The 72,089-nt window shown below is 42.8% G+C and overlaps 1 protein-coding gene and 1 pseudogene across 3 annotated transcripts in view; one reads left to right on the plus strand and one right to left on the minus strand.

Annotated features, from left to right (window-relative positions):
* LOC124252047 (zinc finger protein 709-like) overlaps positions 1 to 3,279 on the minus strand; it is a 42,932-nt gene extending 39,653 nt beyond the window's left edge. For all 3 annotated transcript variants that reach the window (XR_006891899.1, XM_046685145.1, XM_046685144.1), the window contains exon 1: positions 3,140 to 3,279. Coding sequence is in view for 2 of the 3 variants with exons in the window: in XM_046685145.1 (XP_046541101.1) it covers positions 3,140 to 3,142 (3 nt within the window). In the remaining variant the exon portion in view is untranslated. The remainder of the gene's footprint in view (positions 1 to 3,139) is intronic.
* Positions 3,280 to 17,300: 14,021 nt separating this feature from the next.
* On the plus strand, positions 17,301 to 54,681 carry LOC124252039 (zinc finger protein 709-like; annotated as a pseudogene).
* The last annotated feature ends 17,408 nt before the right edge of the window (positions 54,682 to 72,089 follow it).

Below are 72,089 nucleotides of genomic sequence, written 5' to 3' on the forward strand. Positions count from 1 at the left end.
TGGGGCCGGGGCAAGAGCTCTGCACACAGGCAGGGGCTGGGGTGGTGGGAATCTCCTGCCTGCTCTAGAGGAGAGAGTACCCAGGCTTCTCCTCAGCTTGTCCAGGTAGGGGCACGAGGGGAAGAGGGTGGGTGAGGCTTAAGCTGTGAGCAGTCACCAAAAATGTGGAGTCTGACTGCTCACTACAGGGACAAATATGGATAAGAAAAATATATATTCTCGATGGATTTATACAAAGAAACACGCACAGGAGGCTCAAAAGTGATCAAAACTATATGGGGGTGGCTGGAGTAAAAGTGCTGGAGGGGACCAGGATATGTTCACAGCAAGTCATCCCAAGTCAGACTTTGCTGTCTTATAGATTTATTTCAAATAAACAGAGATATTTATATTCTTTAATTTTAACTCTTGTACATAGGAAACCATTCTAAGATTTAACTCCTTTAAACACTAATAGATACAAAAGCGTAAACCATGCAAAATAAACTTTTCACATCTCTGAGTAACAGGACACGCTGCACCCTGGTCCGTCCTTCCCCTAGACCTCACACTCGGGATATCTGCAGGGACGAATGGCATAATATAAGGCAATCAGGTTTTGTGCTTAAACCCTTAAATGTACCTGATTTTCAAAGATTTATGACAGCTTTTAGAAGTTTCCCTCACATCAATTAAAAGAGCATTTCAATTGTTTTAGCCTTTCAAATTTCTATGTTCTCTGCAGATATGCACATAGAAAGACTGATCTAAAGTGAAAAAATTTGCTTGCTTTCCTCAGATCCTCTCTCTCAATCAACTTACAGTCTCAGGGCCCAAGTGCTAAGGGAAACCAGAGCCAAAGGGCTGCACTAGTCCATCGATAAAGGAATCCAAAGGAAAGAAACACAAACACTGGAATCAGCTCAGATGAGCAGCCTGCTTCCCACAGGATAGAAAGAAAGCCACAGTCAGAAGGTCCCGTGTTCCTGACTCTCCTGGTGGAGACAGAGCCCTGGAGGGGGTCACTCCCTGGAGAAGGAGGGGAGGGCACCTGAGCAGTCACAGGAAGGAGCTCTGGGAGCCCCACACACCCTCCTCTCCCCAGGGAACAGTGCACACGCTCCCTCTCTCAGGCTCCATTCTCACAGTGAGGAAACTCAGCTGGATCCACTTTAAGGTTCTGACCCAAATGGACCCCAGATTAATGGGCCCTCATCCAGGACACAGAGCTCCTGACTCTCACAGACTTTCTCAGCGTAAACAAGTTACTCTCTGAATGCACCCACACTGTGCATGCAAAACTCCAATTATGTCTAGAAACAGGGCCAAGGAAACCACAGTTACAACCTCAGAAAGGGCATCACTCCCCACCCCATGAGCACGTGCACCCCCAGCTTTCCAGGGCTCTGCAGCTCCTCTCAGGATAAAGGCTCCTTCCATGGGGATGTGAGCAGTAAGACACCTGCAGGGGAGGCTCCCCAGGAAGGACAACTGGGCCTTCAAGGCCTTCCCTCTGCAGGTCCAAGGGGGCCTTAGCTTAGACTCACTGCCCTCAGGCCTCTGCCCCCACTGGAGTTTTTTTGGACCATCACTGATATTTTAAATACTCAAACACAGGGTTTGAGGCAATCCAGCAGAAACAGTCAAACCAGTCTTTATGTGGAAGTGAGGGAAGAAAACTGTATGGCAATTTGCTACCTCAAAAAGAAATCCCACAGGACCCGCCCCATGGCCGAGTGGTTAAGTTTCCCTGGTTTGGATCCTGAGCACAGACATGGCACCGCTTGTCAGGCCACGTTGAGGCAGTGTCTGACATGCAACAACTAGAAGGGCCTGCAACTGAGATATACAACTATGTACTGGGTGGATTTGAGCAGATAAAGCAGGAAAAAACAAAAAAACATTGGCAACAGTTGTTAGCTCAGGTGCCAATCTTTAAAAAAAAAAAGAAATCCTACAAATATATATTGCATATTCTGGAAAAAAAATGATGCTAATATAGTAGTATTTCCATGACAGTAAATTTTTTTTATAAACTATTAATCCTACTTCATACTTCTGGTCTGCAAGTCTAAGCCCTGGAAATCTATTTGAACTCCCCCAAAATAAAAGAACAGACCTCAGAATATTAGCACCCATATGGGAGGAAAAGAAGGAAAGAAGAATCTAGTGCATCCAATGTAAAACTGGAACGTCTTATTTTTTCTGAAATTCACCTCTTTCTTCCTTCTTTGGAAATATTTTATATTGTGTTTCAAGTCACGTTGATTAAGTTAATTTCTATTCATTGGAAAACTGAGATTAAAATAAAGTGAATAAATCTTTTAAAGTGACTAACCCAGGTGGGGACAGTGCTGACAGGACAGATCATCCAGGAAAGTTTCTCAAGAGGAACCTGCACCCAGAGGACTTTCCACAGGATGTCTGTGCCCAGAAAGATCCTGGGGGAGACGCACGAGGATTTCATACAACGTAGTTCCAGGTGCTTATAAGCTGCTTTTCACTCATGGAAAATATCCACACACACAAAACAAATCTTTTTAAAACAGCCATCCATTGACTATGAGAAAACGATAACTAAAATATTGCGTCTGTTTCAAATCCAACAAGGACAAATAGTTGATAATAATGCTGTGAATCAGAGGCAGGACGCTGGCATTTGGGAATTTGGGGAGCGACTGGAAATTCAGGTACTTGTTGTCAACCCTAGGAAGACCTAGACTGGGGGACACGGTCGTGGATTGAGCTCTGCTCCTCAAATCCATGGAAAGTTCAAGAGAAAAAGGGTTTCCCCTGCGGAGAAAGGAGGCCCTGGGGACCCCAAAACCGCAGCCCCTCCGCGCACGGACCCCGGAGCCCGAGGCCCGACTGTCCTGCGGGCCCTCCCGTGGGTCCCTCAGCGTCTGGGACACGCGGGGCTGCGGGCGCACAGCGGCCCAGAGACGCTCCGGCCCAAGTCGCCGCGCGCAGGGACCACAGGACGCCCGGGGCCCGGCTGCTTGCCCCGCCCCCACCCTGCGGCCGGAGGGGCCTGAGGGCCGAGCGGCGCCACCGCGGACTCGGGGCCGCAGACCCCGGAGGGGACCGCGAGAGGCCGGCCCGCCCCGCCGCTTCCCACCAGCCCCGCCTGCGTGTCCTCATCCCGGGGCCGCACACTCACCATTCCTAGGGCTCCTGGGTCCCCCGAGTCCTTCCTATGACACTGCTGTCGCTACAGGTCACAACATGACAGAAGACGCGGCAGAGCCACTTAGACCCTTTAATGGCGGGGAGACGCGGTCCCCAGCGCGACCGGAGCAGCAACTTCCGGGCGGTTGGTGAGCTGCGCCCCACCCACCTGCCCCGGCGCCGCTTCTGATTGGACAGTTCAGAAGACTCACCCTCTGGTGTCTGAGTGACAGCCCCTGAGTTTAGGTGTCTGAGCAGGATGCCAGACAGAACGCTTCCTCTGCAGGGATATTTGCATTGAAAGGTGGTGTTGGGAGAAGGCTCTTGGAACTGAGATCCTTGTTTAGTAACACACAACTGAAGGTCACCTCACCGTATGCAATAATTAGTCTCTCTCCATGTTGATCTTTATTGATAACTGGAGTCTGACAAAGTTTTGCCAAAAAGGTACACAGGCACAGATACTGTGACCAGGGAACTAGACCAAGAAAAGTGTACTGAGGATCTGATAAAGACTAACGTTATCTGTTGAGTGTTGGCAGACAGAAAGTTTCAGGAAGAGCCTAACCACCGAAGATTCCCACAAGCAGGCTAGCTGAAGTCAGTTCTAGCCCCCTCAAGTTGCTCTGAAGTAAAATGTCCCTATTATAATCTCGTCAACACGTTAAATTCTCCTCCTCTGGGAGGAACCAAGCAGCCGTTTCTAGATCATGCTATATATGTAGTAGCGTGTGTACATGCTACCCTTGAGACTTAAAGGAACAGGACTGTTAGGCGACAAACGTGAGCTCCTGCCTTTTCCGTAACTGAATATTCATGAACCGTACTATGATCTCACAATAAAGGGAATCCCAAACCCTTGTTTGGGGAGACACTGCTTGCGAGAGATGCCCAGAATTCTCCCCTGCCTATGCAAGTAATAAACCTTTCTTCACCACTTTTGCCTTGCTTGTGCTTTTTGGCTCCAAAATTGACTAAGAGGTGAACCCATTGAGTTCAATTACAGTATCAGGGACGCATTAGGTGACTATCCTTACAACACTTCAGTCAGATTCAGAATAAGAGCATTGGGAGCAAAAAACAAGCCATCATTTCAGAAGAAAAGTGACTTCTGGTTATTCAGAATGGTCAAATTTAGAAAATGTTTCTGACATGAAAATATTTGTATCCCAATGAAAATATAAACAGGAGCTCTTTCTCACGGCTGTTAAATCACTCTGTGGTCATGACCCACCCTTACTTGTGGTTACACTGTTTAATCCAACTATAATGAGACTTGTTAGACAGCTAGTTTCATCTAAATAATCATCTCATTGATTGGTGAGTCTACGATACTACAGAGTAACATTCATTTTGACAATATTGTAATCACTATATGACAGGCATCCTCTCCACATAGTCTGCACAGATACCATATCTGAACATTTCCTATCCCAATTCCCTGAGGAAATGCTCCCTTTCGATATAATCTGAGTCAAACAGCCCCACTCAAGTCCACCTGAACTTCAGCAATAACTTCACCAGGCCCACGGGCAGAAGTATTCGGAGGACATCTGACAAGTGCAAACTGAGGGGCAGGGCCAAAGAACTATAAGTGATCACCATGAAAACAGAAGAGGAAGGCACAGTTTGCAACCAGTCCTCATCATACAAGGGGAAACACTGCCGGGCAACAGCATCATCAATCAGTCACCTATAGAATGTAGGAAGAAAAGTTTTGAGGGTGTTCAGCATCAAGCATTGAGAGATGCAAAAGATATTTCCATTTCCTTATCTGTTTTTCACCTTCCCTTTAAGAACTACCTGGAAAATAATAGTCTACAAGCAGATTTCCTGGAAATAACTCTGATTTCCTAAGTCAGGAATGCCTTTGTTTTGTTTTGTTTTGTTTTGGTGAGAAAGATTGGCCCTGAGCTAACATCTCTTGCCAATCTTCTGCTTTTTCTTTTTCCATTTTCTCCCCAAAGCCTCAGTACGTAGTTGCATATCCTAGTTGTAGATCATTCTAGTTCTTCTATGTGGAATGCTGCCACCGCACGTCCTGATGAGCAGTGAACAGGTCCGCACCCAGGATGAGAACCCCAGGCTGCCGAAGCTGAGCATGTGAACTCAACCAATTGGCCATGGGCCCAGTCCCCCAGCCTCTGTTTTTTTGCTTTATCTCCTAGCTCCTCGTCTTCACCTCAAATAAAGGGCGCACTATACTAAGAATGTGCATTCGCCTGGGAAGATGCATGAGTCTGGCTCCACTCTCACACACTGTCCGAAACATGGTGCTGAGGAAACTACATTTCATCACTGCCCTCCCCAACCCTTCTTTCCTTGCACCTGTGGGAATTGTACAGTTCCAGTAGTGGCCCCATCTGGGCAGAAACTGGAGATGTGCTTCCTACACTGATGAATTGATAAATTGTTCTGCTTCTCATAGGTAACATTAGGGCCAGTCTGGCTTTCTCTTGATGTCACATCATGGTGCTCTCAAAGGTCCTTTAATCGCTGTGGTGGGCACAATAGACATGACGCCTTAAGGTTGTCTTTGCTAATAGCATGTGGTTCCTTTCCGTCTCCATCATGGCAAACATGAGGGCCAGGATACACTTAGAGTGTTGGTGCATCCACCTGCACTGAGGGAAGCCCATGAGAACTCAACAATATCCTACAAGGTGGTCTTCTAAGCCAGAGAAAGAGCTCCATTTACAAAGCACAGGGAGTTACTTATATGTATGGAGAGAGAGATTTTTTTCCATGACTTTGAAAAATGGCCCTAATGGAATGAGTTACCCAAGATTCAAGAAGCTGCTCTGTTGGAGGAGGTCACGGAGAGGAGGTGACCACTGGTTGACCCTCCAGCCTAACTTGGGCAATTGGAACCTCCTTTCCCACACCCCCGTCCTTGGAAGATACATTCTGCCCAATGATCCTGAACTAAGAGCCATTCCAAGGATGCAGCCTAGAGAGAATAATGTGTTGTTTAGACCATCTGGACTGTAGATATTACTGAACTCCATTAAAACCTCTATATAAACTTTTAAGATTATTGTGGGTGGGTGTGGCAGTACTACTCTCATACCCAAACCAAGTGTATCACCAAAAAAACTACACCCCAATTTCTTTTGTGAATATTAATGTAAAAATCCTCAACAAATTCTAGGAAGCCCAAAACAGCAACATAAAAAAAGATTTATACACCATGACCAAGTGGGTTTATTATAGGGACGGAAGGTTCGGTTAAAATATCAAAATCTATTAATGTGATAAAGGATATCAAAAATCAAAAATTGCAAGATAGACTGAAATCTATCAATGAAATCAACAGACTCAAGGAAAATAATTGACAAAATCCGTACTCTTTCATAATTAAAACATTTAGCATAACAGAGTAGAAGGATATTTCCTTACTTGATAACAAGCATACATGGAAATCCCACAGCCAATATTATATCTAGTGGTGAAAGACTGGAATGCTTTCCCCTGAAGATGGGGAACCAAAGAAGGATGTCTCCTCTTGCCACTTTTTTCCAGAAAGTACTGGAGATTTTAGCCAGAACCATTAGGCAAGAAAAGAAATAAAATGGATGCAGAGTGGTTGGGAAGATGTAAAACCGTCTCTTGTCTAGAGGTTCAGATTATGTCACCTCAGATATGGCACATTGGCATATTGATTATTTTGAATTTAAAGGTGCTTGAGAAACAGCCATTGCAAGAAAGACACTCTGGCTCTCCTTTGTCCCCTTGAGAGCAGATGACTTTCCAGCTGATCTGTATGCTACTTTAACCAGAAGGCAGCCTTATCATCCGAGACAGGGCATTTAGGGCTGAGAAGGCTGTGTAAACAAATCTTGTTGTTTCCTCACCATTTACTACCTCTAGCCCAAACCCCTCAGCCTTGTCAAGTCTTCCTCAATCTGTTTCTTGGTCTAAAGGGCATGAAATCTTCCTGCTGTGGTTATTTCTTTGAGTCTCACCTTTTTGGGAGCTCCCATACGTAGGTAATTAGATTTGTTTTTCTTCTGTTAGTCTGTCTTATGTCACTTTAATTGTTAGACCAGCCACATAACCTAGAAGGGAAGAAGGGGAAATTTTTCCACACTTACAGTTGCATACAGAATATTCTGAGAAGTATACCAAAAAACTGTTAGAACTGATAGTTGAATTCTGCAATGTTGTAGGATACAAGCTCAAAATATAAAAATGGATTGTATTTCTATATGCTTGCAATGAACAATCTGATAATGAAATTAAGAAAATAAATGCATTTACAATAGGATTGGAAGGAAAAGGATACATGGGAATATATTTACCACAAAGATTACAAAACAAATACTATGAAAACTGCCAAGATTATCAAAAGAAATTAATAAAGGTATTAATACATTGGAAAAGTTCTAATTTCATGGATCAGAATGCTTACTGTTGAAATGTCACATTTCCCCAAAATGACCTGAAGAGTCAACATAACATCCAATCCCAGCTGATTTCTTTATCAAAATTGGGAAGTTGGTTCATAAATTTATACAGTATTGCAGGGAAACAGAATAGCCAAGCCATTTTTTTTTTTCCAGGAAGATTCACCCTTAGCTAACATCTGTTGCCAATCTTCCTCTTTTTTTACGTGAGCTGCCACCACAGCATGGCACTGACAGATGAGTGGTGTGGATCCGCTCCCAGGAGCTGAACCTGGGCCACCTAAGTGGAGTGCCCTGAACTTAACCGCTAGGGCACTGGGGCTGGCCTTAGCCAAACCATTCCTGATAAAGAAAAACAAGCTGATTGAACTAATATTTCCTGATATCACCACTTTATACTAAGCAGTGGCCATCAAGGAGGCAAACACATTGGAGGATGAGGGATGGAGATGTGCACATCTGGAGAGCCATGTATGTGTGATGGCCCCAGGGCACTGAACCCACAGTGGACAGAAACTCTTTGATCAGGGAAGATGAAGTAATGGGGGTTCTCCCCAGGTGGCTGGGCCTCACGGCCCAAGACCATAGGGATCGCACCCCTTGGGAGGAGGTGTAGGTCATATTCATCGATGTGGTATTGGTCCTGGGCAGATAAGGGAGATTATAAAGGGCATGTTGGGGCTCCTGCCAGGTGGCACATACTGTATTGCCAAGTGGCCTGCCTGACTGTGGTTGAGAACCATAGACAGCAGCTGAGCAAGAAATGACCCAGGTCAGTTAGTTTTGCAAAATAAGCTAAATTAAGCTTTGCTTGTGTGACTAAACTGGTTTTATCTGCTAGGGAATTTTCAAAGCTGGTCTCTGTCTTTTATTTTAACAAAACTAAAGTAAATTGGTGTGAACTATACAATACACTGTATGTATAACAAATCATCATGTTGTAATTTTTAAATCAATTACCTTAGGGATCTTATCACATCCCTGTAGAGTTTCTTTGGGGATGGGTCCAGAAAAGCCCACTCCTCCATGGTGAAGGTCACAGTCCCACCCTCACAGGCCACTCGGTCCTAAAACATGACACAGATGTATATAGGAGAATGGCTAAGACGGACAGCGCTGGGGATTTAGATTCAATCCATAAGAAGTTCACATATGACTCTGTGGTCTCCCAACGTTTATTCTATGACTTGGTCATCAGAAGAATTACTCTCTGGCCACACTCACTTCCTCATAAATTGAACAGCATCATGAAAACATGGAATGTACTGGTACATTTTCATTGTGATCACTTCAAGTCTTCATTGCTCTCTAATGTCAGGGTACAGAACACCTCAGAGAAATGCTATACAAATGAAAGAAATGTTTCTATTTTAAGCACATCAATTCCTTGTGAGAAAACTCATCTTCTTCTTAATACCACCATGTGATGCAGCACCCCATGAAGCACAGCCTCACAGCTGCATGAAGTTTTAAACAAACTTCCAGCGAAGAAGTGGAAGCTCTTTATTCTGTTCTCATCACCAAACATGATAGATCCAGCTGGCTGAACGAAAATGTTCTTGTGGAGGAGAATGGATTATAATTTGTTTGTATAATATTTACCACAAACTCAGTTTTACCTTCTTTTCTCTGTCTCACTTCATGGAACTAGGACATGATTCAGGTAGAGCTCAGGCATGAGGAAGAAGGCAGAACAACTCAGACCTCCACCAAATCCCTGTACTCATGAGCCTCAGGGTTACTTCCCACCAATGCTTAGGACACAGGTGCATGCAAACTGGGATGCTAAGATCACAGAAGAGCGCTTTCTGGCAGAATCCTAAAATTGTAATCGGGGCCATCGTGACCTTGAGGAATAGCTTAACGCTTGGAATATGCAAGAGACTTCATTAAAATCCACAAAGGTTTCGTGGTGAATTTGAACATGACTACAAAACACATAAAGAGTTCAATACTGCTTTCCTCCAAAAAACCGTAAAATCTCCTTTCTCTGATTTTGCAGCAGGTCATTCCCTACCAATCACTCTAGAAGCTGTCCTCTCAATTTCTCTTTTCCAGATTCCCCTGTGGGTCACAGCAGCATGACAGCCCATCCCAAGCATAGGAATCCCCCTGGGGCATAAATCTCCTAAATGCTGGTTCATCAAAGAGATCAGTAACCCATTGATGCCCACATGCAGGGGACTGAGAAAAGGTTCCCACCAGCAATTCTGGTCCTAGATTGACCTAGTCAGCAGAGCAACAGCAAAATAGAAACAGCCCTCCTGCCTGGGAAGTGAAACAAGCTGCCTGGGTCAGCGCTAATTACGATTTCTACATCGGATCTCCAGCTCTTGCTCATAGTAAGTTCTACTACCTAATGTGCTGAAGAGTGAGCATTAACAGACTAGAGATCCCTTATCCTTAGAAATGCTTGCTCACAAAGTTTGTCCTTCAGTGGTATCTGGGAAATGGGATTTTGGAACTGACCCCATCAACTTTATAGATAAGAGGGCTCAGTGTGTCTAAAGGGCAAACAATATGGTATATAGTAAACTCTTGTTTTCTCTTTGCGAGTCTGTAAGCTTGTTACATGTTCGACAGATGATGCCTTTGGGCTCAGCCCCCAAAACCCACTCTGGCGCTGAGTCTCTACTGAGCTTCCCTGGGAGACAGTAACCCACATGCATACTCACAACTTGTTGCTTCAAGAACTGAGCCCAGCCTATGTGACTGCACTGAGAGACACCATTTGGAAGCTTGCTCCTGGTTTCCTTCAGATCAAATTTAATTCAGTTCCAGAGAAGACTAACAAAGGTTATTCAATGATCCTCACAGAAAAATTTTTAAATTTTATTGGGAAATATCAAAGCAGAATGTAAAAAGTGGAAGGATGGCAAGTATTCTTAGTGCCACCCAGATGTCACCTCTCCCAAACGATATCTTTACAACATTTCTTAAATCCCCAAACAGACTCTTTAGCAGTCAGCAAATACTACTCCTCCAAGTCTATTAGAGGAACAAACGTCCAAAAATGAAGAGAAGTGTTTTGAAGAACAAAGTGGCAGTCTAACACAGATCAAGAATTTTTAAGCCATAGGATTCCACACGATACAGTATCAGCAGGGAGACAAACAGAACAAGGGAAAGGAAAAGCGTCTTCCGTGGGTTGGGATTTAACATGGAAAGTTGGTCAAGGACAGAGTGGGCATTGTGGAGCAGTGGCAAATACCATGAGCACCTTAATACCCAGGTGCAGGGACACACTGTTATCTAAGTGGAAAAATGCATTGCATTCCCCTCTGTTCCATGGACAATAGCCCATTTATTGTAGATTTAAATGTGAAAGATAAGACTGGGCCACTTTTAGAAGTCACAGGTGAATGTTTTATTGACATAAGAATAGGGAGAAAATTCTCATACAAGAAAAAGAACAAGCCATAAAGCCAGAGACAGACAAATTCAAATATATTAAAATTAAGGTACTTAAAAGATAAACATCAAGGGAAAGAAAAATATCACCAATACATACAACATAAAAGGGTTAGTTTCCAGAGTAAAAATGAACAGACACATAACTTAAAAATGGGAATAAAGCAAAGTGTACTTAACAGAAGATCATACAGTTGGCCCTGCATCTCTGCAGGTTTTGGTTCACAGTTGGTTGATTCTGTGGCTGCAAAACCTGTGGATATGAAGGGCCGACTATATATATAAGGAAATGTCTAGCCCCTTGGCAATGAGGTAAATAGAAAATAAAACATCCAGTAGATCCCATTTCACAGTGATTGGAACAAAAATTTTTCAATTAAATAATCCCATAAACCCAAGTGTTGAAGACTATTGTGAACAAATCAATAAGTTATGCACAAATGGAGGAAGGGTCAAGTCATGTACTCCATTGCTATTTCCTGTAAATTTGAACTTGATCGCTATCTGCAGCCCTGCAAGTTTTTTTGGTTTTTGTTTTGTTTTATTTTTATTTTTATTTTTTCTATTTTTTTGAGGAAGATTAGCTAACCCTGAGCTAACTACTGCCAGCCCTCCTCTTTTTCGCTGAAGAAGCCTGGCCCTGAGCTAACATCCGTGCGCATCTTCCTCTACTTTATATGTGGGATGCCTAGCACAGCATGGCGTGCCAAGCTGTGCCATGTCTGCACCCGGGATCCAAACCAGTGAACCCCAGGGCGCCGAGAAGCGGAATGTGTGAACTTAACCACTGCGCCACCGGGCCGGCCCCAACCCAGCAAGTTTTCAAGAATGTCCACAGAATGCACTTAGAGACTCATACAAGGGTGGCATCTATTAATATCAAATGATCTGGAGGATTTATCAACAGAAAAATAAAGCAACAAGTACTTAAAAATATGCAGCATGTTACCTATTGTATAAGCTTTATGGTCACCTGCACAAGCAGGTGGACCCCAACCCATGATTTGGTTCAGATGTCTACACTAATGATAACACCCACATGCCTAGAGGGTATGAAAGGGTTTACTATTCTCATCACGGAACTGTCAGGGGAGGGCAGGGCAGGCCTCTCAGGCAGGTGGGAAATGCCCGGAGGGAGCAAGGAGAGGAGCCTGGCCTGGGTATTTTACTGAAGGAGGTGGGCTAGGGTGAGAGTTTGGGTAAAGGGGCAGGGCCTTCTGTGGACTGAATCATTTGCCAGAACTAAAGGAAGGGGGATCCAGGCTTTCTTATCACCATGTTAAGATGTGGGGCACAAGGGAATGAAGGAGGGATGAAAGTTTAAAGCTGTCAGTAGTAAAAAAAAAGAGACTTCTGGTCTCTGGTCTGGCACGTCAAGAGCTTAGAAACCACCTTCCAGTCTGCAGAAGAGAAAAGCCAAGAAACTTAAAATCAACTCTTCCATCAGATAAATGAGTACATGCGGTAAACTAGCATCCCCAAAATTAAAAAGAGAGACCAAAAAGTAGGTATTTTAAAATATGCCCAGAATATTTTGTTCCTAACAAAGCACATCCTCAAAACAATCTCACAATTGTTGAAATCACAACAATTTCACAAGAGCGTAACTCACTGGGATTTTCCCAGAGCCTAACTGACCTGTGGGGAAGGAAAGAGCCAACTTGAGTCTCTTCTAGCATTTTCTGCTCTCAAAGGTGGGGCACTTGTGAGAATGATAGGGTTTTTCCCCTCCAGACACCAAATACATGGAGTTGGTTCCAATGCCACTTCTCCAACTCTATGTCACCAAAGATATTTGAGTTGAACTGTTGGACATCTAACACTAACTACGCAGAGCTCTTGTCAGACTCTACAGGTTAAGAGCTCAGTCCCACACACTGACTGTTCTGCAGATGCCATCCACAAATGGGTGCCTGGGCTGCTGACATTTCCACTCAGCCATCTACAAATTCATAGATTCCCTGGACACCCCATCAGGTTTGGTAATTTCAGGACGATTCCGAGAACTTAACAAAGCACTTTACTTACTATTATTGGTTTATATAAAGGATACAACTCAGGAACAGACAAAAGGCAGAGTTGCATAGGGCAAAGTAGGGCAGTGGTATGGGTGAGGGGAGTGGAGGCGGAGGGGCTGCAGAGATTCCACATCCTCTCTGGACACTCCACCCTCCCAGCACCTGCATGTGTTCACCAACCCAGAAACCCTCTCAATTCTGTCTGTAAGGGTTCCAAAGGAGGTTTCATCACATGGCCTCAATTTATTAAATCATTGCCCATTGGTGATTAACCCAGTCTCCAGCCCCTCTCCTCTCCACAGAGGCTGGGAGCTGGGGCTGAAAGTTCCAAGCCCCTAATCAAGGCTTTGTGTTTCTGGTGTCTGACCCCCATCCTGAAGCCATCTAGGAGCTGGCCAAGAGGTGCCTCGTTAAAACAAAAGATACTTTATCACCCTTATAACTCAAGTATTCCAAGGGCTTCAGGACATTTTTGCTAGGAACTGAGGACAGAGATCAAATATCTTTCTTATTGTACCACAGGAGGTCAAACCCAGGCACACAGTCTCACTAAGAGATTGAGACCCAATTGCTGGACTGGAGGATGCTTCCCCTCTGCCCACACCTCCCTCTACATCAACTGGGCTCTTGTTTAATATTAGTGGACTACACTGAAGGAACTAGATGTTTTCTGGTAACATCAGGAAGAAGTCAAGGGTGTCCCCTCTCACCACTCCAAGTTAACCCTGTACTGGAATTCTTAGCTAATGCAACTAGACACACAAAAATAAGAGATACACAGACTGGGAAGCAAGAGATACAAATGTCTTTGTGGCATATAAAAATGTTCTCTGTGGAGAAAATATTGAAGAATTCCAAATGGGAAAGAAAACCTGTTGGACTAATAAGAGAGTAGAGGATGTTTGAAGCATAAAAAGTTAATATACAAAAGTCAATTGTTTCCTATAGAGCCACACAAATATAGTGAACTCATCTTTGACAAAGGAGCAAAGGCAATTCAATGGGGGAAATATAGTTTTTCAACAAATAATGCCAGAAAAACTGGACATCCACATGCCAACAACAAAAAAAAGAATCTAGATACAGACTTCATACTTTCCATAAAAAATTAACTCTAAGTGAATCATAGATCTTAGTGTAAAATGTAAGACTGCAACACTCCTAAAAAACAACACAGGAGAAAAAATACTAATATTGTATTCTGTGTATATACCACATTTTGTTGATCCAGTCTTCTGTTGATGGACACTTGGGTTGCTTCCACCTTTTGGCTCCTGTGAATACCACTTCTGTGAACACAGGTGTACAACTATCTGTTTGAGTCCATTTTTTTTTTAAGATTTTATTTTTTTCCTTTTTCTCCCCAAAGCCGTCCAGTATGTAGTTGTATATTCTTTGTTGTGGGTCCTTCTAGTTGTGGCATGTGGGACGCCGCCTCAGCGTGGTTTGATGAACAGTGCCATGTCCGCACCCAGGATTTGAACCAACGAAACACTGGGCCGCCTGCAGCGGAGTGCGCGAACTTAACCACTTGGCCACGGGGCCAGCCCCCTGTTTGAGTCCATTTTTTAACTTTTTTGGGGTAAATATTCAGAAATGGAACTGTTGGATCATGTGGTAGCATTCTCTGTAATTTTTGAAAAATCACGATATTGCTTTCCACAATGGAGACATGGTTTTACATTCCCATCAGAAGTGCACAAGGGTTCCAATGGGTGTTTTCATTATCTTGATGGTGTCCTCTGAAGCACAAAAGTGATTACTTTCAATGAAGTTCAAATTATCTGGGTTTTTTTTTCTACTGGTTTTGCTTTTGGTATCATATTTAATAATTCTTTGCCAAATCCAAGGTCATATTTTCTCCTATGTTTTTTCTAAAAGTATAGTTTTACCTCAGATTTAGGTCTTCAATTCATTTTGGTAAATTATTTTATGTGGCATAATGTAAGGGTCCAACTTCCCTCTTCTGTGTGTTGCTGTTCAGTTGTCCCAGTACTAATTTTTTTTTTTTGAGGAAGCTTAGCGCTGAGCTAACATCCACCACCAATCCTCTTCTTTTTCGCTGAGGAAGATTGGCCCTGAGCCAACATCTGTGCCCATCTTCCTCTATTTTATATGTGGGACACCTGCCACAGCATGGGTTGATAAGCTCTGTATAGGTCCATGACCAGGATTCGAATTGGTGAACCCTAGGCTGCTAAAGTGGAGCACATGAAGTTAACCACTATGCCACTGGGCAAGCACTGTCCCAGCACTAATTTTTTTTTGGGGGGGGAAGATTAGCCCTGAGCTAACTACTGCCAGTCCTCCTCTTTTTCGCTGAGGAAGCCTGGCCCTGAGCTAACATCCGTGCACATCTTCCTCTACTTTATATGTGGGACGCCTACCACAGCATGGTGTGCCAAGCAGTGCCATGTCTGCACCTGATCTGAACCAGTGAACCCTGGGCCACCAAGAAGCGGAGTGTGCGAACTTAACCACTGCGCCACAAGGACGGCCCTCCCAGTACTAATTTTTGAAAGGAATATTCTTTCTTCATTCTTGGTACCTTTTTAAAAACTCAGTCGACCTTAGATGAATGGGTTTATATCTGGCATCTCAATCAAATCCACTGGTCTGTGTGTCTGTCCTTGTGTCATTACCACATACCTTGATTACCATGCTGACTAGTCAGGTTGGAAATCAGAAAATTTTAATCCTATTAATTTGTTTTACTTTTGAAGATTGGTTTGGCTGTCCTGGTTCCCCTGCAATTCCATGTAATTTATGAAAAAACTTGCTAATTTCTACTGTCAACTTAAAAAGCAAATTTGCCTGTTATTTTATCTCAAAATGAGTTTGTTCAAGAATAGCCAAGAGCCAGTCCTGATGACCTAATGGTTAAAGTTCAGTGTGCTTGACTTCGGTGGCCCAGGTATGGTTCCTAGGGGTAGAACCAAATCACTTGTCTGTCAGTAGCCATGCTGTGGTGGTGGCTTACATAGGAGAACTAGAAGAAGTTACAACTATCATACATAATCATGGGGAAAAGGAGAAGAAAAAAGAGGAAGATTGGCAACAGCTGTTAGCTCAAGATGACTCTAAAAAAAAAAAAAAATCCATCCTTTAAAAATAAAGAATAGCCCAAAGAATTGCAATTTGGGATGGCATGCTATGGCAAACCATGGGCAAATCCAGAAAACTAAGAAAAGGAGCTGCTTTTATAGAGAACAATGGGGTGTAGGGATTGGTGTTCTAAATGAAAATCTATCGGGGGTGTTACGGCACATTGGGTTGTTGTTCTCCCCCAGGATAGAAATGAAGAGAGACAACAAACGGGAGTAGAATAGTAAAAGTCTATTAGCTTATGCACAGGAGAGGCACAAGTGAGCTGGCGCAGAAAGGAAAGGGGCAGGTGACTGGCTTGTTAGGGAGCGGGATTATGGGGTTTTTATTAGGCAAAGGCTGGGGAGGAGGGCCATGTCACAGCATATAGAGGTGGGATTGTGCTTGTGCTTACACTGTTGTTCAACATACCACTTCATGTGACACATGCATCATTAGCATGCTAACTCTCCACCCTTGGGTGTGATTTTTACAATGCTAGTGGGGCTAGGGTCACCTTCAGTGCACTCCTGGGTGCTAGGGCACATGTGTAAGCCCAGGAAAGCGCAGAGGCTGGGGAATGTGGATCTTGGTCGTCTCCATCTGATTTTCCTAGCTTACTGATTGGTTAGGGCCAATCTTGTTAGGGCTTTATCTTGTTAGGCCCAGGGCCTTGCAGATGGCCCTGTGTCTTTAGGATGGTTCCTGTCTCACTTGCACCCAGCTAGGGCTGTGGGTTCCAACTTCGCACCAGAGCTAAGGGCTTGGGAGGCCACAGGGTTCATTAAAGTATGCTATCAGTGGAGGTGGGGAAGCGCTGGGTGGGAGATCAACACTGTCAACACAGATCAAAGAGAAGCCAGGCTAATTATTACATGTGGCGAGGTGACTTTTAAGTCTGTGTTTGCAAAGAAGGGTCACAGTTCCTCGAGTGGCATCATAGCACCGCGTTTCAATGGAAAAGTCCCCGGAGAGGACAACGTCCAACTCCAACCCAACTCAGACGTGTTATCTCCATCCCGCTGTCACTCAGGACGGGGCAGTTCGAACTGTCCAATCAGAGTCGGCTCCGGGGCAGGTGGGCGGGGAGACGCTCCGCAACCACGTCCAACTTTCTGTCGCTCCACACTCCTTCCGATCACGGGACGCTTGCCCTTGAAGGCCCCACATTGTTCTGCCGCTGAGTCTGTCGCCCTGTGACCTGATCCGAAGCGTAGGAAGGATGCTGGGGGACTCAGGGAACTCAGCAATGGTGAGAGTTAGGCCCAAGGGATCCAGAGACGGGGAGAAGGGGCTGGTGGGAAGCGGCGGGGCGGGCCCGGCCTCCCGCGGTCCCCTCCGGGGTCTGCGGCCCCGAGTCCGCGGTGGCGCCGCTCGGCCCTCAGGCCCCTCCGGCCGCAGCGTGGGGGCGGGGCCGGCAGCCTGGCCCCGGGCGTCCTGTGGTCCCTGCGCGCGGCGACTTGGGCCGGAGCGTCTCTGGGCCGCTGTGCGCCCGCAGCCCCGCGTGTCCCAGACGGTGCGGGGCCCGCGGGAGGGTCCGCAGGACAGTCGGGCCTCCGGCTCCGGGGTCCGTGCGCGGAGGGACTGTGGTCTGTAGGTCCCCAGGGCCTCCTTCTCCTCAGAGGGGACTTATTTTCTCCCGAGTTTTCTGAATGTTTGGGGAGCAGGGTCTCAAATCCACGACCCTGGCCCCCCAGCTCTTCCAGGACCGACAATAAATCCCTAAATTTCCAGATCCCTCTTCACGTTCCCGAACGCCAACTTCCCGTCTCCGATTCCCAGCATCATTATCAACTACAAACAGACCCAATAATTTAATCATCGTTTTTCTATAGGCAATGAGTGGCCTTTTTAGAAGAGTTTCTTTCTTGTTTGTGGATGTTTTACTTGAGAGAAAGCGCATCCCCCTGGAGGCGCGTGGTGCGAGCTCCTCCCGCCTCTCCTCCAGGCTGCGTACTGGGCGCGGACGCGCAGCTGGCAGTCCTTTGCTGCAGGTTCCTCTTGAGACTTTCCTGGGCCATCTGTCCTGTCAGCACTGCCCCTCCCTGGGGTTGTCACCTTGGAAAGATAGATTCACTTAAATTTAGTCTCAGTTTTTCAATGAATAAAAATTTGTGTAATCAATACTGCTTGAAAGAGAATATAAAATATCTCCAAAGAGGAAAGGAAGACGTGAATTTAAGAAAAAATAAAATAGTCCAGTTTTACATTGCTTGATTTACAAATCGTTTTCCTTTTTTCCTCTGTTGAGAATGATAGTAACATTCTCATATCTGTTATTTTGGGTGAGTTCAAATGGATTTCTGGGACTTAGACTTGCAGACCTGAAGTGTTCATTCAGGATTAATACTTTAAATTTTCTGATCATGGAAATAATACTATATTAGCATCTTTTTTTTTCCAGAATGTAATGCATTCTTATGAAATTTCTTGTTGAGCCGGCAAATTGCCATACAATTTTCTTCCCTCGTCTTTCTTCCACATCAAGACTGGTTTGAGTGTGTTGGCTGGATTGTTCAAACACTGGGTTTGTGTATTTAAAATATCAGTGATGGTCCAAAAAACTCCAGTGGGGGCAGAGGCCTGAGAACAGTGAGTCTAAGCTGAGGCCCCCTTGAGCCTGCAGAGGGAAGGCCTTGAAGGCCCAGTTGTCCTTCCTGGGGAGCCTCCCCCTGCAGGTGTCCTACTGCTCACATCCCCATGGAAGGAGTCGTTATCCTGAGAGGAGCTGCAGAGCCCTGGAAAGCTGGGGGTGCACGTGCTCATGGGGTGGGGAGTGACGCCCTTTCTGAGGTTGTCGCTGTGGATTCCTTGGGCCTGTTTCTAGACATAATTGGAGTTTTGCATCCACAGTGTAGGTGCACTCAGAGTAATTTGTTTACACTGAGAAAGTCTGTGAGAGTCAGGACCTCTGTGTCCTGGATTAGGGCCCATTAATCTTGGGTCCATCTGGGTCAGAACCTTAAACTGGATCCAGCTGAGTTTCCTCACTGTGAGAATGGGAGCCTGAGCCTTATAACGTGCTGCTTATTCCTGAAAATACCCCAGTGTGAGATAGAGGGGAAGGACAAACTAGGATGCTGCAGATTGTTTTAGTTAGAAAGAGATTTAAAAATTTTCATTTTGAATGGTGTACACTTTTGTAACTGATAGTGTAAATGAATTAAATCTTAGAATGGTTTCCTATGTGCGAAAGTTAAAATTAAGTAAAAGATTGTTAAATAGTAAAATATAGTATAAATTTCTGTTTACTTGAAGTAAATCTGTAAGATAACAAAGTCTAACTTAAGACTCAGTGGGGCATATCCTGGTCCCCTCCAGCGCTGTTACTCCAGCCACCCTCGAATACAGTTTTGATCGTTTTTGAGCCTCCTGTTAGTGTTTGTTTATATAAGTCAATTGAGAATGCATATTTTTCTTACCCACTTTGTCCTTGTAGTGAGAAGTCAGACTCCACTTTTGGGTGACTGCTCACAGCTTAAGCCCCACCCACCCTCCTCCCCTCATGCCCCCACCTGGACAAGCTGAGGAGGAAGCCTGGGTATTCTCTCCTCTAGAGCAGGCAGGAGATTCCCACCACCCCAGCCACTGCCTGTGTGCAGAGCTCTTGCCCCGGCCCCACCCCCAGGCCCAGTGAAGTCCCAGGCCAGGCTCCATTCCTTGCTTTCTGAGCCCTGTCAGAGCTGCTTGAGAGGCCGGCCCTGCCCTCCCCTCAGACCTCTATTATGTGAGTCCTAAGCCTTTTCCTCCCCTCTGTGTTTGTGTGCGCGCCACCCTGGCATCAGTGTCAACAGGGGAACCAGCCCTCTGCAGGGGACCTTAACAGTTGGCGCCCTGAGCAGCATGTCCAGACGTGACCCCACCCGTGGGTCTGTCTTCTCTTGCTCTGCCTTGCTCCCCTGCTCTGCTGCCTGGTGGCGGCATGCGCTGTGGGCTGCTGCTCACTGGGGAGCTCGTGCTGTGAGCTGTGCTGCCCCGTGTTGCGTTGTTGACCCACCAACCTCAGTTCTAGGTTCAGCTGAGCAGGTTAGCAGTTTGAAGAATTTATAGGCATCTGGGAGCAGGACTGTGGGATTGGGGCCTTCTGAAATGAGTCCTGGGTCAGTGTCTTTGTCAGGATTTATCTGTGTTAGAGTGAAGCTGTGACAGAGACTGGGTGGGCTCTGACATACTCCAGGGATGGGGGTAGACAGGAAATATACCCTGTGGAACTGGTGGGTCCATCAGATGGTCACTCTTGAAAGAGCAGTCATTTAAAAGAAAAAGAGAAGTGAGGGGAAAGGCAGACAGTAGGTGGCAGGCTGAGTCCACGCCGCTAATACCAGAAGGCTCCCCAGGCCCCTTCAGTACCTCTGCTGCTGCTGCCCCTGCCTCTACTGCCACAAAGACCCTGACCTTCAGGGTTGCAGGGGACAACACCATGGCACCCCTCTGGCACAAGGGATTAGTGAAAACTTGGCTTGAGACCAGGATTTAAAACTTATAAAGAAACCAGTTGTCATGGGGGAGGCTCCTAACCCTGAAGGCACTGTTTTGAGGGTCTTGGGTGGAAAAAAATTATAAATAGCAGAGTAGAGAGGCACTCCCTCCCCTGAAGTGTATCCCATGATGAAGAAAACAAAACAGGAAAGATCAGGAGGAAGGAAACAGTAGATAAAGCACTGATACAAAGGTACCACTTGGAAACCACTTGGAAAACCCGCTTGGAAATCCAGAATATACTTAAAGAATTTATGTAACAAACAGTTAAAGGTACACTACTTGGCTTATGGGCCCCTACCCCATAGGGTCTGAATTACTTTTGCTCTCTGATGTAATGCACCAATTCAGAAACCTTCAAGCAGTTAATCAGTACTAGGTGTCAAGTTACAGTTATACCTGGGATCCCACTAAATTTAAGGAAGGTGCCCCTGATGATACTTCAAAATGGTTTACATCAACCTTGAGGCTGTGGTTTCACCACGGAGCCCTCTATACTCAGTCTCCGACATGGAAATTACTCACTACAACCAATCAGCAATTGATAGGTATCCTGCTCTCACAGGTTTGACTAAGTCTGTTCTGTGCAGTCCTGTGTCCACAGCCTCTCAGCTGCACTTGGCCTTCCTCTCTGAGGGGACGTGATGCCCCTTTACTGGGTTATCCTCATGGATCTTCCACAGCTGTCCCCTCCCACAGTCATTGCAGGCGGGGTCTGAACTGCATCCCTGTTCCTCCAAGACCACAGGTACGATGTTATATTAATGACATCCTTTGAGGACATTCAGGACATACAAATATTGAAAAACAGCTCACAAAAAGTGATGGGACATTGCCATACATATAATGTGAAGCCCTCACAACTTTGTGAAATTACTGGAAATTATTTGATAATCGGAGACCCACTGCTTCCCTGACACCGTGAGGAATTAGATATTGTTCCTCTCAGCACCCACCACATCTGCTAGGTTTTCTTGATGTTTGGGAGGCAATATATTCCTTGTTTACAAGTTTAATGGAGCCTAATTGTGCTGCTACTTGCAACTTGGCCAACTTGAGTGGGAACACCTACCACGATTGTCTGGAGATTGTCTTCAAATTGTCATACAGCCAACAGTCCTGTTAGTGCTGTCAGAGACTCCTTCACTATAGAGGCCTCACTGGTTTTCTGTCATGTCTCCTGGGGTACCCATGATGGCTTGTCATGCAAGAGCCTACCGTAGACCGTGCACTATAAGCTGTTTGAGCTACAATTCCTCCTATTTCTGTGGTTATCCTGAAAGTAGGTGGCCCTGAGCATGGGGCCACCTATCCTGCAGTCCATTTTTATTTAGGACCTGGAAACAGCACCCCGTGAGCTCAGCATGGCTACCAAGAACCCCTGGAGACTTGGAGTCAAACCTGGGCTCTCAGGGATATCCTACCTGCAGGATGGGGTGGCCTTCCATGTCCTCAGTTTCCTGCCAGGTGCCATGGTGTTGAAGGAGGTCACCCCTTTCCCAGACCCCCAGGCTCCCTGGGGAGCTCCTTAGGATTCTCTGAGTGAAAAGCAATAAGAGTTCATAGACTTTAGGGATGACATCACCACATTCGTACATGGTGGAGCTCGGGCAGGGTTGTTGCTTTTTATGTCTTAATTGTGACATCTCTGATGAAGGACTGGACCTGAGGGTCATCACACTGACCATCCATCAAGTGGTCCTCTTATCACTGACCAACAGTTGCCTCCAGCTGCAGACATTAGACTACAGGTGATTCTCTGAGAGTTGCCCCTTTGTGGTAAAAGACTCCGGGAATCTCTTGCCTCATAGTTACCTCCAATACAAATCAAAGTAACACTTGTCTCCACATATACGAAGGCCACACACAAAGCCTTGGAGGGCAATCTTTAACCATGTCAGAGTTCCAGACACTACTGATAGTAACAAAGGAATTTATTTCACTTCTAAGAATATACAATGCTGTGCTCTTAACAACACGTTTGATGGAAATTTCTCCTCTCTTCCAAGTCTCAGGATGCAGGCCTCATAGAGCACCATCATGGATTATTGAAGTAAGTTCAAATTAGTGGCATGAAAAATGGTCTGTTTATGTCATCAGCCAGTCTTTATGGGTGAAAATTAATGCATCTGTCCTTATCTTTTTTTCTATTAGAATTTCCCTTTTTTTAAGAACAGTTTTAAGTTTACAGAAAACTTGATCAGAAAGTACAGAGATTCCCACATAACATCTGTCTCCACTCAGTTTGCCCTATATTTTATATTTGTATTACTGTAATAGATTTGTTACATTTGAAGAGCCAATTTCATGCATGAAAGTTCATAGTTTACATTAGCGTTGACTGTGTTTGGTTAATATCAAATGACATGTCTCCATCATTTCTGTATCATATGGAACACTTGCACTGTCCTAAAAATCTCCTGTGCTCCATCTATTCATTCATCCCTCCCTCCCACCCCAAATCCCTGGTAACCAGTGATCTTTCAGTGTCTTACATTTGATCTTTTCTAGAATGTCACATGCTTGGAATCATAGAGTATGTAGCCTTGTCATATTGGCTTCTTTCACTTAGCAATATGATTTTAAAGTTTTTCCATGTCTTTTTGGCTTGATAACCTCATTTCTATTGATCACTAAAAAATATTTTATCATATGGATGTACCAGCAATTGTTTGTTTATTCACCAATTGAAATTATCTTGCTTACATCTCAGTCTTGACAATTATGCATAAAGCTCCTATAAACATTGCTCTGCAGGGTTTTTGTGAACATCTGTTTTCAACTCATTTGGGTAAATTTGAAAAACTGTGATTGCTGCATTGTGTCATATGAGTAGGCTTAGTTTTAAGAAACTGCCTTTCTTCCAAAGTGGGAATATCATTCCTTCCAACCAGCAGTGAATGAGGGTTCCTGTTGCTCTCCATCTTCACCATTATCCGGTGTTGTCAGTGCTTTTAATTTCAACCTTTGTAATAGGTGTCCGGTGATATCCCGTTCTTTTTGCAATTTCCTAGTGACATATAATTTTGAGCATCTTTTCATGTGCTTAGTTACCATCTGTCAATCATTGTTGAAGTGTGTGTTCAGTTCTTTTGCCTATTTTTAACTGAGTTGAGTGTCTTCCATTTGTTGAGTTCTAAGAGTTCTTTGGGTGTTTTGGGCACCAGTCCTTTATCAGATCAGTGATTTTCAAAGATTTTCTGCCAGTTTGTGGTTTGTGTTTTCACTCTTAACACTGTGCTTCACTGAGCAGAAGTTTTTAATTTTAATGAAGTCAAACTTATTTTTTTCTATTTTGGATCTTACTTTTAGTATTGTATTAAAAATTAATGACCAAACCCAAGGTCACCTAGATTTTCTCCTGTTTTATATCAGTGTTTTAGTCTTACATTTTACACTAAAGATCTATGGTTTATTTTGAACTGAGTTTTGAACTAAAGTGTAAAATCTGTGTCTAGATTCTTTTTTTTTTTTTCATGTTTTTGCTGATTTTTTCTGGTATTTGTTGAAAAGACTGTTTTCCCATTGAATTGCCTTTGGTCCTTTGTCAAAGATGAGTTCACTATATGTGCGTGTATCTGTAGTAAACAATCGACTTTTGTATACTAACATTTTATCTTTCAGCCTTTCTCTACTCTCATCTTAGTTCAAGGGGTTTCTTTGGTATTGGAGATTCTCTGAGATTTTCTCCATAGACAATCTTGTGCCACAAGGACAGTTTAATTTCCTGCTTCCCAATCTATCACCAAGAATTTCATTACAGGGTTGACTAGCGGTAGTAAGAGGGGCATCCTTGCCTTCTTCCAGATGTTACTGGAAGCATCTAGTTCCTTCAGTGTAGTCCACTAATACTGAACAAGAGTCTAGTTGATGTAGGGGTAGGTGTGGGCAGAGGGGAAACATTCTTTAGTGCAGTGATTGGGTCTGAATCTTTTAGTGAGCCTGTGTCCCTGGGCTTGATCTTCTGTGGTATCATAAGGGAGATATTTGGTCTTTGTCCTCAGTTCCTAGCAAAAACCTCTTGATACTCTTGAAATTACTTGAGTGATAAGGGTGATAGAGTGTCTTTTGTTTTAATGAGGCAACTCTTGGCCAGCTCCTAGGTGGCTTGAGGATGGGGTTTGGACACCAGAAACACCAAAGCCTTGATTAGAGGCTTGAAACATTCAGTGCCAGCTCCAAGCCCCTGTGGAGAGGAGAGGGGCTGGAGACTGAGTTAATCACCAATGGCCAGTGATTGAATAAATTGTGCCCATGTAATGAAACCTCCATCAGAACCCTTACAGAACTGAGAGGGTTTCTGGGTTGGTGAACACATCAGGTGCTGGGAGGATGGAGTGTCCAGAGAGGATGTGGAATCTCTGCCGCCGCCTCCACCTCCACTCCCCTCACCCATACCACCACCTTCCTTTGCTCTATGCATCTCTGCCTTTTGTTTCTTCCTGAGTTGTGTCCTTTATCCTAAACAATAATATTATGGAAAGCATTTTGCTGAGGTCTCAGAATCATTTCAGTAAATTAATAAATGTAGTGAGGTATTGAGAGAATCTATGAATTTGTAAATGGCCAAGTAGAAGGGGCAGTTTGTGGGACTGAGCTCGTAACCTGTGGAGTCTGATGTGACCTCTGGGCAGGTAGGTAGAGTTAGAATTGAATCAAACTGTTGGACATCTCTTTGGTGATGTGGAGTTGCAGAAGTGACATTGGAATAGACACCAAATATTTAGTGTCGGGGGGTGTATAAAATCCTATCATCCTCACAATTGCCCCATCTTTGAGAGCAGAAAAGGCTAGAAGTGGTTCAAGTTGCCTATTTCACTGCCCTCTTGTCAGTTAGGCTTTGGGAAAATCCCAGTCAGTTATGCTTTTGTGAAATAGGTTGTTTTTGGACACTTCTTGTTAAGAAAAATTTACTATTTTGGGCATTTTTAAAAATTACTATCTTTTTGTCTCTCTTGCCAGTTGTGGAGACAATGCTTTACCCTATGACCTCAGTTCTCTGATGGAAGAGTTGTTGATTTCAAGTTTCTTGGCTTTTATTTTTCAGAACTTGAATCCAGCTTCTGAGCTCCTTGCATAACAGTCCAGAGACCAGCAGTCTCTGGCTCCTTTTTTTTTTTCAATTTTATTGAGAAAAATTGGCCTACATGACTGAATAAATTCAAGGATACAACATGATAGTTTGATTTGCACATATTGTGGAATGATTACCAAAGAGCTCAGTTAACATCCATCTTCTGATATAGATAGAATAAAAAGGAAAGAAAGAAGAAAAGAAGAAAAAAGAATTTTCTCTCTATGTGATGAGAACTCTTAGGATTTACTCTCTTAATAGCTTTCCTAATATCACACTGCAGTCTTCGCTATAATCATGTTGTACATTACATCCCTAGCAAGTATTTATCTTATAACTGGACGTTTGTACCATCTGACCACATTCCTCCAGTTGCCCCTACCCCACTTTAACTCTGGTAACAAGAAGTCTGAGTTCTTTTTCTATGAGTTTTTTTTTAGGTTATACATATAAGTGACATCCTAAAGTATTTGTCTTTATGTCTGACTTATTTCACTTAGCATAATACCATCAAGTTTCATCTGTGTTTTCACAAAAGGTAAGATTTCCTTGTTTTTTATGGTTAAATAATGCTCCATTGTGTATATATATATATATATATATATATGTATATATATGCCACAACTTCTATGTCCATTCGTCCATAGGTGGATGTCTATCTTCTCTGTGGTATGTAGGAGCCTCAGTGAGTGAGGATGTCATCATTGATCATTGTTTTCCTGCCATTTAATACATTTTTAAGCACTGTTGGAGGAGCTGCTTGGGTGTGGGTGTAAAACATGGACAGCAATACCGAAAGTCTGGCATTCTTAGGGTCAACAGCAGTGGTTCCCCGTAGAGATAAAGGCATAGACAGAGTTCATCTTCATGTTAGCCATGGCCAAACTTTTTACCACATGTGCTATTTGAGCACGATCCAGATACACGATTATCTGAAACTCGAGACTTCCATTGCTTTGGACCATGGGTATTTGTTGTATTTATGCTCCTGTTTAACATCAGTTGAAAGGATTTGAAATTGCCTTTTGATTGAGCATATCATTGTACCTGCTATTCAGACTGACTGGCACAATTCGTTGCCCATGAAACCTTCGAGTTTCTCCCAGTTTGAGGAAGGGTTCTGGTCATCTGCACAGTTGTAGCCCATCATGGGTTTTCCTATGAATAGAAAGATACCTGTGCAAGTTCAGCATGATTTCCTGGTTAAAACACTAAAAAGAGCTGTGAATGTTTAGAGGGTAATTAATCCAAGCAATGCCTGAGGTGAGCTGTAGACAGACACAGTATCATTTTGAGTAATATCCCATGTGATAGGAAAGGAGGTAAATTTGACATCCTCTAACTGGGAACTTTTCTCTGTCTTTTTGGAAGAGGAGTAGCTGGGAGGTTTTGTTTCCATGAACAAAGCCCCCAAAGCCCGTTTTTACTGTTTTCTAGGATCATTTCCATATGTTGACATTTCCAGGAGATGTTATGTAAGACGGGGTAAAACCTGACAGCTTTTTTTTCATTAAGCAACAATGGAAATCCAAACTTGTTCCCTTTTTATTCAGTGCTAATTTATGTTTTCTTAGCAGTGTAGCGGTTAGGTGAGTTTGTAATTATTAGTATCTCATGTGATCCCCTGCCCCCATCCCTCCTCCCATGATGCAAATATAGAAAGTTAAGCACAGGCTCTTAGCCAAATTCACAGAGCTCATAACAGTGGGAACTCTTAGTTTTTTGTTTGTTTGTTTTGTGTTTTTTCTGAGGAATATTGGTCCTGAGCTAACATCCATGCCAGTCTTCCTCTGCTTTGTGTATGGGATGCCACCAGAGCATGACTTGATGAGCAGTGTGTAGGTCCACGCCCAGGACCCAAACCTGTTAACCCCAGCTTGCTGAAGTGGAACATGCAAACTTAACCACTGTGCGACTGGGCTGGCCCCAGAATCTCTTAGTTTTCAAGGCATAATGGGCAGTGTCAAAAATTTTAAACTCAGAACACTGCAAGGTTTGTATAATTATGAACTTTTACCAATATGGCGTCAAAGCTTCCAAACAGGACTTATAAGGCAACGTGGTGTTTTACTTGTATGACATTCTGGAAAAGGCAAAGGTATAGGAACCTAAAACAGATCAGTTCTTAAGAGTGGGAGGGTTCAGTACAAATGTCCACCATGAGAGTGTTCCTTTGGGGTGATGGATTTTTTTCCATCCTGATGGTGGTGTAACTATACATTTGTGAAAACTCAGCTATTCTTAAAATAGTATGTGAATAAACTAAAAACAATTAACAGAAAACAACAAAAATGTGCTCACATGCTAGGAGAATGTGAAACTCTCCTGAACTTTGCTACGTGTGCCACACTTCCTTCCACCACCTTGGGTTCCTTCTTAGGAAGAAGTGCAAGGACTGGGAAGAAGGACATAGGCCACTATAGACTGTTCCTGGTACCCAGTCTGAATAGAAAACTCCTTCTGGGACTACACCTGCCCTCATGTCATTCACATAACTGCAGAGAAAGTGATGTGGCTCCCAGCATCCATCTTTGAGTTGACAGCAGGTTTCCTGGGTCATATCCTGGGAATGTGGTGGTCTGAAACATAAAGGTGCATGTAACACCTCTCCAGGAACGTCCTCATCTAACCCTTGGGCATCAATATCACATCTTCCCAGAGCAGGTCTTGAGGCCATTTGGAGCTCTTAAGTTTCCCATCTCAAGCCTACTCTGTGCCTCCTTGCTAGGAAACATGTTTAAATGCAACACTTGTCCCCTGTGGAAATTTGCTGCTATATTGATCTTAAAATAAAAAAAGTCAGTAAAATGAGTTTATTTGGGAATAGCAGAGGAATTACAATGCAGGACATGGAAACTATGGTGAACCATAGACAGGTGGGGAGAACAGAACAGAAGGACTTGCTTTTATAGTGGAAAGGAGAAAACGGAGGGGCTGTGTCAACAGAAGTCTATTGAAGGAGGAGAGTTCAGGATGGTGACTTTTGGTGAATGTGGTGGTTTCTTATTGGCTGAATATGGTGGTTTCTCATTGGCTGGGCTGTTGCTGGGCAAGGAGAAATTCTTCCTCCCTCCTGCTGGGATCTGTAGAATAAGCTTCCTCCTGTTGCAAAATGGGAGGGACACTTCTTCCTGTTTGGGGTGTGCAAGGTAGGCTGAATAGTAGTGTGTGAGAGCTCCCCCTTCAGGGCTTCCTGACTCCATTTTAAATGAGATTTCCTGTATTTTCACATTTGCAGCCCCAGGTGACTGTGAGGTGAGGCAGTGGCAGAACCCAGACCCCATGTCATGAGGCACAGGCCACTGAAACACAGTACTCCCCGCTGTTGCATAAATATCAGCTCTGTACCAACAGGCACAGTTTGACAATAGTTGCAATATCACCAATAATGTCAAGAAGAGATGTCCTGCCTTGTCCTAGCTCTGGGAGTCCCTCAGATGCCTGGCTGTACCTAAATCACTCTCCTCAGATCTCTGGCATGTTCCACCCTATGGTTTCAGTGGCTCATGCACTGACCACCCCAGCTCCCTCACCTCAGAACCCGCCTCCAGAGTGAATTTGGAGCCCATCCACCAAGGCCTGTGCTTGCTTTTTCTGGATCAGGACTCACCCTGTAGAGTTCCAGCCCTTAGACCTGCATGAAACAGTGGTCTCAGCCAGACCCTCCATTGTCACAGTGTCCCCTCCCTTCACAAGGCTCCCAGAATGCTACGGGTACCAAGCCAAAGGATGTAGTGAGAAAAGCGGGGATTTCCACCTTCCTGAAGTGCGCAGGCGCAGGAGGTGATGCGCGCCTCCTTTGTCAGAGGCAGCGCCGAATGTTTCTAGAAGGGAAGAAGCAGAAATGAGGCAAGCCATCTCACAACATGCTCTCGCAACAACTTGCAGTGCTTTCCTGGGTCCCCAAGTGATTCTCTGTGGCTGGGAGACCTGGGGGCTGAGGTCCCGAGGCCTCCACCCATCATTGAAGCCTCCAGGGAGGGCAGTGATCACGGCCTCAGTGAGGATGGCCCACGGGGCTGACGTGCACGAGGTCTGCATGCAGGTGAGACCTCAGGGGGTGATGGATCCCAGACTGGGGAGACCCCAGCCGGGGACATGGCAGCTGGGTGAGGACACACAGACCTTTGTTGTCAGCCCTGAGCTTCCAATGGGAAAGCAAAATGAGGAAGGGGCACGTGGTGAGGGGCGTGTTTCTGGAAGTGATCATAGCAACGTGAGGGGCTGGAACACGGTGATCACTGCAGCCATCGTGGGCCCCGACTCTCCCTCTTCGGGGCCTGGGCAGTGTGTCTCTGGGCTGTTAGCTCTGAGGGTCTGTGACTTTGGGTGTCTGTGTGTGGATGTGAGCACATGTGTGTCCAGTGAGAAAGCGTGTGTGATTTTGTCTGTCTGTCTGTCTGGGGGGCTATATATTTATGTCCTTAAAATCTGGAATGCTGTTATGTCATTTGGTGCCTAACTGCCCTGCTAGCACGTCCCTCACCCTGTTGAATTGAGCTGACGTGAGCAGACAAATCCTTGTCTTCTTTCTGATTGTATTAGTCATGTGTTTTGTTTTCTGTCTCTTCAGATGTTTTGACATCTTGGGGGGCCTCTCAGACATAGGGAGACCCTGCCCCTCCCAGGGGCACCTCATTCCACGTTGGCAATGGACAGCTTATGTGGAGCAGGCCTCTCATGTGCATCCTGTCCGATCCAGTGCCCTGTCCCTACAGACCTCCTTATCTGCCTCTCAAACGCCAGACGGTATTCCCTGCTCTAAACCCACCCCAGGGCCAGGAACCAGATGACAGGACCGTCCCTAGGCCCCAGAGGCTGCTGGGATTGTTCAAAGCAGCCAGTCCTGAGCTGCTCACTCTGCCCTGACTCACATTTCCTGTGGGACCCAAATGAAGGCTGTGGCCTAGGTTTGTGTCCCACTCCTGATTCTGCCTCCTGAGCAAACCTGATGCAGCCCCTGTCACCTGCCTGGCATGGTGTGCGCCTTGGGAAATGTAAGTGAAAAACTTCTTTCAGTGACATTGGCCTGTCCATGTTGTCACTTAGTCACCTCTGTAAATTAAAATCTCAAGGGTACAAATTGGACTCTGGTCCTGAGGAGAAAGTGTTCAGTGAAGATGGTGGAGCCACCGTGAGAGGACGGAGTGAGGTCTGTGGGAATGTGAGTCCACAGCACAGCTGATGTTTCCCAAGGGGCCTGCAGCAGGTGACATGGGTGCTGAGTGAGGAGATGCTCACCTTTGGTCCCCTCACTGAGCTCACAAAAGAAAAGCAAAGTGACAAAGGGACAGTTCATGATGGGGTTTCTGGATGCATTTATAGCAGTGAGAGGGGCTGGCACGTCATGACTCCAGCCATTTTGGGCCCTGACTGCCATCCAGTCTCCCATTTTGTGATTTTCGTAGAGATGTCCTGTTTGTACTGTGTGGTGTCAGGAAGGGTGAAATCCCTTCCCCATCTGGAAGGGCTGAGACCCCCTCTTTGGGGATTGGTTTGGGAGCCAGGAGACACCCCTCTACCAGGAGGGGTGGGAGTGAGAACAACGCATTTTGTGAAGATCTGGGCCTGTGATGAGGCTTGTATAAGGCTTCCATGTGAGTGTGCGTCTGAGCCCCAAATGGAAGAACATTGGTGTGAGCCGTTCTGGTAGGTGCTTTGGTGAACAAAGCAGAACAAATGTCAGTTTGCTTTTTCTGCTTTTTGGGGTAAAGAAAGGAAATTATATAAATAAAATTATACCATGTGTCTGATGATTGGCCCTAAAGAGTAAAGAAAAGCAGTGAGGAGTGCAGAGGGCCTGGGCTTGTGTCTGTGGTAACATCTGTGTGTCTCTGAGCCATTAACTCTTAGGGTTTGAGAGTTTGTGTGTCTGTGCCTGTGTTTGTCCTCCTATGTGTGCCATGCCAAAGTCTGTGTGATTTTGCTTGTCTGTCTATGGAGCTTTGTGTGTCTGTCCTTTGAATTCTGGAGTGGTTGATTTTTCCCATGTTCTTGCCTAACTGCCCTGGTAGCGCCTTTCTCACCACGGTGGGTGGAGCTGGTGAGAGCAGACATCTGTGTCTTCTCTCTGATCTGAGAGAGAAAGCCTGCAGTCCTTCACCATCAAGAGTGACGTCAGCTGTGGGTTCTTCACTGATGCTTTATTTCAGGGTGAGGGAGTTTCTCCTGGTTTCTTGAGTGTTTTCCTTGTGAAGGGGTCTTGAACTTGGTCTAATGCTTGTTTGTATCTACTGAGATGATCCTGTAGTTTTTGACACTTATTCTATTAATGGTTCCTTATGTTTATTCATTTTTAGATGAAAAGCAACATTTCTTTCCTGGGTTAAGTCCCATGTGGTCCTCTTGTTTAGGTTATTTTTTATTTTGCTGAATTCCCTGTACAAGTATTTTGTGGAGGCTTTTTTCATCTATGTTAAAAATAGATATGGACAGCCCCAATGGCTGAGTGGTTAAAGTTCTGAACGCTCCACTTTGGTGGCTCAGGGTTCAAAGGTTTGGATCTCAGGTGTGGACCTACTTCATTCATCAGCTCTGCTGTGGAGGCATCCCATGTACTCAGTGGAGGAGGATTGGCAACAGATCTTAGCTTAGGACAAATCTTCCTCACCAAAAGAAGATATTTGTGTACTGTATTATAATGGAGTATACAGTTTAAAATTATCTAATACTGCATATAGTGTGTATCTTTGTGTGTATGTGTGTATACATATGGAGAGAGAATGTAGAATACAGTATATATATATTTATATATGGTATACGTGGTATATTACCTGTATATAGAATGGGTAGTATATAGTGTAATATACATAATTAGTATATATTATATATAAGTAGAAGATATTATATGCAATTAACATGTATAATTAGTTTTGTAGTTTACAGTATAGTTATATTTTACAGAATAGTATTACAATCTTATCAGTCTGTAGCATAGTGGGTCTCATTACCGTATCTGTCCACAGAATTATCCAAATAAGCCATTCCCATCCTCCCTTGGGAACATAGGGGCCCCTTACTGTCCTGATACCCCAAAGCCCGCCTTCCCAGCCCCTGTTTGTTTTCTCTGCTTCTGAGTGCAGCTGAGGTGTCAGTGTGTGTCTCGGAAACTGTAACTAGTTTATCAGCCTGAGGGTTGAGGTGAGGCTCTGCGGTTTGATGTCAGTACATGTAGAGACGTGTGTGACCTTATGTAGTTGAGTGACTGTGAGCAAGATTCTCTCAGAGTGCTTTCTCCCAAAGGGTGACCTTGGATAAGGAGCTGATGTTGTTGCCAGGCAGCTCGACCCTTGGCACTGGGCTAGAAGTCTGTAAAACTGTGAGGATGGGGTGGACCGTTGGCCAGGGCATCCTCTAGTATGACTGCCTGGAGTTTGACTGACCCTGCTGACCACTGGGTCCCATTGTAGGGGAGGAGGACATTTCCTCTCCCCAAATGTGGGTTCGTCTGGCTGGAGAACGAATTAAATTCACATGAGACAGAATAGCAAGAGAAAATTAAACAAAGCTTTATGAGGAACCATGGCCCGGGGCCTTTCTTCCCGAAGGAAGAAAGGGCACCGAAGACGTGGGGTGCACACAGTTGTTATATACCCCCCAAACAGGGTGTTTCACATGTGATTGAAATGTCCCTTTTACAACAGTCATGAGGCCGCTCTGTCAGCACAGCACTTGATGGAGGCAGATAGGTCTGCTGTCTCAGAGGGCATAGCCGGAGGCAAGTCGGTTGTCTGGAGCTGGGGGGTCACAGGTGAGCTCAGCAATCAGTTCCTAGCCTAAAGAAAGATGCTTAATCCTTAAAGGAGACGCCAACGTTGGGAGGGGGAGGGAAGTCAGTTACAGGAGGTTACCAGAGAAGCACAATAAAATGCAGATTTAAGTCCTTGCCTTTGGTATTGATTAAGAGTTTTTAGAGAGAAGGTCATCGCCTTTCTTCCTGGTACAGAGAGGGAGGCACCTTTACAGATATTTACCTTACAAATGTAAATGTGTCCTAACGAAGGGCAAGTTCCATTCCTCCTTCCCTGTCCCAGTTTATCAAAAGCAATCAGCCTCAAATAATCCTGATGTCAAAGAGACATATCTTGGGGTGGCCAATTCCAGGTCCCCACACATCTTTGATCAGGGATGGCCTGGTTAGGGACAGCAGCAGCAGCCCTCCAGTGTGCTCCATCACACATGCTGGTGGCACACCACCATTGATGTGACATAGGTGCAGGATTTATTTTACATGAACAAGAAGTCAAAGCATATTTCACAGTGTAAACCTCTTGATCTTTGCCTATGAGGGGAAAAACAGTATATGCTTTAAATTGCTTCTTTGTACATGAATGCTGAAAAGACTGACAAAAAATGAATTACACTGTTATCTGCATGAGCATGGGGAATCTAGATGCCAATGCTAGGATTCATGCTAGGAGCAGCCTTCAGACATGCTTTTAAATCTCAGGCTGAGTTTTTGAAACTTGATATTCACAATAAACAATTCATGATAAACAACGGAAAAAATGTGAATGAACCGTATTTTATTTATTTTTAAAGATTTTATTTTTCCCTTTTTCTCCCCAAAGCATAGTTTTAGTTGTGGGTCCTTCTGGTTGTGGCATGTGGGATGCCACCTCAGCATGGCTTGATGAGCGGTGCCATGTCCGCACCCAGGATCTGAACCGGCAAAACCTTGGGCTGCCATAGCAGAGCACAGAAACTTAACTCGGCCATGGGGCCAGCCCCAACCATATATATTTTTTTTAATTTTTTTTTTCCTTTGTCTCCCCAAAGCCCCCTGGTACGTAGTTGTATATTCTTCGTTGTGGGTCCTTCTAGTTGTGGCATGTGGGACGCTGCCTCAGCGTGGTTTGATGAGCAGTGCCATGTCCACGCCCAGGATTTGAACCAATGAAACACTGGGCTGCCTGCAGCGGAGCGCACGAACTTAACCACTCGGCCACAGGGCCAGCCCCCCAACCATATTTTTAATAGTGTTGAATAACAAAAATTCAACCAAGTAAATTTAAAGATCTAATTGGCTTTATTGAGCAATTCTTCCATTGGAAAGCGTCCCTTCTAATAAGTAGAGAGGAGCTCCATGTGACTCCAGAAAGGGAAAAGTTTTAAAGGCAGGACAAGGAAGTAATACGTAGGAAAAAGGATTATTTTATGCAAGGTTCGCTCCCTCTGGGGACACAAGGATCTTATTAGGTGGATGACCTCATCTTCCTTTGGGGGATGGAGAGGCCCGTGTGGCAGATTGCCTCATTGGTGCTGAACAGAGAATCCTAGACTGATGGGTTAGACTACATTCCTGGGGAAGGCTGAAGCTGCCCATAGGTTAGGTATCAAGCCCTTTGTTTGGTGATGTAGGCCTAGCAAAAGTGACTCAATTTGGGAGCTGTGGTTTTCTTTCTCACAACTTCCCCCCTTTTATTTTATTTTTTTAGAAAGGATGTAGCTGTTTGTTTTCTTCCTTGTTTTTTTTTGTGAGGAATATTGGCCCTGAGCTAACATCTGTTGCCAATCTTCCTCTTTTTGATGAGGAGTATTGTCACTGAGCTCACATCTGTGCCAATCTTCCTCTGTTTTATGTGGGATGCCACCACAGCATGGCTTGATGAGTGGTGCTGGGTCTGTGCCTGGGATCTGAACGTGCCAAGCCTGGGCTGCCAGACCCGAGCACGTGAACTTAACCACTATGCCCCTGGGCCAGCCTCTACAGTTTCTCCTTTTTGATGAGAATCTTGGCTTAACTGAGAGATGTGATTGACATTTCAGGCATTAGTGCCACTCTCAGCTACCACTGTGAAATCCTCTCAGATTTTGTTGTTCCTTTGGGTGGCATCCAGAGGTCATGACATTTTTCCTTAACCCCTGTGACATTCACAGGTCAAGGCTTCAGGTTTACAGTCTTTAAGTCGGTCATCTCTTCCTTCCTGTCTGAGGTTCCAGTCTTAGGGAGATCATTTGATTGGTAGTTAATGGCTGCAAACCTGCATTTAAAGCTTTTGAGAGAACACAGTGCACCAGGGAGTTTATTTTGATTATAATAAACAGGATAGTTCTGAATATCTGGGGTGCACTTTGGAGCCATTGTCCCCAAGACCCAAACCAATCAAATCAAATTAGTGAAAGAAATACCACATTGAAGGAGTCACCTTCAAAAAAAGACAGGTGGCTTGCTCTGTGATATTCCGTAATTGAGTTTCAGCTTCCCCAGGAGTGTTCATTCAGGAGCAGCAGGTGGTGGTGGCCACAGCACAGACACCTCCCTGCTCAGCTAAGAGAGAATCAAGGGCTGTCCTGGTGCCAAGGACAACTGTGGCCAGAGAGTCTAAGGATCTTTGTTGGGCAGCTCTTGTCTTAGCAATGGGTTTGCAATGTCTTCAAGAGCTAAGGAGAGGTTTTCAGATTATATTCTCGTTTACCTTTACTCCTAACCAGGTTAGTGTGGCCCTGTCAAAGGAAGTGAATCCTGAGTCCTGAATGCCTCCTGGTAGGTCCTTTCGAACTCAGTGATGTAAATTCAGGAGAGTCAACCAGTGAGATGTCTGAGTTCACCTGTGAAAAGTTAGGGGAACAGTCAGATAACCTCAGAGGTCTTGCCCAGTTATGCTGCAGCCGTCCGGGCATTCATAGGCCCAAGGAGAAAGATAACCACTACAGACAAAGATAAATCCTGTAAGGGCAGATACCGCTCTCACTAAGGTGGCCTTGCTAGTGGATTCATTCACAGGGATTGTTGCATTTGCCATTCAAGCCAGGCATCAGATTTTCTACTAGCCTGAAATAAAAAGTTGGTGTAAATTCCAGAGATGACCCTTCTTAGCAATGGCCTGGGACATACAGATGATGGTGTTACCTTTCCAGGCCCATGCCAGACTAAAGGAAAGGGAAAGGGGCCGGCCCGGTGGCGCAGCAGTTAAATTCGCACGTTCCACTTCTCAGCGGCCCAGGGTTCGCTGGTTCGGCTGGTTCAGATCCCAGGTGCGGACATGGCACCACTTGACAGGCCTTACTGTGGTAGGTGTCCCATATATAAAGTAGAGGAAGGCGGGCACGGATGTTAGCTCAGGGCCAGGCTTACTCAGCAAAAAGAGGAGGATTGGCAGTAGTTAGCTCAGGGCTAATCTTCCTCAAAAAAAAGGAAAGGGAGAAAGAAGGAAGGGTTTTGTGTTTAGCTAAAGTAGGAAATCTTGATCTGACATCTTAGGGTGAAGCAGTCTACATCTGTCAGCTGTTTCTCTCCCTTGTCAATCTGATGTGGAGGTCTCCGACATCTGCACAGGCCCAGATGTCAGGAGGAGCCTTCTTCAGCTGTGAGGGGTATATCTAAGGTTCAAGTCCCTGAAGTTTGGCTGTCATCTGTGTAGTGAGGAGGACCTGATGGAGTATCTTCCAAGGAGATTTCAGAGCAATTCGTATTCTTATCAGTTCATTTTTACAGTCTTAAAGTCATCAGAAAGTTACACTTGTCGAAGAGTTCTTTCTTTGAATCTCCTTGAAGATAAAGCACTTTTTCAGGAACACTTGTGAAAACATCAGTGTAAAACAATAACTGTAAGTGACAAAAGACTTAAAAATGCCCATGGTTAAAGATCTGATGAGAGTTCCTTATAATAGACTGACAAGGAAAATTTGTTATTTTGGTAACATATAACATTTTAAGATAATAACTGGAACTTTGTTGACATTGTCCCAGAACAGATCAGATTTCCAGGAATTACACACAACTTCTGGAACACTTAGAACAGATACCTACACAGACACAACATAAAGGTTTAGTGTTACCTCCTATTTGACGATGCCTCCCACGTACTTTGACATATGAAATAAGCCTAATTAGTTTAACATCTCCCTTTCTATAAGGAGAGAGAACAAATACTTTGAAATGTTCCAGGGGCCTTCTGGAAAAGTCAGAGTTAATTCAAAGTCAAAAAGGCTTCATTTAGAATTGGATTTTTGGGAAATTTGTCAGAAATATCAAAAGGTTTTAGATACTTGCCTAAGTAGGATCACAGATCATTATGAAACGAAGTATTTAATTATCTATTTGACCGTGACATGAAAGATTTCAAAGGCAAATACAGAAGTTTACATACTTGTGAGCAAAATGTAGCTCTTTTAATATCCAGTACTGGGTTTAAGTAAACAAAGACCTGATGAAGACCACATGGAACACAGGTGATTGTTTTGACAAGATGCAAGATTTGTTTTTCTTCTAGGTAGGCAGTTTAATTAGTAAGGAAAGCAACAAACCTTTTCTAATTTCTGATTATCAAGATGAGACCAACAGTTCAAGAAAACATTGTCCTTTTAACGGCGAGAAAACCAAATACTAATTTTGCAGCATCTTACTTTTGATATTAAAACTCAGCTACTTAATTAAATTTATTCCAATCTTAGCCAACCCTGACCACACAAAAAATTCCTTTTCCTTGTTATTTTTAGTAGTTTTAATTAGATATATTAGAACTTTTAGCCCTTAGAAATTTTTAATTTCTAGTGAAGACTAAGAAGCAAGCAATTATGAACTATCTTTTACATTAGCATTCTGTGGCTTAGCAGACTTGTAAATACTTTTTATGATATCTAGAAACATGTGCTTCCTCAGTAGACTTTTCAGCATGGCACAAGACGTGTATTCTGACAGACCCAAATATCTTTAATTCGTCTGTAGAAGGAAGCAAAAAGTGGATAAATCTATATTCAGTAATTAATATTTCAGTATTTTTCTTATTTGGAAATGATCTGGATATTCAGTGAATTTAACTGAACTCCTCATTTAACTGAACTCAGCAAAACTTTAAGGTTATAGGCTACCAAAATGATTTCAGGAGACTATTAAAAAAGGACACTTGGGACATTTTATCTTACATCTCTTTAATTTGCCTGTTATTAACAACTGTGTTTGGATGACCCAGAAAACTTCATTAGACATTAGAAAAAGACATCATCCTAAACTAATTCTTCTTGCTGACAAATTTCGTGAGAGATAACATGACGTCATTTGATTAATAAACTCAGGTGGAAGAATAGTTGGATGTTTGCATTATATTCAGTGTTGCTAACTCTAAAGACTTGTCTATTTTAATTAAATCAACTAACTGAAAACCAGTTTTAATACTGAGTATTTTCCCAGATCATGTGAACCTGAAAAACATTTGGGTTAGTTTATATTATATTTTTGAGAATTTTGTGAATACTAAGCTCTTTGTTTAAGTCAGTTAAGTAGAACTACTTACAAATTAACTTTGCTGATACCACCCACGGGTGGAAAAATACCACATATCTACAAAACATACCAACAAAGATAAACAGAGACCTTACAGTTCTCATTTTAAAATTTTACCCTTGAGACTGGTGTGATAATTTAAAATTCACTGGTTATTAAGAAGTTGGGTCTAAGTTGTTCTCCTGGTAGATGGAATAGGTTCAGATTCCCTGCTCAGATGGCTAAAGCCTTTCACTAATATCTGTGGAGAAACACTAAAAAGATTTTATTTGTCCAAGTTTCAAACGAGCTTTCCCCCTTTCATTTTTCTTCTGGTAAGAATGACCTCCCTGAGTTCATACTTTCACATTTACGTCTCAGAGGCATGGGGAACGGATGCCAGTTTGTCCAAGATGGACTTTGATCTCCTAAGGCCAATCATTTATAAGCCTTGAGTTGGAAAGGAGAGGTTTTGGGATTGCTAAAGGAATTTGACTGCCTCTAGAGCTGCATTTCTAGTTCTGTAAGGATTGGGGAGGCCAGGACACTTGCTCTCTGTTCCTCAAAGAATTGGGTTGTAGCCTGGATGCTAAAGGACTGACACTCATCCACCAATGTTGGAATGTTTTTCTCTCCTCTGGGTACATTTCGCTTAGGGGAGAAGGAAAAAAAAAATTCAATCAGGCTCTGCATATCAGCTTGCAGTTTGGCCACATTTCTGGTTATAAAGTTATTAAGTCCATTAGAATATCTTGCCAGGTTTCATTCAGGACAAGCAGCAACAAGCAGTGAATACTTCTGGCAATACTGAAAAAGCTCAAACTCAAGAAGTGTCCCCAAGGACCATGCAAAGACATTATCTTCAAAAGATCTAGACTCACTCCCAAAGATAGCCCCAAGAAAGAAGTGACAACTTGGTGTCTTCAGCAGGCAGAAACCCAAACCAGGTTTTAGGACATAAAACAAGAACAGCAAGAAGGCACTACCTGTTCTTGTGAGAGAAAGGATCAATAACCAGTTGGTTTGGATGTGGAAAGGAAGGGACAGTGAAATCTTATTTCCCTCTCTTGACTGGGCCCTGCAGCCAGTGGTCCAGGAGAGCTGGCTCTGTAAGAATTCTCACCCAAAGCCGGCTGTTGCCAGTTCTCCCAGGATCCCAGCTGCAGGCTCCAAGTAGGGTTTAGAGTAGAGTGTGTAGGTCTGGTATTTACCAAAATTTGGGAAATTTTCCCACTAATTTTAATTGTAGTTTCTATTGGCTGTTTAAGGGAATTCCATAGTCATTTGCTAAAAATCCCTCAGAGTCCCATCAACATTAAAAAGGGCCCATAGGGGCCGGCCCCATGGCTGAGTGGTTAAGTTCGCGCGCTCCGCTGCAGGTGGCCCAGTGTTTTGTCGGTTTGGATCCTGGGTGCGGACATGGCACTGCTCACCGAGCCACGCTGAGGCGGCATCCCACATGCCACAACTAGAAGGACCCACAACTGAGAATATACAACTACGTACCAGGGGGCTTTGGGGAGAAAAAGGAAAAAAAATACATTAAAAAAAAAATAAGAAAAGGGCCTGTGTGGGGGCCTTCCTTTGACGGTAGATATGGGGGTGTCTGTCAGGCCATTAACTTGGTGAACTTTAGTTTATGGTCATGTAGTCTTGTTTTAGGTACATCTTATATCTTTAATTTTTCATCAAGTTTTTGCAATGAAACATTCAGTGATCTATTTTTGGAACTTTGAAGCTTTGTTTTTAAGTGCATTTCTTAAATGATCTTGTCTAATGGAACATTCCTCATAGTAGCCATTGTTATTTCCTGAGAGCTGACAGCAGTTTGATGGGACCCTTAGCTGTAAATGGAGCATCACCCACGTTTCTGTACAGCCTGATCTAGCTGCACATGGGGTGCAACCCACACTTCTACCCAGCCTTGTGTTGGGGCCCCCAACCTGATGGTTACCAAACCGAGCTCTCAGGACATGTCCTATCTTATTATGACTTTGCCATTTTTGTGGAGATTTATAGGTCTGACCATAGTTCTTAGATATAAACTAAGCAGGTGTGCCCGAAGGTGGTGCACTTAACTCTCGATTTTAAGGATTCTATTTCTTTCAGCTAAGCCCTCGGGCCTCTCAGAGACAACCAAATGCTCAAAAGGGATGTGCCGCTGGGTTGGAGATTGTGTGATGTTTCACAATGACCTCATTACGTGGAAATCTTCTTGAGGTTTTTGGTGACTTAGTTTCAATCTAACCCTTCCTTGACCGACTTATCCTGACATGGGAGCCTTTGACTTTTGTGGGCAGCCCTCTAACAGCCTTCAAATGCCCCACCCATGCTGACCAATTGTTTTGGCTTTTTGGTCTCTGAGATTCTCTTTAATACTAGCCTTTATTTACATGAAAGAAGACAAACAAACATGTACCGTAACACACCAGCAGTAACCAAAATATATTACTGTGGATTGGCCCAGAAAAAGGCCCAATGTGCACCATTCATTCCCAACATGGCTCCTGGGACTAGGGGATGTATTGAACCAATGGACCTCAACACATAGGGACTGTGGACTGATGCCGAACAGAAGAGAAGCTGTAGCTGCCACTGGCAGTTGCCAACATGGAATCTGGGGAAGGATTCCCAACAAGTGGGAATTGCAGACTAAACTGCCAGCAGTTCCCAATATGAAATCTAGGGGCAGAACCAAGAGCTGGGGCTTCCAGTGAAACAAGGAATTGTGGTCTGAACTATCAGCAGTTCCCAATGTGCAACTAGTGATTCCAGAAAAATGGAGAATAGACTGGAAAGCCAATGAGATTGGAAGCTTTAAGCAGACAGTGGAGTTCAGAACCAAGAGGGAACTTATCCATGGCCCTAAGCAGTGGTGAGACAGAGTACTCACAAGGGGTTTATGGGTCCCACTCTTATGTTTATCGTTGTCCCAAATGCTGTCAGAAGTTTGCTTTGGATCCTGTTGCTGCCATCAAACCTGTGAAATAACAAGAAATTCAGCCGAGTAAATTTTAAAGATCTAATTGGCTTTGTTGAGTGATTCATGAATCAGGCAGCATGCCATCTAGCAAGTAGAGAGGAGCTCCAGGGGTACAGAAAGGGAAAGTTATTAAAGGCAGCTCAAGGAAGTCATAAACAGAAAAGAGGGATTATTTTAGACAAGGTTACCTCCCTTTGGGAACAAAAACTTCTTATTAGGTAGATTGTTTAACCTTCCTTTGGGGGATGGAGAGGGTCCATGTGGCAGATTACCTCAAGGAAGGGCTCCGGGGGACCCAGGAGACCTAGAAATGGTGAGTGTGCTCCCCCAGGATGAGGAGACAGGGAGGAGGGTCTGGTTGAAGTCGACAGGGGTGGGACCCAGTCTCCCCATGGTCAACTCCAGAGTCTGCAGACCTGAGACAACAGGTGGGGCCACTCAGACATTAGTCCCCTCCAGCCCACAGCATGGGGGTGGGGCAGCCAGGATTCTGGTTGTCCGTCCATCACTGTGCGCATTGACATCAGCCCTGGAGCCACTCTGCACCTGCAGCCCAGCCTCTGCCCAGATTGGTCACCATGGGGAGGGTCATCAGGGACAATCATGACTCGGTTTCCAGGGTTGTGTGTAGGAAGTGCTGTACTCTGTGGGGTCCCCAGGGCCTCCTTTCTGCCTAGGGGGCACCCGTTTTCTCCTGAGTTTTCCAAGTGTTTGGGGAGCAGCGTCTCAAATCCATGCCCCTATCCCTCTAGCCTAGCTGTTCCTAGGACTGCCAGGAAGTCTCTACATTTTCAGGTCCCTCCCAGCGTTCCCAAAGCCAGTTCCCCTCCTGATTCACAGCATCATTATCAGCTATTTGTCCTCTCTGGTGCATTTCAACAAACCCAATATTTTAACAGTTTGACTTTATTCCCCAGAGCCAAGGATGGCTCTTTTTAAAGGATTTTATTTGTGTGTGGATGTTTTACATGAAAGGAAAGCAGAGAAAAAACACATGCAACTACATTGCAGGAAATCCTTGTGCTTCTTTCCCCAGGATCTTTCTGGGCACATACTATGGGAAGTCATATTGGCGGAGGTTCCTCTGGAGAGACATTCCCGCGTGATCTGCCCTATTGGCACTACCCTCCCTAGGTTTGTGACCTAGAAAAAGTTTATTCCCTTAAGTCTCCATTTTTCATTAAGAGTGAATGTATTTAGTCAGTTGAGCTTGGAAGATGCTATAAATAGTTCCAAACCAGCAACACAGGTGAATTTCAGAAAAAAATATAATATTCCTGTGTTACATTCTATTTGTTAATACTTGTTTCCCTCTTTCTGACCCTGAGTGTGTGTAGTAAGTTTCTGAGGTCTGTTCCTTACTTTTGGGTGCTTTCAAAGGAAATTCCAGGGCTGAGACACACAAACCATGAGTGTTCAGATGTGTTTTCTTGCCGTGGAAATAATGTCACCACAGGACCAGGAACAGAATTTCTCAGCCCAAAATAGCATAAGGATGATTTTGAGGTGATGATATTTGAAAAACAGCAGACACAGGTAAAGCTCTGGAAAACCTGGAAGAAGTTACCCTTTTGTAAGGGAAATTTACATTCTAAGAGAAACGTCCCTTTGTAAGGGTGCCTCCCTCTCTGTGCCAGGAAGGGCAGGATGACTCTAGATCTCTAGAAACTCTATCAGTGGAGAAGGCAAGGAGTTAAATCTGCAGGACAACTTGACCCTTGTTTACATGCTTTTCCTGCTGGCCTCCCGTCGCTAACCCCATCTTAACAGCAGGACGTTAAAGCTCTTTGTCACAGGAGGCGGCCAGCCAGGAGCCTGTGCGGAAGACAAAGTTTTGATCTGCCAGTCAGACCTCACCCTGCCACGTGTTTGCATCCCAGCCGGCCCTCCCTGCTCCCTTAAGCCTCAGCCCATGCTCTGGATGAAGGAGAAGGTGTTGTCCTCCTGTCCTCCTATCTCCTTGCCAATCGATGGCACAATCAACTGTTTCTTCTTTCAAAGACTGATGTGCCATGGTATCAGCTTTTGCGCACATCAGATGGCGACCCCTTGCTCAGTAATGCTAATAATTTACTGACTTTTTCCCTGAAAGTAATAGATATTTGGGGGTTTCTAGTTGAACTATTAAAAGTACTTTATCATTTTCTTCCCTGTTTTCCATGGAAAAGCAAAGTTTAAGTGACTTTGTTAGATTATTCAAACACTGGGTTTATGTCGCTTAAAATGACAAAGAGATTCCAAAGCAGCTCCAGTGTTGAGCAGAGCAACACAGTCAGAGACCCAAGCTAAGGCCCCCCTGGGCCTGCAGAGGGAAGGTCTTGAAGGCCCAGTTGTCCTTCCTGGGGAGCCACCCCCTGCAGGTGTCCTACTGCTCACACCCCCATGGAAGGAGCCTTTGTCCTGAGAGGAGCTGCAGAGCCCTGGAAAGCTAGGGATGGACGTGCTCATGGGGTGAGGAGTGATGCCCTTTCTGAGGTTGTGGTTCTTAGGCCTGGACATTTTAGACGTTGTTTGAGTTTTGCACCCACACTGTAGGTGCACTGAGAGTGTAATCTGTGCACAGTGAGGAAGTCTGTGAAGATCAGGTGTTGTGTCCTGTGGACAAAGCGTTCATGAATTTGGAGTTCATGTGGGTCAGAAGCTTAAACTGAATCTGACTGAGAGTTTCCTCCCATGTGAGAATGGGAGCCTGGGGGAGGCAGTGCTTCCATGCTCACAGGAGAGGGAGGGTGTGTGGGGCTCCCAGAGTGCATTTCTGTGGCTGCTCTGGGGTCCCCACCCTCCTTCACCAGGGACTGACCCACTCCAGGGGTTACATCTCAACCAGGAGAGTCTAGACCCCAAGTTTGGGAATATGGTCAACTTTCTGAATGTGAGTTTTCCTTCTGAACGATAGGCAAGCAGGCTGCTTCTATGAGCTGATTTGAATAAATATTCTGTCCTTGGATTCCTTTATGAATTAAAGATTGCTGCCCTTTGATTCTAGTTTCCATTAGCACTTGGGGTTTTAAAATGTAAGTTGAGGGCCTGGCCTGGTGGTGCAGCGGTTAAGTGTGCACGTTCCGCTTCTCGGCGGCCCGGGGTTCACCGGTTTGGATCCCGGGTGCGGACATGGCACTGCTTGGCAAGCCATGCTGTGGCAGGCATCCCACATGTAAAGCAGAGGAAGATGGGCACGGATGTTAGCTCAGGGCCAGCCTTCCTCAGCAAAAAGAGGAGGATTGGCAGCAGTTAGCTCAGGGCTAATCTTCCTCTAAAAAAATAAAAGTTAAAAAAATAATAAAATAAAATAAAGTTGATTGAGAGATATGATGTAAGACAAGAAAATTGTTGAACCTAATAGAAGTTTGGGTCCATTTAGGCAAGAGAGCCTCATGATGTGAGACGGGTGTACCTAAGTTGTCATGTGCGTTTTCCAATTTTAGGTCAGTTTTTGTGTCCATGTTCCTACAAAGCTTTGACATTTAAAAGGCTATATTATTCCTAAGGCAAACGAATTCCTATTTTAATGGATGCGAGGAAGAAGCACTTGAATTTCTATTTTCAGTGATATGAGGAACCAGGTCAAAGCTTATGTAAATCCTGGGAGTTCCTAGTTTATCACAGGGCTTAATTGCAAACGCCTTATGCATTACAATCTGCTACTCCTTCCTAAAAATATTCCCAGTGTGACTATAGTGGAGGGACAGGCTATAATGCCCCTTGTCCTTTTTGCTAGAAAAACATTGGTAAATTTTGTATCGTCTGCTGTTTTATATCCATTAGTGTTTAAAGGATTATATCGGAGTGGTTTCCTATGTAGAGATGTTAAAATTAAGTTGATTTTATAAAGCAGAAGTTAGTTAAAAATAAAGACCAAGCATAAGAAAATATAGTGTATATGAATTTCTCTTATTTTAAATAGATAGTGCATGCAAAGGTCTAAAAATTTCCTAAGAGAGGAAACTCACTTAAGGAGACTCCCCGCCTGCTCGTCCTGCCCCGCTCCTCTGCTCTGACTCCAGCCTCCCTCACATGACCAGTGTTGCTCACTGCTTCACCATCCTGTTAGTGCTTCTTTATGTAAAAACAAGCCAGTGTGAATGCCTATTTTCTTCCCTGTTTGTTCTTGTAATGAGTGGCCAGGGTCCACATATTTGCTGTTTGACTTCTGAACACTTAAGCCTCGCCCTCCCTTTTCCCCTGGGCCTTCTTACCTGGACAGGCTGATGAGAAAGCCTGGAGGCTCCTGCACTGTGGGCTGCTGCATGCTGGGCAGCTCCTCCTGTGCACCGTGCTGCCCTGTGTTGTACTGTTGACCCCACCAAGCCTGGGTTGTAATTGCAGAGGACTCTGAGTTCACAGTTTTGATAATTCTTTGTCCTTGGGAAGCAGGAGTGTGATAATGGCACCATCCTTATTGTAGGCCATGTGCTATGTCTGGGGCAGAATCTGGGTGTTTACAGTGATGGTGAAACTGAGGCTGGGGTTGCCTTGACATTAGGGGATGTGTAGGGTTATGAGGATGATTATGTTCTGTGAATGAGGTAAACCCATTAGATAGCCACTCCTTAAAGAGCAATTATTTCAGAGAGAAAGAAGAGACAGGAAAAAGCAGCCAGTAGGTGTTGAGATTCCATAGGGCTCACCAGGACCCTTAAGTCACTTTGCTGCTGCTGCCACCCCTGCATGCGTTGCAACAAAGATCCTGACCCTCTGGGTTGTAGTGGACAACACCACAGTCTGAGTTTGGACCATTAAAGGGATTATTTCAAACCAGACTTAAGCCCAGGTCCGTTAAACTCTAGAAAGCAACCAGTTGTCATGGAGGCCTCTGACCCTGATGGCAGTGATGTGAGGCTCCCAGAGGAGGACCTTAAGTTGTCCATAGGCTTCTGATGCAAGAAACTGCCCCGTGTCCCACATTGTCTGCCATTAGAGCTGCTGTCATCCTCTCATACTGAGATCTGTTAAAAATAGAGGCTCTGAGAAGCGCTCAGCATGTGACCCTCGACAAGGCACCTGTTATGCCTTTGGTGCTGGAAACAGTCCCCTGCCAGCTCAGCCTGGCTACCGACACCTACTTGTGATGTGAAGGAGCCCAGCCCTGGCCGTGCAGCGTATGCCACCTGCTGAGGGGCATCGCCTTTCTTCAGTTCATTGAACAATGCTAGGGTGGTGGAGGAGGCCACCCCTCTCCCAGACACCTTGGTTCCCTGGGTGGTTCCTGGGGATTAATTGAACGCACAGCACTGGGGAGTGCATAGACTTTGATGACATTACACATTTGTACATGATGGAGCTCAGTGGAGAGTTGCTGCTCTTCATTCCTTAATTGGGACATCCCTGATGAAGAACCAAACTTGTGTCACCAGAGGCAACCAAAGAGCAGGCAGTCATCGTACTACTGGCAAAAAGTTGGGATCATCTGCGTATGTTCACAAACACTTGGATGATTGTCTAGGAGATGACCCTTTATGGTAAGGGAACTCTGGGAATCTCTTGACTCAGAGATAATGAAAAGAGAAATCAACATAACCCTTGTGTGTACATTACTAGGTCTACAATACAAGGACTCACCAGGACACTCGTCATCCACCTTGGAGTTCTGCCTCTACTGGTAGTGACCATGGCGCTTTTCAGAGGATACAGTGCTCTGCTCTCCTACAAGGAATTTGATGGAAGTTTCACCTCCCTTATGGGTCTCAGGCTCATAGAGCACCTTTCTGTCCTATTGAAATCAGTTGAATGAAAAATGTCTTGTTTCACTCATCAGGGGTGAATTAGAAAGAGTCTGTCTTCATCTTGTTTTTGAAAGACTCCAGTTTTTTTTAGAACAGTTTGTTTACAGAAAAAGTGATCAAAATTCACAGTTTCCACGTAACCCTTTTCTCTGCTCCTGCAGTTTGCACTGTTTTTTCACTTTCTGTATTACTGTGTGTTACAATTTCTGACCCATATTGATGCATTGCCATGCACAGTGTATATTAGCATTAACTCTTTATGCTATTCAATGTATGAGTTTTGATAAATGTGTAATGACAGATCTATCATTTCTGTATCATGGAGTGTAGTTTCACTTGCCTGAAAATCCTCAGTGCCCAGTCTACTTACTGATTCATCTCTCCTTCCATCCCCCAAGCTCTTCCCAACCAGTAGAAAGCTACTGGCTCATGCTTTTGTCTTTTCCAGAATGTCATGTAGTTGGAATCATACACTACATGCACTACATAGTCTTGCCACGTTGGCTTCTTTACTTGACAATAGGCTTTTAAGGTTCCTCCATGTGTTTTCATGGCTTGATACCTCATTTATTTTTATCACTGCACAGTATTTCATTGTACGGATGCACCAATGATTATTTTTGTGTATTTGACTCTTGAAGGACATCTTGCTTAAAACTCTCTCTTGCCAATTACAAATTAGGTGCCTGTAAACATTCCTGTGTAGGTTTTGTGTGGACATAAGGTTCCAACTCATTTGGAAAAAATCCCCGAGAGCCTTATTTTGGTATCTTACTCTAGGTAGCAACAGTGTATTTTGTTTTTAAAGAAACTTCCTGTCTTCTGCTGTAGGTGGACCAAATTCCGTGTCCACCAGCAAAGAGTGAGGATACCTGGAGCTTTGCATCTTTACCGGTATTTGATGCTCTGAGGGTTTTGCACTTCACCCATTTAATAAGTGTTGAATGATACCTCATTGTTGTCCTGTTTGTAATTTCCTAATGACATTTGATGTGAAGCATGTTTTTATATTGCTCTTTTGCTGTCTATATATCTTCTTCAGTGAGCTGTCTGTTAGATCTTTTGCCCGATTTTCTAATTGGGTTGTTATTCTTTGGCTGTTGAGTTTTAAGAGTTCTTTGGATATTTCTGATACCATTCATTTATCTGATGAGCGTTTTACAAAGAATATCTCTTACTCTGTAAATTATGTTTTTATTCTCTTAACGCTGTCTTTCTGAGAGCAGGAGGTTTTAATTTTAATGAAGTAAAATTTTTGTTTTGGTTTTTTTTTTGGTAGACCCTGGGTTTCGGTTTTGTATCTACAAATTCATCTTGCAACCTGAAGTCATCTAGATTTTCTCTGTTATCTTCTAGGAGTTTATTCCTTTGGCATTTTACCTTTAGATCTGTGACATGTTTTGACTTAGTTTTTGTGAAAGGTGTATGGCCTATGTCTACACACATTGTGTGCGTGTTTGCATGTGGATATCCATTTTCCCACTTCTATTTGTTTAAAAAATTTCTTTTTCATCTGCTTTGCTTTTCCTTCTTTATCAAAGATCACTTGAGTATATTTGTGTGGGTCTGTAAGGAAAGCATTGACTCACATATCCTTCAGCCTTGCTGTACTTTTTTATTAATTCTAGGAGTTGTTTCTCTTGTTGTGAATTCTTTTAGATGTTTCACCAAGACAATCATCCCATATGGAAAAAAATGATATGAATTTAGCAACGGATTCATAAAGGTCTTCCATCTCAAGAAGTGGAAGTTTTGCTCTATTACTAGTTTGTCATAAATGAATGTTGGATTTTATCAAATCCTTTTTGATTTTCATTTCCCCCTCCTTTCCTTTTTTGTAGTAGTAATATCTGTCCTCCCTCTTTTCTTTGTTATCTTGACTAGATGTTTATCAATTTTATTAGTCTTGTCTAAGAACCAGGTTTATTTGTTTTAATTTGCTCCATTGATTTCCCACAATGACATTGATTCCTTTTTAATTTTGGTTATTTCATTTATTGTGCTTACGTTGGACTTTGCTTGCTCTTTCTTGTATTGCTTCTTAAGGTAGATGCTTATATCAATGACTGTAGATCTCTGGTTTTTCCAGTATATTTGTTCACTGGCATAAATTTCCCTCTAGGCACTGCTTTTCCTGCATCCAAGCATCTTTTGTATGTTGTAATTTCATTTCATTTCATTAAGTTCAAAATAAGTTTTCAATTTTCTTGAGACTTCTTTCATCTTACATATTACTTAGAAATGTATTGTTGAATCTCCACATACTTGCGGGTTTCCAACTATCTTGTTATTGACCTCCATATGAATGCCTAGGTGGCGTGAGAGCATATTTTCTATGATTTCTGTTCTTTGAAATTTGTTAAGATGTCCCTTTTTTCCCCAGAGGTTGTTGAATTCTCCAGCTGTTGAACTAGATTCATCTATTTCTGCTTGCATTCTGTCAGCTCCTGTCTTATGTATTCTAGCCCTCTGTCATACACATACACATGAAGGATGGCTGTGCCTGCTTGGAGAACAGACTTCTTCATCAGTATGTAATACCCCTTGTATCTCTGCATTGTCTATAATTCATATACCTATGCCAGCTCTCTTTTGACCTATGTTGGCATGAGATATTTCTCTCCATCCCTTTACACTACGTCAGTCTGTGTCTTTATATTGAAAATGGGTGTCTTGTAGACAGTATATAATTGTTTGTTTTTTAAAATCTGATATTATGATATCCTTCAATTTTATTGAGACCATTGTTGATTAAAGTTTTTTTGTGTTTTTTTTTTTTTTGAGGAAGATTAGCCCTGAGCTAACATCCATGCCTATCTTCCTCTACTTTATATGTGGGATGCGTACCACAGCATGGCTTGCCAAGCAGTGCCATGTCCGCACCTAGGATCTGAACTGGCGAACCCCGGGCAGCTGAAGCGGAATGTGCAAACTTAACCGCTGCACCACCAGGCCGGCCCCTAAAGTGGTTTTTGATACAGCTGGATTAATATTTAGCACCTCTGTTACTGTTTTTTAATCACTCTTGTTTGTTTTTTTTTTTTTGTCTTCCACATTTTTCCCATATTCTCTGCCTGAAATAGAGCATTTTATCTGATTCTTTTGTTTCCCTTCTCTTAGCATATCAATTACACATTTTTTAAAAAGCTCTTTTAGTGGTTGCCTTTGAGGTTTCAGTACACATTTGTAACTAACCCACATTTTCTGCCAGATAACTTTATACAACTTCATTGTATGCAAGTACTTCATAACAAACTGTTCACAATTTCCCCTTCCCTGTTCCTTGTGACATTGCTGTCATTTATTTCACTTGTCTTAAGCTTCTCATTACCAAATAAATTTTTGCTAATATTATTTTAAACAAAGTTATCTGTTCTATTAATTATAAATATATAAAAAATATTTTACCTTCATTTTTTCTTTTTTAATCCTCTACATTTATCATTTACATTCTTTCTGATAAATTTTTGAACATTTCATTCAAAGTGGGTGCACTCATGACAAATTTGCTCAAATTTTGTCTCAGAAAGTCTTAATTTTTACCTTACTTTTGATGGATAATTTTGCTTGACAGAGAATGTATTCAGAAATGTCTTCTTTGTCATTTTCAATATATGCTCTGTCTTTTATTTCTCTGTGGTTTGAATGTGATATTCTTTAGTGTGCCCTTGAGTTTATCATGTTTACTGTTCTCTGAGTCTCTGGAATGTGCAGTTTGCTGGCTATGATTAACTTTAGGCTATTTTGTTGATTATTACTTCTTGTTTCCTCCCTTTCTTTCTGTCTTTGTTTTCCTTCAGATATTTCCGTTATGTGTATTTTAATCCTTGTTAAAAGAGTGTTGTCCTAGGCTTCACAGATATTGTTTTCTTTCTTTTTTGTTTCATAATTTTAATATTTGTTTCATTGCATGGCATCTCTGTCATTTTCAAACATGCTTCCGACCCTCCCATTACAGAGAAATATGAAATGTGATCACAGTAAAAATGTGTAAATAATTTCCAAGTGTTCATGATGCTGTTAAATTGATGAGGAAGTGTGTACAGAAAAACAGTTTTCGATGATCACATCATGGAATGTTTGGAGATGACAGAGTCACACATAACCTTCCTAGAATTGGCGTATAGCTCCCCAGTACTTTCAGTCTTATGCATCCTGCTCTACATACATTTGTGATGTTTTAGGACTCAGTGGTCATTGAGGACGTGGCTGTGAACTTCACCCCAGAGGAGTGGCCTTTACTGGATCCTTCACAGAAGAAACTCTACAGAGATGTGATGTGGGAAACCTTCTGGAACTTGGTCTCAGTAGGTAAGAATGCAGACATTCCTTCACTGCATCAATGAGAGAAAAAGTCTTTCCTATCCATCATCATTGTTCCAAGATGTAGAATGTGGAAAGGGAAGATATAGATAAATAAACTAGAAATGGTCATAGCTCATCATGGTCTTCAAATCTAAAGTTTTTTCTACAATGTCCAATAAGTTGGAATCAACTTTCTGGGTCTGCATTTCAGGAAAAACGTGGGAAGATCATGATGTTGAAGATCAGTACAGTAACTAAGTGAGAAAACAAAGGTGAGTCACACTCAGAATAGAAAGCAGTGTCTCACGTGAGAATCCTCGTATGTTATGAAATTTTACAAAGAAGCAAACAAAACAAATAAGCTGTGCTTCAATTTTAGCTATTCTTAGAAAATTTTCACCAAATATACTTTCTAAAATGTGATCTAGAGGTTCAACTTTTGCAGAATAATTCACTTGGAAACAGTTTTAATAAACCCTGGATGTGAATATCACTGGATAATAGCAAGTGTGAGATCCTCTTGTAGAGCATTCAGTATATTCACTTTCCTAGAATTCAGACAAGACAGACAGAAAACCTTAACTTTTCCTGCAAATTATAATAAATATAACAAATATAACATCGTTAATAAAGGAATCATTAATAATGTGCTTCTCATTTTTTACAGAAAGTGTATGATACTGAAACTCTGTGAAAATGAAGAGGGCAGTCAATGTGGAGAAAACCTCAGCAATATTCCAAATCTTGATCTGAAGAAGAAAACTACTGTAGCGATACCGTATAAATATAGTCCATGTGGAAAAGTCTTCATGCATCATTCATCCATGAAATGCTGCATTAGCTGTCTTACTGAATGCAAACCATATGACTATCAAGAATATGGAGAAAAGCCATATAAATGTAAGGAATGTGGGAAAGCTTTCACTTTTCCCAGTGTTCTTCAAAGGCATGAAAGAACTCATACTGGAGAGAAACCCTATGAATGTGAAGAATGTGGGAAAGCCTTTACTGCTTGCATCAACCTTCGATCACACATGATCTTTCACACTGAAGATGGAGCTTATAAATGTAAGGAATGTAAGAAAGTATTTGTTTCTCCTAGTGCATTCCAAATACATGAAAGGAGTCACACTGGAGAGAAACCCTATGAATGTAAAAATTGTGGTCAAGCATTCAGACATCCCAGAACTCTTCGAATGCGTGAAAGACAACTCAGTGGAAAGAAACCCTATAACTGCAAGGAATGTGGGAAAAGCTTTATTGCTCTTAGAAACCTTCGAGTACACATGATCACTCACACTGGAGATAGACATTATAAATGTAGGGAATGTGGAAAAGTTTTCATTCATCCCAGTTCATTTCAGATACATGAAAGCAGCCACACTGGAGAGAAACCCTATGGATGTAGAGAATGTGGGAAAGCCTTCCCTTTGCACACTAAGTTAAAAAAACACAAAAGAATTCACACAAAAGGGACACCCTTTGGATGTGAGGAATGTGATAATGCTTTTATTTCTCTTCGAGTTTTCCAAATACATGAAAGGATTCAAACTAGAGAGAAACTCTATGAATGTATAAAATGCAGTAAAGTATTCTGTTTTCCCAGTTCTCTTTGAGGGCATGAAAGACCTCATACTGGAGAGAAACCCTATGAATGTAAGGAATGTGGGAAAGCCTTTATATCTCCCTCAAGGCTTCGATCACACATGATTTTTCACACTGGAGATGGACCTTATAAATATAAGAAATGTGAGAAACTATTCATTTCTTTCAGTGTATTTCAAGTACATGAAAGGAGTCACACTGGAGACAAACCCTATGAATGTAAAGAATTCAGTAAAGCATTCACTTCTTCCACTGCTCTTCGAAAACATGAAAGAACTCATACTAGAGAGAAACGCTATGAATGTAAAAAGTGCAGTAAAGCATTCACTACTTCCAGTTATCTTCGAAGTCATGAAAGAATTCATACTGGAGAGAAACCCTATGAATGCAAAAAATGCAGTAAAGCATTCACTTCTTCCAGTTATCTTCGAAGTCATGAAAGAACTCATACTGGAGAGAAACCCTATGAATGTAAAAAGTGCAGTAAAGCATTCACTACTTCCGATGCTCTTCGAAGTCATGAAAGAACTCATACTGGAGAGAAACCCTATGAATGTAAAAAATGCAGTAAAGCATTCACTTGTTCCAGTTATCTTCGAAAATATGAACGAACTCACACTGGAGAGAAACCCTATGAATGTAAGGATTGTGGGAAAGCCTTTACAGATCCCTCAAGCCTTTGATCACACAGCATGATTCACACAGGAGCTAGTCCTCATAAATATAAGGAATGTGAGGAAGCATTCATGTATCCCAGATTACTTCAAAGACATGAAAGAAGTCACCCTAGAGAGAAAACCTATGCATGTAAAGAACATGGGAAAGCCTTCAGCTCGCATCAAAGCTTCTAAATACATAAAAGAAATCATACTGGATAGAAACCATATGAATGTGCAAAATGTAGTGAAGCATTTGGTTTTCCCAGTTCTCTTTGAAGATATGAAAGAACTCATGCTGGAGAGAAACCTATGAATGATAGGAAAGTGGGAAAACCTTTATTTTTCATGCAAACTTTTGAGGATGTGGGAGAATGCACGCTAGAGGAAATAACATATGTAATGAATGTGGGAAAGCCTTTTGTCATCCCAGTTCTTAGTGAAGGCATAAAGAGTCAGTTGATTAAAATGTCTTGAATGGGGGCCGGTCTGGTGGCACAGCGGTTAAGTTCGCATGTTCCACTTCTTGGTGGCCCGGGGTTCGCCAGTTTGGATCCCAGGTGTGGACATGGCACCACTTGGCACACCGTGCTGTGGTAGGCGTCCCACGTAGAAAGTAGAGGAAGATGGGCACGGATGTCAGCTCAGGGCCAGGCTTCCTCAGCAAAAAGAGGAGGACTGGCAGTAGTTACCTCAGGGCTAATCTTCCTCAAAAAAAAAAAAAAAAAGCACTGAATGTAAACAATATGGGAAAGTCTTCAAATGTCTTACACCATTATATGTGAAATTCTCACCAAAAAGAAATATAAATATAAGTCATATGAGAAAGCTTCATGGAAATTAATTTGTGTAGGCTGTTCTAGAAAACATGACAGAGTTGTTATGAAGTTTGTAAATATATTGTGTTTACCAAGCATCTTTCTTAAAGTGCAACATTTGATTGTGGATTTCTATTAAGAACTTTCAGAAATGAATATTGACGTGAGATAATTCTGCAAGTCATCCTTCACCAACAGTATATAAGATTACTAAGTATTGGTTTTTCCTTAAATCAACTAATAATATTTTCTCTTCAACTTTTTTATAAATATTCGTTTTTCTGTATTTAGAGGCCATTCAAAAATGACAGTTTGTTGGCATTTTCTTACTGTCCTTGTATTGCAGTTCCTGGATATGCCTAATCCATTGTGTATATTGTTTAATAAAGAACAAAATTAATTACCAGTCTTCCTTGTTTTAATGTTAACTTATGTATTGCAGGAGTGTCGTTCAAATGGGCACCACAAGAGGGTTCTTTTTGATGATGGCACATTTTCCATTTTTTGGTGGCAGGATTACTATACATTTGTGAAAATTCAGAAGTATACATAATTTTATGTATTTATATAGTTAATAGAAAATGAATAATGGAATCACTTTCATATGTTAGGAGAATGTTAAACTCTTCTGACCCTTGATTCTTATGCATTCAGCACTTCTTTCTAGCCTGCAGCATCCTTCTTGGGAAGATTGCAGGACTGAGAAGAAGGACTCAGTCCTCAACAGGCCTTTCTTGCAACCCTGTCTTAACTGGATGAAACACACCGTAGGGCTGCACCTGCCCTCAGCTCATTCTCAGAACAGGAGTGAAGTGAGAGGGCTCCCAGACTCTGTCCTTGAGTTTAAATCAGGTTCCTGGACAGGTCTGTAGAAATACTGTGGTTCTGAAACAAAAAGGCGTCTCTCAAGTGAGATCTGTCTGGGGACATCCTCATTCGTGTGCCTCAGCGTCAGTTCTTTCCCTTATTATCCATAGAGCATTTCCAGCTCTTCATTTCCCTCCTCAAGCCTACTTGTGCCTGAGTATCTGGAGACATCTTCAGAAATCCATGCAGATCCCACTTTGGAAAATTCCCCTGAGACAATGCCAGGGGCCTGTGGGCTGAGAGGGTCACAGAAACAGTGATAGAACCCATGTCATGGGCACATTCTATGAACAACAGCTGTTCCAGATTTATCAGCTCTGCTTATTTGTTCAGCTACTTAAAAGTGACTGACTTTGAATGAGGAAACGAATGGCTCTAGAATTTCTCAGATTAAGTCCCTCCACTCGAGTCTCCATCCCATGCCCCTCTCCCATAGAGGTTGTAGCAGCCTCCCAGTATGCGTCCAAGAGTCTCCAGACCTCCCACAGTGGACATCAATTGCCCAAGGCATTCTACCAGAAACTTCTCATCCAGTGCTGCACACAATTAGAGAAGCCACTAATGGAGTCTTTTTGTAAATGGATGCTGTCCCAGGGCCTGAGCGGATGATCCTCCACAGCCAGCTTCCCTTTTTTTTTTTTTCTTTTTTTTTAAAGATTTTTTTTCCTTTTTCTCCCCAAAGCCCCCTCGTACATAGTTGTATATTCTTTGTTGTGGGTCCTTCCAGTTGTGGCATGTGGGACGCTGCCTCAGCGTGGTTTGATGAGCAGTGCCATGTCCGCGCCCAGGATTCGAACCAACGAAACACTGGGCCGCCTGCAGCGGAGCACGCGAACTTAACCACTTGACCACGGGGCCAGCACATGGAGTCCCTAAAACTTTTGAATCTCAAGCTAGTCTAAGCTGGGTCTCCAGGAAATTCATCCAGAACAGTCGATGTGTTCCTAGAGGTTGCTGGCTCCTGTGGTTTTTGTGCAGGTTAGTGGTAATACTCTGTATTTGCTGGTCTCGCATTTGGGGAGCGTTGGTTTGCCCTGAATCTCAAATCTCTCTTGGTTCTAAGAAGAGGTGTTGCTTTTCAGGCTGTTCTGTTTTTTCTTGTTGTGAAGATCAGATGATCACTCAGAGCTCTTTACATATCAGAACAGAAACCATCCATTCACTTCCATTGCTGTATTTTCCCTTGTGACACTATTCTATTTTCATTTGTTGATTCTACTAGAGCCACGTAGGTGGTCTAGTTTTTCTCTTGTGACTAATGCATCTAAAAACATTATCATACTGGAATCTCTCTGTATTCGGAGTTCATTTCCTCATGTCATAAAAATTCCCTAAATTCCCTAACCTGGGGCCGGCCTCGTGGCCCAGTGGTTAAGTTCACCTGCTCTACTTCAGCGGCCCAGGGTTTCACCGGTTTGGATCCTGGGCACGGACGTGGCACTGCCCATCAGGCCATGCTGAGGCAGCGTCCCACATGCCACAACTAGGAGGAGCCACAACTGAAAATACACAACTATGTGCTGGGAGGCTTTGGGGAGGAAAAAGGAAAAATAAAATTAAAAAAAGAAATTCCCTACCCTGAATACCTGTCACCCAAAAGACACTTTCCATTGGTTACTTCTGTTTTATCATTGCCCTTTTGGGGGCAGGATTAACACCTTACCTAAAATAGGATTGGATGCAAAGACTATGTTGCCAGAGGCATCAAGTTAATAGAAACATGTTTAATACTCACAGGTACTTTCTCAGGAGAGCAGGGCAAGGCTAAGCAGGTTGCGTTGGCTTGTGCAAGGGAGAATGGCCAGAACTTTTAATGTGTGTGGGGGTAGAGGCTGCAGGCTTTCAAAATTTGACCCTCCTAACCATTGGCACCAAAAGAAAAGGGGCATGTGTCAACCACACTGACTTATTTACCCATTGTCACACTGTGGGCCAGACAGGGTGAGCAGGTACCTAAAGCTGATGAACACTCAAATGGTAAAAATGAGGTCGGTGTCTTTATTAAAGTTCATTCCTGAGGCTTACTGACTGAATGACCTATCTCATTACATGAACTGGAATATTAATTGAAAAGTCATGTGAAAGCACAAGAAATTAGAATTAGGATCACAAAGCCTCAGAAACTATTTGAATCCAGTTATCCAAGGCTGTTGGAGAGATCCCGGAAAGTGTGTCAGTGTGGCTCCAAAACTCTTCAAATATTCTAGTAGCGTTAATTTGTTGTGTTCTTGATGGTCCCCTGCCCGTGCAGCCTGCCCACATGCAGCAAGCAGCACTTTTAGGGAACAGAGCTCTCCCTGGCTGGTTAATAAATAGTCCAAACCCAAGTAGTCATCAGCTACATGGCTGCCAGGGGGTTTTCCTTCAGGGAAAACATCTCAAACACTAGCTGTGTCTGTTGCAAGTATTTTCAGTGTTCTGGACAGTTCTTGATTGGCATTTAGGATGTGTTTGTTGAGTGACATCACGTGTGCCGAGGTCAGTACCAGTGACTCCCATGACAAGGAGCATGGTAATGGTAGGAAAACAGCACATTTGTGCTGAATGGAGGGAAGGGGTTTTGAAGGCAGGTGCCTAAAATGAAATACTAACACACAGGGCACAGACTACAGGCGATGTAGGAGGAAGACCCAGGAGTGGGATATGAGAGTGGTGGCCAGGGGGCACGATTACAGTAAACCAAAGACCTGTAGGAGTGACCGTTCTGACATTCATGTCTAGTATAGAAAGGCTCTACTCACAAGGAGCCAGTAACTCTGATGATCAGAACAAAGTCATAAGCCCCACAGTCTGGGGATTGAATGTAACTCCAACAGCAGGAACATCTATTTAGAAGAGAGCAAGGTTTGTCTAAGTAAGCCTCAGCCATCCTAAGAGCGCTGCAGCCTGGGTCGTGAGAGGTACAAGATCCATTGAATGCCTTTCTCAAGAGCCCATCGTTTTATATTTTGAGACATTAGTTGGTAATATCAATAATTTCCAGTGTCTTGGTGAGTCCTTGATTCTGGCTTCAGAAATTACAGGAGTAATTTGTCTATAAAAGGTCCTACCATAGTCTGAGCGTAGCAAGCAGCCCAGCAGAGGGGGTGCGCAGCCCGACAAAGTCCATCTGCCATCAGCTGTAGGGACCCCTCCTCCACCTGAACTTAACACGCATGGATTATATTACCCGTGACACGTTTTTTTCACACCAAGTGCATTGGTCACTGACTAAGTTCTCCATAGTAGGAGGGGGAGTCCTTCAAATTTTGCCTATATCTTTAGGTTAGAGACCTCTTAAAGATTTTGTGTTACAGGGGCCCCTGGGCCAAGATTAATGCCATTAGGTCTGAGATGGCAGTATGTGTCTCAGAAATCTGAGTGAATTTATCACCCTGAGCAATGAAATAAGCCCCTGCAGACTGAGGTGTAACGTGTGCAGAGCAAGGATTTGATTTGTACTTGGGTATGTGAGGCAAGCTATCCCAGAGTTCTTGATGGCACAGGACGTGACCTTGGGTAAGGAGGTGTTGCTACTGGTGGGATGAGACAGCTAGATCAGTGGCAGTGGGCAAAGAATCTATAAAATTGTGCAGATGAGTCTGATTCTTGGCCAGGGGATTCTCTATAGCTGGCACAATTACCTGGCCTTTGACTAATCCATCCGATCCAGTCTGTGATCAGGGAGGGCCTGTTTGCTCTGATCCACAGCTCCATAGTGGACCCCATCAGGTGCGGTGGAGCACACTGTGCATAAAGTATAAGAACTCCCGGGTCATTCATGTGCTCCTAAGTCACTGCCAAAGTGGCCAATGTGTCTAAAAAGGAGGGGCCCTCCTCCAGAATGTACTACATCAATCAGAGAAGAGGGGAACACACTCCCTCCTGTAGGGTGATATGCCAGAAGTGCCATTTTTGGCTCTATGCTGTAAGTACCCATCTCTTCAATGACGAGGCCTCTGGTTACCTAACTTGAGGGGTCCTGCATTCACGACCCAAGGCAAAAAGGGAAGCTGGGGGCTGGCCCCGTTGCAGAGTGGTTAGGTTCGTGCGCTCCGCTGCAGGCGGCCCAGTGTTTCGTTGGTTCGAATCCTGGGCGCGGACATGGCACTGCTCATCAAACCACGCTGAGGCAGCGTCCCACATGCCACAACTAGAGGGACCCACAGCGGAGAATATGCAACTATGTACCGGGGGGCTTTGGGGAGAAAAAGGAAAAAAAATAAAGTCTTTAAAAAAAAAGTTTTAGGGACTCCAGTCTTAGGGAACCCCCCAAATGTATGTCGTTTTCCACCAGAGCCCAAGGAAGTTCTTATTGTGAAAACTGGAAAAAATGGTCTTATGCTTCATGCAGGAAATGGTGAGAAAACATTTTTATGTAACACACAACATTCTGTGCTCTGTAACTTAGGCCATCCCTCAGATCTAATTTGACAAAACCTTATCTGATTGGGGAAAGAGCAGTCAGACAACTCCCAGGCCCTTCAGGATTTCTGTCTGACAAAAGGGGAGGAATAAATGCTAAGAATTTGTTCTCAAGTTCATAGCTCAGGGATTCTGTCCCATAAAAACTTTACAGGTTTAGTCATAGCAAGAAGACCATTTTCCCATCCTAATACCTTCCCACATATCAACAGGGCTCCAGTATAAAAACTGGGTTAAAACAGGATTGCAAGACACAGACTACTTAAGATTGACTTTCTAGGGAAACCCAAAGACGCCAGGAAGAAAAATACAGGGACACTTGTATGCAGCATATGGGGTCATAAGAGAGAAGTTTATAGCAATAAACATCTGTATTAAAAAAAGATACCAAGTTAACAAGGGAACTAGAAAAAGAACAACAAACTAAACCCAAAGCCCAAAATGATGCACTGAAAACTACAAAACATGGTCAAAAGAAATTAGGAAATGTATAAATAAATGGGAAAATATCCTAGTTTCATGATTTTCAGGACTTAACATTGTTGAGCTGGCACGGCTGCACACAGTCATCTGGAGATTCCAGGCAATCCTATCATAATCTCAGCTGTATACTTCGTAGAAACTTGCGACCTGTTTCATAAATTCTATGGAATTGCAAGGGAACCAGAATAGCCAAACCAATCTGGAAAAAGAAACACAAAGTAACAGGACTACCATTTCTGGGTTTCAAAACAAAAGTAATCCAGATAGTGTGGTACTGACACAGGGATAGACATAGAAATTTGTGGAAGATTGAGATTTGAGAAGTAAACCCCCACATTTATGGTCAACTGATCTTTGACAAAGGTCCCCAAAGTGAGGAAAGAATATTCTTTTCATAAATTAGTGATGGGCCAACTGGACAGCCATAGGCAAAAGAAGGAGATTATATCCTTAAAACACACAACATACAATGACTTACCAAAGAATTAAAGATGAGAGTAAAAGTATAACAAAAGTATATAAAACATAGAAAAAACTCCTGACATTGGATTTGGCAAAAATATGTCAGATATGACACCAAGAGCAATAATGGGAAAATAAGAGGGAATTAGGACTTGTGTAGTATGGATTAGTACTATGGTACTAATCTTATGGGACCACTGTGGTGTAAGCCAGTCGTTGACCTAAACTTCATTATGTGGGGCATGACTGTGCATAGATTATATCTCAATAAAGCTGTTCATTTATGTAAATAAATGCATTAAGAGCTTTGCAATGTAGAAAGAGTTTCACAATCCACTCTCTTAGGCTTCTTAGAATTTCCAGGTTAATTAACACATCCATCACCTGACATACTTACTTTGTGTGTCTGTGATGAAAATGCTTAATCCACTGTCCTAGTTTACACATATCAAGTCATCAGGTTGAAATGTTTAAATATAGACACTATTATTAGTCAATTGTATGTCAGTAAAGCTGGGGGGAAAAGTTTCTAGGTGCATACCATATTTACATAACAATTTAGTTTTCTTATATCAGTGACATTAGGAATCAATTGCCTTAGGGATATTATAGGCATTTACATTTCGAACTTCTCTAGGGACAAAGGCAAAAAGTGATCGAAAATAAATGTCCTTCCAGTGTAAAACATAAACTCGAGAATTTAATGAACACATCTCACAGCTTGTGGTCGGTCTGAAAAGAGTCCCTGCGCCCAGCTAGGGCTGCCAGGTTCCTACTTCCCACCGGAGCCACGGGTCCTGGGATTCTTTATGTTAAGAACCAAACGAGTAGCGGTAGGGTGGGGAAGGGTGGAAGGCTGAACGCTGGGAAGGAGAAAAAGTCAAAATGGAGCCACATTCTTTATTACAGATGGTGAGGTCACATTTAAGTGTCTGCGTTTCTAAACAAGGGTTAGGGTTCCATGAGTGGCATCGCAGTCTCTTACCCCATGCCCCTGAGCCCTACAGGGGCTTGTTCCCGTGTGCCCTGGCCTGGACCACCTTCTTGTCTGTACTTGCTCCTTCTTGAAACTGAATCAGGAATTCCCCGTCACACCTGTTACCACGCATTCATAAAGAGGTGGGGTAAACAACAGGGTCAGACCCAGGCCTGGAAAAAATTCTCTTTAAATGTAAATAATTCAGGTGGTGACAGGTCAGGACCCACTGGCTGAAGCTGGTTCAGCTGAGCCAGGCCTCTTCCTGCTCACTGCCACTCAGGGTTGAGGGGGCGTGGCATGTAGAAACTGTCCAATCAGGGGAGCCACTGGGACAGGTGGGTGGGGCGATGCACAAGCATGGAAGTCCCTTTTCTCAGGCCTCACTGGGAATTGTAGGTCATCTGCCCTAAATGGTCCCTGGTGGCTCTGCCACAGCTTCTGTCACCCTGTGATCTCCACTGGTCATGGGAGTCATAGGAAGGTGTTTAAAGGATTAAGTCTTGGAGTGGTTTCCTATGTAGAAAAGTAAAATTTAATTTTAAGAAGCAAAAGTTAAGTAAAAATAATGATTAAGCCTAGGAAAATATGTGTGTATAAATTTCTCTCCTTATGTTAAATGAATAATGCATGTGAAGGTTAAAACAATTCCTAAGAGAGGAAATTCACTTAAAGAGACTCCCCGCCTGCAAGTCCTGCCCCACTCCTCTGCTCTGACTCCAACCTCCCTCTCATGACCAGTTTTGATCACTGCTTCACCATCCTGTTGGTGTTTCTTTACGTAAAAACACGCCCGTGCAAATGCCTATTTTTCTTACCCTTCTTTGTTCTTGTAATGTCTTAGGGATCTACATATTTAACTATGGAAAACTGAAGCCTCCCCCTCCCTTTTCCCCTGGGCCTTCTTACCTGGACAGGCTGATGAGAAAGCCTGGAGGCTCCTGCACTGTGGGCTGCTGCTTGCTGGGCAGCTCCTCCTGTGCGCCGTGCTGCCCTGTGTTGCACTGTTGACCCCACCAAGCCTGGGTTCTGTGTACAGAGGACTCTGAGTTGGCAGTTTCCATAATTCCTTGTCCTTTGGGAGCAGGAGGATGAGAATGGGCCGTCATTACAGTGGTTCTGGGTCAGTGTCTTTGGTGGAAACTGTGTGTTTAGAATGAAAGTGTGACTGAGGCTGTGTTTGTCCTCATATTTGGGGTGTGTCTTGGGGGTTAGCGGAATAACTGCCTTGTGAATGAGTTGAGCCCATCAGATGGTCACTCCTTAAAGAGCAGTTATTGCAGAGGAAAGAGAAGAGACAGGGAAAGGCAGCCAGTAGACGGAGTGTGGTGTCCACACTCCTAACACCAGAGGGCTCACCAGGCCCCTTCAGTGCCTCTGCTGCTGCCCCTGCCTCTACTGCCACAAAGACCCTGACCTTTGGCAGCATAGGGGACAACAGTTATGGCACCTGTGTGACACAGCCAAGGGATTAAGCAAACTGGATTTAAGCCTGCAGTCTTTAAACTTTATGAACCAACTGGTTGTTGTGCTGGAGGATCATAACTCTGACGGCACTGATGTGAGGCCCTCTGGAAGAACAATGTATAAATACCAGGGTACAGAGGACACCTCATGCCCCAAAGTATATCCAGTGACCTGAAATACAGAACAGGGAAGAACAGCAGAGAGGGAGCAAGAGGAAAAAGGTACTGAAAGCAGGTCCACAATGTGACCCAAATGGAAATCCAAAATACACTAAAAGAATTTTCACAACAACAATGATAAAAGAGTGCTCCTTGGCTTTTGAGCCTCCAAAACATAGGTTTTGAATCATGTTCCCATCTCCTGTGATGCAATAATTCACAACACTTCACGCAGTTACTCAATGCTGGGTCTCAAATTACAGTTACACCTGGCTGGGGTCTCAGTAAATTTAAGCAAAGGACCCGTGATCTCAGGGAAGTTACTGAGTATAACGCAGAGGCCAGATTGCTATACTTCACCTTAACCAGCAGAACTCTTTGCCAGGCCTCCCAGCCAGGACCCATTGTCCCAAAATATCCCACCATGAGCAGGAAAGCTCTGAATCCATAATTCATAAATTAAAATTCAGTTAAATCAAGTCTTCACTCCTTCCAAACTGGCTTCCCAAAATGGGGCTCCATGGTCCCTACCCCTTAGTTCAATTAGCTAACATGGCCCAGTGCGAACCGAACAGAGCCTTCAAGGACTGAACACTGTTGTAAGAAACCTGCTTAGGAAGGAGTGATTGTCCCCAGGGTTTCTACTTTGAGCAGCTGAATTTGGCCTGTTCTTAAATCTGAACTGCATCTACCTTGTGCCAGGGTCCCAGGTATGACATTACATTAATGACATTCTCCTTTGTGGACACTCATTTCATGTTCAGGACATATATTGAATAAAGGGGCTCACAAACTGTGATGGGCCATTGCCCTACACACTGTATGCGGTCCTGACACCTTGGTTGCATTTAGGGAAAATGCAAATCAAAACTACACTAAGATATCACCTTACACTTGTGAGAATGGCTATAATCACCAACACAAAAAATAAAAAATGTTGGAGAGGGTGTGGAGAAAAGAGAAGCCTCATACACTGCTGGCAGGAGTGCAAATTGGTGCAGCCACTATGGAAAACAGTATGGAGATTTCTCAAAAAACTGAAAATAGAACTACCATATGAGCCAGCTATCCCACTACTGGCTATTTATGCAAAGAACCTGAAATCAACAATTCAAAGAGACATGTGCACCCCTATGTTCACTGCAGCATTATTCACAATAGCCAAGATGTGGAAGCAACCTAGTGCCCATCAACTGATGATTGGGTAAAGAAGATACGGTGTATATATATGGAATGGAATACTACTCAGCCATAAAAAATGACAGACTCATCCCATTTGCAGCAACATGGATGGACCTTGAGGGTATTATTTTAAGTGAAATAAGCCAGAGAAAGACAGACACTGTGTGATTTCACTCATATGTGGAAGATAAACACATGGACAAAGAGAACTATTTAGTGGTTACCAGGGTGAAGGGGGTGGGGGGAGGGCACAAAGGGTGAGGGGGTGCACCTATATGGTGACTGATAAATAATATACCACCGAAATTTCACTATGTTGTAAACTATCATAACCTCAATTAAAAAAATAAAACCTGACAGTACAAGTGCTGCGGGCGATGAGGAGCAAGTGGAACTCGCACCCTGCTGGGGGAGCGCAAAACGGCCGAGCTTCTCTGGAAAACAGTTGGGCCATTTCTTCTAAGTTAAACACACACCTACCATATGACCCAGCAGTCCCACTCCTAAGACTTTATTCACCCCAGCAAAATGAAAACTTATGTTCACAAAAAAGCCTAAAAGTGAAGGTTTACAGCAATTTCATTCACAGTTGCCCCAAACCGGAAACAATCCCCACATCCTTCAGTTGATGACTAACAAAGGAAGTGTGGTTCAGCCACACTCCATGGAATACTGGTCAGCGATGGAGAGGAATGCAGACGAATCTCAAGATGCTAAGTGAAGGAAGCCAGACCCGGAAGCCTCCATACTGTACAATTCCATTTCTCTGACATCCTGGAAAAGGCAAACCCATAGGGAGGAGACCAGCTTAGTGGGGGCGAGGGGTCAGGGGTGGGGGAGGGTGCACCTACAAAGGGGAAGCCCAGGGCTCTGGAGAGGGGAGAATGGTCTGTACCTGGCTCATGGTGGAGGTAACACAACTGCATGCATTTGTCAAAACTCAAAGAACTGTACCCCAAAAAGTGTGAATTTTATTGTATATAAATTTAACATTTTTAAATTAAAAAAATTATTTAATAAAGAGAAGGCCATGACCTTCCTGACATCATTGTTTATTTCAGTCATCCATAAGCTTTTCATTACCAAATACATTGTTGCTACTATTTTTAAAAAAGTGTCTTGAGTTATATTAATAAGAAATATCAAAGATAATTTACTTTCATTTATTCCTTTTCTGATCCTCCACCTTTATCATTTACATTCTTTCTGATGAATTTTTGAACATTTTATTAACAGTACATGTACTAAAGACAAACTCCCTCTGTTTTTGTCTCAGAAATTTCTTATTTTTTCTTTACTTTCGAAGGATAATTTTGCTCGACACAGAATTCTAGGAGAGTGGTTTTTTAATTTTAAAGGTTTAAATATTTTACTCCACTCTGTTTTTGGTTCTATGGTTTCTGAAAAGAAGTCTGATTGAATCTAATCTTTGTTTTTCTATAACTGAGATCTGCTTTCTCCTCTGGCATCTTTCAATGTATTTACTTTGTCTTTGATCTTTGTCTAAATGAATACAGTGTACTTGGGTGTGCATTTTTAGTGTTTTTTATGTTTAGTGTTTTCTAGCTTCCTAGATCTACAGTTGTCATCTATTATTAATTTTAGGAAATTTCAGTGATTGTAACTTATTTCTTCTGTTTCTTTCTGTCATTCTTTTCCTTTAGGTATTCCCATTTTGTGTATTTTATTTTGTTTTATTTATTTAATTGAGGTCATATTAGCTTATAACTGTAAATTTCAGGTATACATTATTATATATCAGTTTCTGTATAGACTGCATCATGTTCACCATCAGTGGTCTACTTTTTATCTATCACCATACATATGTGCCCTTTGCCCCTTTCACCCTCCTCTCACCCCCTTTCCTTCTGGTAACCATTAATCTGTTCTCTTTATCCATGTGTTTATCTTCCATATATGAGTGAAATCAGATGTTTGTCCTACTCTGCCTGGTTTATTTCACTCAGCATAATACTCTCAAGGTTCGTCTATGTTGTGGGAAGTGGCATGATTTTGTCTTTTTTTATAGCTGAGTAGTATTCTGTTGTGTATATATATATATATATATACCTCATTTTCCTTATCCATTAATCCATTGATGAGCACTTGTGTTGATTCCACATCTTGGTGATTGTGAGTAATGCTGCAATGAAGACAGGGATGCATAAATCTCTTTGAATTGTTGATTTCAAGTTCTTTGGGTAAATACCCAGTAGTGGGTTGGCTCGATCATATGGTATTTCTATTTTTAATTGTTGGGAAATCTCCATAATGTTTTCCATAGCACCTGCACCAATTGCAATCCCACCAGCAGTGTATAGAGTTTCCCTTTCTTCCACATCCTCTCCAACATTTGTTATTTCCTGTCTTGTTAATTTTAGCCATTCTAATAAGTGTAAGGTAAAATCTCATTGTAAGTTTGATTTGCATTTCCCTAATAATTAGTGACGTTGAACATCTTTTATGTGCCTGTTGGCCATCTGTATATCTTCTTTTGTAAAACTGTCTATTCAGGTGCCAGCCCCGTGGCCAAGTGGTTAAGTTCACGCGCTCCGCTTTGGTGGCCCAGAGTTTCACTGGTTCCGATCCTGGGCACGGACACGGCACCACTCGTCAGGCCATGGTGAGGCAGCATCCCACATGCCACAACTAGAAGGGCCCACAACTAAAATACACAACTATCTACTGGGGGGGGGGGGTTGGGGAGAAAAAGCAGAAAAAAAAATGTCTATTCATATCACCTGCCCATTTTTTGATCTGTTGTGTTTTTGTTGTTGAGTTGTATGAGTTCTTTATATATTTTGGAATTTAAACCCTTGGTGAATATATGATTTGCAAATATTTTCTCCTTTTTGGTGGGTTGTCTCTTTGTTTTGTTCATGATTTCCTTTGGTCTGCAGAAGGTTTTTAATCTGATGTAGTCCCATTTATTTATCTTTTCTTTTGTTTCCCTTGCCTAGTAGACATGGTATTCAAAAAGATGCTGCTAAGACTGATGTCCAAGAGTGTCCTGCCTATATTTTCTTCTAGGAGTTTTATGGTTTCACATCTTACTTTCAAGTCTTTAATCTATTTTGAGTTGATTTTTGTGGATGGTGTGAGATAATGGTCTCCTTTCATTCTTTTGCATGAGGCTGTCCAGTTTTCCCAACACCATTTATTGAAGAGACTTTCCTTTCTCCATTGCATGTCTTTGTCTCCTTTGTAGAAGATTAGCTGTCCACAGATGTGTAGTTTATTTCTGGGCTCTCAATTCTGTTCCACTGATCTGGGTGTCTGGTTTTCTGCCAGTGCCATGCTGTTTTGATTACTATAGCTTTGTAGTATATTTTGAAGTCTGGATTCTGATACCTCCAGCTTTGTTCTTTTTCTCAGGATTGCTTTGGCTTTTCGGGATATTTTGTTGTTCCATACAAATTTTAGGATTCTTTGTTCTATTTCCATGGAGAACGTCATTGGGATTCTGGCTGAGATTTCACTGAATCCATAGATTGCTTTAGGTAATATGAACATTTTAACTGTTTATTCTTTGACTCCATTAGCATGGAATATCTTTTCATTTCTTTATGTCTTCATATTTTTCCTTATAACAATATAATAGTATCATAGTTTTCAGTGTATAGGTCTTTTACCTCCTTGGCTTAATTTATTCCTAGATATTTTATTCCTTTTTTTTTGCAATGGTAACTGAGATTGTGTTCTTGACTTATCTTTCTGCTAGTTCAATATTAGTGTAAAGAAATGCAACTGATTTTTGTATGTTGATTCTGTACCCTACAACTTTCCTGTCATTCTTCATTTTTTCTAATAGTTTTCTGGTGGATTCATTAGGGTTTTCTATATATAGAATCACGTCATCTACCAATAGTGACAGTTTCACTTATTTCTTTCCAATATGAATCCTTTAATTTCTTCTAATTTCCTAATTGCTCTGGCCAAAACTTCCAGTACTATGTTGAATAAGAGTGGTGGGAGTGGATACCCTTGTCTTGTTCCTGTACTCAGAGGGATGGCTTTCAGTTTTTCCCCATTGAGTATGATGTTGGCTGTGGGTTTGTCATATATGGCCTCTACCATGTTGAGGCACTTTCCTTCTTTACCCATTTTGTTGAGAATTTTTATCATAAATGGATGTTTTATCTTCTCAAATGTTTTCTCTGTGTCTATTAAGATGACCATGTGATTTTTATTCCTCATTTTTTAAATGTGGTGTATCATACTGATTGATTTGCAGATGTTGAACCTTCCCTACATCCTGGAATAAATACCACGTGATTATGGTGTATGATCCTTTTATTGTATTGTTGTATTCAATTTGCTAATAGTTTGTTGAGGATTTTTGCATCTATGTTCATCAGGAACATCGGCCTATAGTTTTCCTGTTTTGTGTTGTCCTTGTCTAGTTTTGATGTCAGGGTAATGTTGGCCTTGTAGAATGAGGTAGGCAGCATCCCATTTTCTTTAATATTTTGGAGTAGTTTGAGAAGGATGGGTATTAAATCTTCTTTGAATATTTTGTAGAATTCACCAGACAAGCCATCTGGTCCTGGACTTTTGCTTTTTGGGAGGTTTTTGATTACTGTTTTAATCTCTTTACTTGTGATTGGTCTATTCATATTCTCTATTTCTTCTTGATTCAGTTTTGGGAGGTTTTATGATTCTAAGAATTCAGACATTTCTTCTAGGTTATCCAATTTGTTGGCATATAGCTTCTCACGGTATTCTCTTATAGTCCTTTGTATTTCTCTGGTATCCATTGTACTTTCTCCTCTTTCATTTCTAATTTTATTTATTTGAGTCTTCTCTCTTTTTTCCTAGTCTGGCTAAAGGTTTGTCAATTTTGTTTATCTTAAGAAATAACCAGCTCTTAGTTTTGTTGCTCCTTTCTACTGTTTTTTTAAGTCTCTATTTCATTTGTTTCTGCTCAAATTTTTATTTCCATTTTTCTACAGACTTTGGGCTTTGTTCTTTTTCTAGTTCTTTTAGGTGTAGTTTAAGGTTACTTATTTGAGTTTTTCTTGTATGTTGAGGTAGGCCAGAATTGCTATAAATTTCTCTCTTAGTACCACTTTTGTTGCATTCCATAAGAGTTGGCATGTTATGTTTTCATTTTCATTTGTTGCTCGATATTTTTTCATTTCTCCTTTGACTTCTTCATTGATCCAATGGTTGTTTAGTAGCATGTTGTTTAGCTTCACATGTTTGTGACTATCCCAGCTTTTTTCTTATAGCTGATTTCTAGTTTCATGGCATTGTGGTTAGAAAAGATGTTTGATATCATTTCCTTCTTCTTAAATTTATTGAGGCTTGCCTTGTTTCCCAACATATGCTCTATCTTTGAGAACCTTCCATGTGCACTTGAGAAGAATGTGCATTCTGCTATTTTTGGATGGAGTGTTCTATATATATCTATTAAGCCCATCTGTCTAGTTTTTCATTTAATTCCAATATTTCCTTGTTGACTTTCTGTCTGAATGATCTATCCATTGATATAAGTGGGGTGTTGAGGTCCCCTACTATTATTGTGTTACCGTCAGTTTCTCCCTTTAGGTCTGTAAGTAGTTGCTTTATGTACTTTGGTGCTCTTGTGTTGGTGCATATATGTTAATAGGTGTTATGTCTTCTTGGTGGAATGTCCCTTTTATCATTATATGATGCCCATCTTTGTCTCCATTATCTTTTTATCCTGAAGTCTGCTTTGTCTGATATAAGTATGGCTACATCCACTTTCTTTTGCTTACCATTTTCTTGGAGTATCACCTTCCATCCTTTCACTTTGAGCCTCTGTTTGTCTTTAGAGCTGAGATGTGTTTCCTGGAGGTAGCATATTGTTGAGTTTTGTTTTTTAATCCATCTAGCCACTCTGTGTCTTTTGATTGGTGAATTCACTTCATTTACATTTAGAGTGATTATTGATATATGAGGTCCTAATAGTGACACATCATCTCTTGTTTTCTAGTTTCTCTGTATTTTCATTGCTCCTTTTCCCTTGTATTTCTAACTGCCATTTCCATTTGGTGATTTTCCGTGATGGTTTTCTCAATTTTCTCTGTATTTATAATTTGTGACTCTGCTCTGATTTTTGTATTGTGGTTACCATGAGGTTTGTATGAAAGATCTCATAAATGAGATAGTCCATTTTCTGATAGCCTCTTATCCATTAGCCTAAGCAGGTTCCATCCTTCTCCTCTTCCCTTTCTATGTTTTTGTTATCACAAATTATTCTTCTTTGCATCGTCAGTTTGTGACTAAATTGAAGTGTTTATAGTTATTTTTGTTGCTTTCTTTATCTTTTATGTTTTAATTGTTTGCTAACCTATTCTGATAGAGAGCTGCAATTCTCTGATTTTGTCTGTCTACATATGTCCTTGCTCAAAGCTTGGTAAACTATTGCCTTTTTGTTTCAGGTAGGAAGGCTCCTTTCATCATTTCTTGTAAGGCAGGGCTAGTGGTGACGAGCTCTGTCAGCTTTTGTTTGTCTGGGAAAGCTTTTATTTCTCTGTCATTTCTGAAGGATAATTTTGCTGGGTAGAGTATTCTTGGATGATAGTTTTTGTCTTTCAGTAATTTGAATATATCATTCCATTCTCTCCTAGCCTGTAACTTCTCTGATGAGAAGTCTGCTGAAAACCTCATGGGGTTCCTTCGCAGGTTATTTTCTTTTCTCTAAACTGCCCTTAACATTTTTTCTTTATCATTGAGTTTTGACAGTTTTAATATTATATGCCTTAGAGTAAGTCTTTTTGCATTGATGTAATTAGAAGTTCTGTTAGCTTCATGTACTTGGATGTTGAGTTCCTTCCCTAAGTTTGGGAAGTTCTCGGCTATTATTTCCTTTTTTAAAATTAATTAAATAATTTAATTTTGAGGAAGATTAGCCCTTAGCTAACATCTGCTGCCAATCCTCCTCTTTTTGCTGAGGGAAACTGGTCCTGAGCTAACGTCTGTGCCCGTCTTCCTCTACTTTTTATATGTGGGACGCCTGCCACAGCATGGCTTGACAAGTGGTGTATAGGTCTGCACCCAGGATCGAAACGGATGAACCCTGGGCCACCAAAGTGGAACGTGTGAACTTGGCCACTGTGCTGTTGGGCCAGCCCCTCAGCTATTATTTCTGTGAACAAGCTCTCTGCTCCTTTCTCCCACTCCTTTCCCCCTGGGATGCCTATAATCCTTA

Source organism: Equus quagga, chromosome 14, assembly GCF_021613505.1.
Source record: "Equus quagga isolate Etosha38 chromosome 14, UCLA_HA_Equagga_1.0, whole genome shotgun sequence".
NCBI lineage: Eukaryota > Metazoa > Chordata > Mammalia > Perissodactyla > Equidae > Equus > Equus quagga.